The sequence below is a fragment of the Nicotiana tomentosiformis genome, chromosome 6 (assembly GCF_000390325.3).
Source record: "Nicotiana tomentosiformis chromosome 6, ASM39032v3, whole genome shotgun sequence".
NCBI lineage: Eukaryota > Viridiplantae > Streptophyta > Magnoliopsida > Solanales > Solanaceae > Nicotiana > Nicotiana tomentosiformis.
Window position 1 is genome coordinate 78,733,838 of NC_090817.1, and position 72,089 is coordinate 78,805,926.

At 37.4% G+C, this 72,089-nt stretch overlaps 1 protein-coding gene across 3 annotated transcripts; it reads left to right on the forward strand.

Annotated features, from left to right (window-relative positions):
* Positions 1 to 30,905: 30,905 nt before the first annotated feature.
* LOC104094988 (ERBB-3 BINDING PROTEIN 1) lies at positions 30,906 to 35,700 on the forward strand. Of its 3 annotated transcripts, none has more exons than XM_009601010.4 (10): positions 30,906 to 31,029; positions 31,122 to 31,252; positions 31,809 to 31,893; positions 31,979 to 32,128; positions 32,424 to 32,577; positions 34,230 to 34,445; positions 34,548 to 34,684; positions 34,809 to 34,900; positions 35,031 to 35,213; positions 35,364 to 35,700. In XM_009601010.4, exons 2-10 carry the CDS (start codon positions 31,162 to 31,164, stop codon positions 35,417 to 35,419), a joined length of 1,164 nt encoding a protein of 387 aa, XP_009599305.1. In that variant the 5' UTR covers positions 30,906 to 31,029; positions 31,122 to 31,161; the 3' UTR covers positions 35,420 to 35,700. The 3 variants fall into 3 exon arrangements, with proteins under 3 accessions (XP_009599305.1, XP_009599304.1, XP_009599303.1); XM_009601009.4 differs by having other exon boundaries at positions 31,125 to 31,252; XM_009601008.4 differs by having other exon boundaries at positions 30,910 to 31,029; positions 31,147 to 31,252.
* Positions 35,701 to 72,089: the final 36,389 nt, after the last annotated feature.

Consider the following 72,089-nt stretch of genomic DNA (forward strand, 5'->3'; position numbering starts at 1 on the left):
TATCAACTCCTGAACGGCTCCAATCTAGCCATAATAAATTTGATTCGGTCCGCACAATATATAGGAATTAATTCCATATCAAAATACTAATATTTTCCCACAAAATCCGAAATTACACTCCAAAAATCGTCCGTGGGGCCCATGTCTCGGAACCCAACAAAAGTTACAAAATATGAACACCCATTCAACCACGAGTCCAACCATACAAAATTTACCCAAATCTAACATCAACTCGACCCTCAAATCTTCAAATTAAACCAAGAGGGTTTTCAAAATTTTCCAATTTAATTCACTAATTAAATGTTAAAAACAACCATGGATTCAGGTAATTTGTCCAATATTAAGTTAAGAACACTCACCCCATTATTTTCCTTGAAAATCTCCCAAATATCGCCTCTTCCCGAGCTCCAAATCGGTAAAAATGGAAAATGGGACGAAGTCCCATTTTCAGAACTTAAACTCTCTGTCCAGTCATATCTTCTATGCGATCGCGGACCAAGTCCCGCGATCGCAAAGCACAACATTTCCACTGCCCAAAATAACCCTATGCGATCGCGTACGAGGTTATGCGATTGCGAAGACCAAAATACACTGCCCCCAAAAACTTCTCTACGCGACCGTACCATAACACATGCGAACGCGAAGCATGAGCTTCCCAGGCCTACGCGATCGCGGACAGCCCACGCGGTCACATAGAAAAATGCTCGCGAACCCCAATTGCCTCACCTCCTCTTCGCGAATGCGGCTTTGCCTACGCGTTCGCGATGCGTTCTCTCTTCCCAGCTACGCGATCGAGATTCTCCCCACACGATCGCATGGAACAAAAAACTCAGCAGCCCCAATTAACCCTACGTGATCGCAGATCTTTCCACGCGATCGTGTATAAGGAAACTAGACAGTGTACCAGAAAAACTTCAGCAAAATTCCAGGTCCAAAATTCGATCCATTAACCATCCGAAACTCACCCGAAGCCCCCGGGACCTCCGCCAAATATACCAACAAGTCCTAAAACATGATACGAACTTAGTCGAACCCTCAAATCACCTCAAACAATGCTAAAACCATGAATCATACCCCCAATTCAAGCCTAATGAACTTTGAAATTTCAAATTTCTACAAACGACGCCGAAACCTATCAAATCAAGTCCGATTGACCTCAAATTTTGCACACAACTCATAAATGATATAATGGAGGTATTCCAATTTTTAGAATCGGATTCTGATCCCGATATCAAAAAGTCAACTCCCCGATCAAACTTTCAAACTTAAATTTCAATTTTAGCCATTTCAAGCCTAATTTAGCTACGGGCTTCCAAATAATTTTCCAGACACGCTCCTAAGTCCAAAATCACCATACGGACACGCATCCCATATTGGTTTGGGTACGGTATTGATGCAGGGTGGCAAGGTTATTGCACATGCTTCGCGGCAGCTGAAGATTCACGAGAAGAATTACCCTGTTCATGATCTAGAGCTGGCAGCCATTGTTCACGCACTGAAGATTTGGAGTTACTATCTTTACAGCGTGCCATGTGAGGTATTCATGGGTCATCGGAGCTTACAGTATTTTTTCAAGCAAAAGGAGCTCAATTTGAGGCAGAGGAGGTGGTTAAAGCTATTGAAAGACTATGATATAACCATATTGTATCATCTCGGGAAGGCCAATGTGGTGGCCGATGCTTTGAGTATAAAGTCAACTAGTATGGGTTGCCTTGCTTATATTCTAGTTGGTGAGAGACCTCTTGCATTGGATGTTGAAGCCCTGGCCAATCAGTTCGTGAGGTTGGATGTTTCTGAGCCCAGCCGTGTTCTACCTTGTACAGTTACTCGGTCTTCTTTGTTTGAGCTCATCAGAGATCGGCAGGATGACGATCCTCATTTACTTGTCCTTAGAGACACAGTGTGGCACGGTGGTGCCAAGCAGGTTACTGCAGGAGATAATGGAGTTTTGAGGATGTAAGGTCGTATTGTGTGCCTAATGTGGATGGACTTCGTGAGTTGATTCTTGAGGAGGCCCAATATTCCCGATATTCTATTCATCCGAGCGTTGCCAAGATGTATCAGGACTTGCGGCAGCATTATTAGTAGAGGAGGATGAAGAAAGACATAGTTGCATATGTAGCTCGGTGCCTAAATTGCCAGCAGGTAAAGTGTGAGCATCAGAGACCTGGTGGTTTACTTCAGAGGTTAGAGATTCCTGAGAGGAAGTGGGAGCGTATCACTATGGATTTTGTTGTTGGACTCTCACTGACTCAGAGGAAGTTCGATGTAGTTTGGGTCATTGTGGACAGGCTGACCAAGTCAGCGCACTTCACTCATATTGTAGTTACCTATTCTTTGGAGTGGCTGGCAGAGATTTACATTCGTGAGATCGTTCTTCTTCATGGTGTGCCCGTGTCTATCATTTCTGATCGAGGTACACAGTTTACCTCTCTCTTCTGGAGAGCAGTACAATGTGAGTTGGGTGCGCGAGTTGAGTTAAGCACAGTGTTTCATCCTCAGACAGACGGACAGTCCGAGCACACTATTCAGATCTTGAAGGATATGCTCCGCGTATGTGTTATAGACTTCGGAGGATCGTGGGATAAGTTCTTGTCCCTTGCAGAGTTCGCCTACAATAACAGCTACCAGTCGAGCATTCAGATGGCTCCCTATGAGGCAATATATGGTAGACGGTGTCGATCACTGGTCGGATGGTTTGAGCTGGGGGAGGCTCGGTTATTGGGCACAGACTTAGTATAGGATGCCTTGGATAAGGTCAAGATTATTCAAGATCGACTTCGCACAGCTCAGTCCAGGCAGAAGAGTTATGTCGACCGCCGAGTTCGTGATGTTGCATTCATGGTCGGGGAGAAAGTGTTTCTTAGGGTATCATCCATGAAGGGTGTAATGAGGTTCGGAAAGAAGGGCAAGTTGAGCGCTAGGTATATCGGACCTTTTGAGATTCTGGAGAGAGTGGGAGAGGTGGCTTACAAGCTTGCGTTGCCACCTAGTTTAGTAGTTGTTCATCTAGTATTCCATGTGTCCATGCTTCGAAAGTATCACGGCGATCCGTCCCATGTGTTAGATTTCAGCTCTGTCCAGTTAGACAAGGATTTGACTTACGAGGAGGAGTCGGTGGCTATTCTAGCCCGGCAGGTTCATCAGTTGAGATCAAAGAATTACCCTTCAGTTAGAGTGCAATAGAGAGCTCAGCCTGTTGAGGCAGCTACTTGGGAGTCTGAGTCCGATATGCGGAGTAGATATCCTTATCTTTTCACCAGCTCATGTACTTTTCTATGTCCGTTCGAGGACAAACGGTTGTTTTAGAGGTGGAGAATGTGATGACCTAAATGGTCGTCTTATGTTTTAGAACTTGATTCTGCGCTCTTAAGCCTTAAAAATCTCAATTACCCTCCTCGATTTGCGTGCATAGTCCGGACGTGTTTCCGAAAAATTTTTATGTAGAAAATTTATGAAAATAAGACTTTTTACCTTAAAAGTTGATTTTACTTTACTTTGGTCAACATTTTTGATAAACGGGCCCGGATTCGTGTTTTGACGGTCCCGGTGGGTCCGTATCGAATTATGGGACCTGGTCGTATGCCCAGAATCGAATTCAGAGGTCCCTAGCTCGAGTTATGAATTTTTGATAAAAATTGAAAGACTAAAAATTTAATTATTTTTAAGAATTGGTTGATGTTTGGCCTTGTTGATACCGGGTCCGTATTTTGATTCCGGAGTACGGTATAGGTCCAATATAATATATAAGACTTATCTGTGAAATTTGGTGAGAAACGGAGTTGGTTTGACGTGAATCGGACGTCCAGTTGAGAAGATAGAAATTTTAAAGTGTCCTTTAGAATTTTATTTGATTTGGCGCTAAATTCGTAGTTCTAGGCATTATTTTGGCGATTTGATCGAGTGAGCAAGTTCGTATGATATTTACAGACTTGTGTGCATGTTTGGTTTAGAGCCCCGAGGGCTCGGGTGAGTTCCGGATAGGCCACGAGATGTTTGAACTTTGGGAAATCTGGTTTTCTGCAGATTCTGATGTTATGGCATGTCCTTCTTTGCGTTCGTGAAGGTACTCTCACGAACGCGAAGAGTAAACTGATGAGGCTGGAATTTTCTTCTTTGCGAACGCGAAGCAATGGGGGCGTTACCCTTCGCGAACGCGTAGTGTTCGGCATACTTGGGGGAGGGTTGGTCGTTCCTTCATCGCGAACGCGAGCAATGTCTGGCAAACGCGAAGGCAAGGGGGGAGTAACCATCGCGAACGCGAGCAATGTCTTGCGAACGCGAGCAAGGTCTTGCGAACGCGAAGGCTTGGCAGCCGATACTCTTCGCAAATGCGACAGTGGCCTCGCGAATGCGATGCACACTGTCGCCCAGCACTTAACAGAATCCAAACACGGGATTTAGCCAAAAAAATCATTTTCTCAAAAACCAAACGGTGAGAGGCGATTTTCAAGAGTCATTTTCTTTCAATTACCCATTACATTTTATGAATTATCAACCTAAAATCTAGAGTTTTCATGGTAGAATTAGGGGTTAGGGTAGAAACTAGGAATTTCGGAAATTTGGGGATTTAGACCTCAATTTGAGGTCGGATTCCAAAACCAATTATATATCCGGGCTCGGGGGTGAATGGGTAAATAAATTTTAGTACGAACCTCGGGTTTTGACCAAACGGGCCCGGGGTTGATTTTTCGACTTTTTGGACGAAAATTTGGGAAATTTATTTTTATATAATTGATTCCTTTAGCAATATTTGATATTATTGAGTCATTTTTGAATAGATACGAGTGGTTTAGAGGTGAATTCTAGAGGAAAAGCTGTGATTGAGAATTAAGTGCCCTTCACAGCAAGGTAAGTATTGTGTCTAACCCTGACTTGAGGGAATTAGGAACCTCAAATTATTTGCGATGTGAAATTCATGTGAGCAGCGTATATGTGAGGTGACGAGTACTTATGCGCCGCTAATTTACCTGTTTTCCCTGATTCTCCCATTTTTCTTATATTGTCTCTTTCCTATGCCTAATTACTATGTATTTATACTAGTGTTGTTAAACTGATCGTTCTTATCATGTTTACGGATTTTCTGGTGATAATCGAGTATTTATTTCAAAGTTGAGATTGATATTATGGAACAAAAATGTTGAAGTAAGGCTTGTACTTGTTATTCTATCTCCATGTTGTTATTTATGCATTGCATTATGGTAAGGGGGAGTATTAATGCATGAAGGGTGATGACGTACCATATTGTGAGTGTTAATGCACGAAGGGTGATGTCGTGATTGCACGAAGGGTGATTCCATGTCGTTTCTATTGATTTTATGGTGAGATAGAGAGTAAAAGCACGAAGGGTGATGCCGTGCATTTTTCCTTTATTGTATTCGTGCTCCTGTTGATTCACAGTATATTGATTGTTCCAGTTCTCATTCTACTGTTGCTATTCATTTCGTATTTCCCCCAACATGTTTTCCCCTCTCGATATTTCATGTCTAGCTCTTCATTACTGTTATTTGTATATACACTGTAAAATTGTACATGTTGATTTGTAGGTGCCTTGCCTTAGCCTCGTCACTACTTCGTCGAGGTTTGGCTCGACACTTACCAGTACATGGGGTCGGTTGTACTGATACTGCACTCTGCACTTTCTGTGTAGATTTTGGTACCGGCTCGGGTTGATCGAGATTTTTGCTATTGGGCCGCTATCCGGAGACTCAAGGTAGATTTGTCGGCGTTCACAGACCTTGAAGTCCCCGTCTATCTTTTCTGTTCTACTTTTTCTTTCATTCAGACAGTTGTATTTCTTTCAGACTATCACTTGTAGTAAATTCTAGAATGCTCGTGAATTGTGACTCCAGATCCGGGTGGTAGTAATTAATACAGTTTTTTTTTATATTATTCCGCACTTATTATATTTCATCTTAGCTAATTATTGTTATTTACTGAATGTGAATAAGGATTTGGTTTAAATGATTCTCTAACATTGGCTTGCCTAACAAGTGAAATGTTAGGCGCCATCACGGTCCCGACGGTGGGAATTTCGGGTCGTGACACTTTTACATTTCAAGAAAACACTTCTCGTCACATTCAAATTGTCTTAACACATCCTGCAATTACATCATACTGATCACAAAGCCATTTCACCGCTCATCGATCCACAAATTCCACTCGTAGGGACATTACCAGACATATAAGTCCAAATGTACAAGTTACAATTGAAGCTACCGAGCTTAAGCTACAATTCAACCATGGCATCAAGTCCTCCAGACTGGCCCATCACCATAACACACAATACACATCTCGCACATCATCCCTGAAATCACAAGTCGGCGATACACAGCTGATACTGAGCGCTCACATGCACATACGAATGCGTGGAAGGAATTCAAAGAGTTATATTTCAAGTTGAATCAATTATGCATGATAAAGAAATAAAGGTGGGAAATTATCCTAAATTCCCCGTCGCCTCTCGAAGATAAGTATGGACGTCATCATACCGATCCGCAAGACTCTACTAGACACTTGCTCGTCACTTGTAGACCCTATGAACCTAGGGCTCTGATACCACCTTGTCATGACCCAAAATTCAACTACTTGTGATGGCACCTAACCTCACCCGCTAGGAAAGCCCAATAACAATAATCCGATTCAATTAATATTTAACTGTCTCTAATTCACTCCCCAAAGACTGGTAGTACAAATCATGAGCTTCTAAAATTAGAAATTTCAAAGCTTGTATGAAATAAATACATCATCTGTTCAAAATGTACATAAACAAATTTTTATAATTCTAAGGCTACCATGAACAAGAGGCAGCTACAACCAGAACGCAGGTACGTCTTCATATCCAGCTCCCGTCGATCACAGCAACATCAGTATCCAATATATGCATGCAAGGTGCAGAAGTGTAGTATGAGTACAACCGACCCCATGTACTCAATAAGTAACAAACTTAACCTTAGGTTGAAAGTAGTGACGAGCTTGTACCAAGGTAGGGTCCACCACCAATAACCAACAACAGTTCATAACAACATAAAGCAAGTAACAAAGAAGTAACTCAGAGATAAAATGCTCAGCTTAATCATGATTTCTGAAAACAATTCTGCCTTTCGAGTGTGTCAGTGAAAATCCAAATTGTTTACCAAAAATATAAGTAAGTTTGAAATCAGTAATTTTTCCCAAAAAATCCTTTTAACAATAAATAAGATGTCTCATTTTCTTTCCAGATAACTAGTGAAAAATACATCACTATGCTCATATGCCAAAAATGTGTGAGAAGTCATGAATGATGTGATACCGTACAACATAAGAAAAATGCATCTCTATGCATGTATGTCAAATGTACGTGTCAATGCGATGCAACTCAGTGATAAAATCATATGCACACTCTTAGAGTATCATTTCACTAAGTACTCACAATCACTCAGTCCTCACAGTCACTTAGTCCTCACAGTCACTTAGTCCTCCCAATCGCTCGGCACTCGCACTCAGTAGGTACCTGCGCTCACTGGGTGTGTGTACTGACTCCAGAGGGGCTCCTTCAGTCCAAGCACTATAGTTAGCACAGACAACTCACATGTTGCACGGACAAACCCACATGCTATAGTATCAATATTTGTATCCACATGGACAACTCACGTGCTATAATAAAGTCTATAAGGCCTGCTGCAGGTAGGCAACTCCGATCCACATAATAATAAAGTATATAAAGTCAATATGGCATGTTGTAGCGTGCAGCCCGATCCCATAATTATCCTCACAATCAGACCCCCGGTCTCACTCAGTCATCAATCTCTCCAGTCTCTCGGGCTCACAATATCATGAAACTAGCCCAAAATGATGATATGATGAATCAATAAATAGCAACAGAGACTGAGAGATGATATGCAATGAATAAACATGACTGAGTATGAAATTTCATGTTAAACAAATAATTCAACAGTAATATGACCTTTGTGGGTCTTAATAATACTGGAACATAGCCTCAGCATGATTTTTAATATGATTCTCAACTCAATTTCTTTAACACATAAAACTACATAGAAAATGCCAAGATTATTTGACTACAAAATTTTATGGAACCAATTATATCACAATTTCTATAGTGCACGCCCATACGCTCGTTACCTAGCATGTGCGTCACCTCCAAACAATTCACATAATACGTATATTTAGGATTCATACCCTCAGCTCCAAGATTAGAAGAGTTACTTACCTCAAACAAGCCGAATCCAATGCCGAGCAAGCTAAACAATGCTCCAGAATGGGAATGCTACTTCGAGAAATGCTGCTTCAGAATAAACTTTTGCCGGTGCTGACTTGGATCTCGGGTGACGGAATAAGGCGGCCAGAAATCCCATTCTGCACGTATCAGCTCCTAAATGGCTCGAATCTATCCACAACAAATTTGATTTAGTCCAGACAATTTAGAGAAATTAATTCCATATAAAATACTAATATTTTCCCACAAAATCCGAAATTACACTCCAAAAATTGCATGTGGGGCCCACGTCTCGAAACCCGACAAAGGTTATAAAATATGAGCGCCCATTCAACCACGAGTCCAACCATATAAATTTTACTCAAATCCGATATCAACTCGACCCTCAAATCTTCAAATTAAACCAAGAGGGTTTTCACAATTTTCCAACTTAATTCACCAATTAAATGTTAAAAATAACCATGGATTTGGGTAATTTGACCAATATTGAGTTAAGAACACTTACCCCATTGTTTTCCTTGAAAATCTCCCAAAAATCGCCTCTTCCCGAGCTCCAAAAGTCCCATTTTCAGAACTTAAACTCTCTGCCCAGTCATTTATTCTATGCGATCGCGGACCAAGTCCCGCGATCGTGAAGCACAAGGTTATGCGATCGCGAAGACCAAAATACACTGCCCCCAAAAACTTCTCTATGCGACCGCACCATAACACACGCAAACGCGAAGCACGAGCTTCCTAGGCCTACACGATCGCTGACAGCCCATGCGTTTGCGATGCGTTCTCTCTTCCCAGCTACGCGATCGCGATTCTCCCCATGCGACCGCCGAGAACAAAAAAACTCAGCAGCCCCAATTAACCCTACGCGATCGAGGATCTTTCCATGCGGTCGCGTAGACGGAAACCACACAGTGTACCAGAAAAATATCAGCAAAATTCCAAGTCCAAAATTTGATCTGTTAACCATCCGAAACTCACCCGAGGCCCCCGGGACCTCAGCCAAATATACCAACATGTCCTTAAACATGATATGAACTTAGTCAAACCTCAAATCAACTCAAACAATGCTAAAACCACGAATCAGACCTCAATTCAAGCCTAATGAACTTTAAAATTTTAAATTTTTACAAACGACGCCGGAACCTATCAAATCAAGTCCGATTGACCTCAAATTTAGTACACAAGTCATAAATGATATAATGGAGGTATTCCAATTTTCAAAATTGGAATGCGGCCCCGATATCAAAAAGTCAACTCCCTGGTCAAACTTCCAAACTTAAATTTCTATTTTAGCCATTTCAAGTCTAATTTAGCTACGGGCTACATACACTCTCCTAAGTCCAAAATCACCATACGGAGCTATTGGGATCATTCGAATTCGATATCGTTTACACATAGACCATTATCCGATCGACTTTTCCAACTTAAGCTTTCCATTTAAGAGACTGAATGTCTCATTTCACTCTAAATTCTCTTCGGACCCGAACTAACTAACCCGATAAGTCATACAATAACTATAAAGTACAAACGGAGCAGTAAATGGGAAAACAAGGTTGTAATACTCAAAACGACCGGCCGGGTCGTTACACGAATTCGCGAGGCAAAGGTGTATTGGAATCTTGAAATTGGTTGCGAAGCGAGGTAAGTGTTGTGGTTAACCTTGACTTGAGGGAATAGAACCCTTGAATTATTTGTTATATGAAATTCATGTGACGACGTATAGTATGTGAAATTCATGTAATCGATGTATAGGCAAGGTGACGAGTGTCTATACGTCGTCAAATTAATTGTTTGCATAATTATTTAAAAATCATAAATTATTTTAAATCATGAATTAATTATTATATTAATTATTTCTCTCATATTCCTTGCACAATATTATGCCTTGAATCCATGCTATAGTTGCTACATGCTTATTTGATTTATGTGACTTAATTGCTACTTGACATTTAGCATACTAATTATTAAAATGCTTATTTTCTCCTTAATTTCCACAATTAATTGCTACTTGTCATCACTTATTTCTAAATAAATCATAATTATTGTATGCTTGTTATCTTATAATTTCATATTAATTGTTGCATATATTGGAGTAATTTCGTTTATAAGAATTGGTAAATTATATTATTGGAGGAGCGGGTTGCACGCCGTAACAGAAATGAAAGAGAATATATTGGAGGAGCGGGTTGCACGCCGCAACAGAATTGATTGCAAAGATATATTGAGGATCGAGTTGCACGCCGCAACAAGATTAAATGAAAATAAATATATTGTGGGATCGGGTTGCACGCCGCAATGGAAACTGATTGAAGTAATAATTGGTTATGACTGCTGGGTTGGCTTCAATTGTTGAATTGAGTTACCTGTTTTATTTCTACTATTGTGTTACTATTATTATTGCGTACAGGTTAATATAAATGACTTTCCTGAGCCTTGTCACTACTTCGTCGAGATTAGGCTCGGCACTTACTGGGTACATGGGGTCGGTTTTACTCATACTATACTCTACACTTCTTGTGCAAATACCAGAGTTGGTCCTAGCAGCGTACAGTAGATTTTCTCGGATTCAGCTATTCGCAGGAGACTTGAGGTATAGCTGCATGGCGTTCGCAGTTCTAAAGTCCCCTTTCACTTTATCGTAGCTGTGTATTTCTTTCAGACAGCTTCATTTTCATTCAGACCTTTATTTGTATTATTCTAGTAGCTCGTGAACTTGTGACGCCAGTTCTGAGATGGTATTTAGACATCGCTATTATTATGGATTATTCACTTTATTTCAGACTTTATTTCCGCATTTGTTATTAATTAATTTAAAATTCTTTTTAAAATGGCTAATATTATTCTAAAGTTGGCTTGCCTAGCAAGTGAAATGTTAGGCGCCATCACGGTCCCGAAGGTGGGAATTTCGGGTCGTGACACTTAAATATTAGGAAAATAATTGTAATGACTATTTTATTCAGTGTGAACTCTATTTTATAAGGGTAAAAAAGGTGAACGACATTTCGATAAGGCGTTCGTGCTTTTAATATAGTATATTAGTCTTAGTGTACGCGCTTTGCGTGTACAACCATATCAATGAATAGATAATTTTCATGAGTCACATAAATATTAGTATTAAATAATATATTTAAGTTATAAAATAAATTAAACATATAAGTTCCTGATGAATATTGATCCATTTAGTTAACTCTACGGAGGAAAAACTCCTGCTCCACATATTAATATTGAGTCTTTTGGTCGTTGAGAGACTTGAAAATGAAAGGCTAGCCATATAGCTCCTAGAAAAAAAATGCCAATAAGTCTAAAAATGACAAATGTTGTACTAATATTTTACAACAAATAAATTAAAATATAAAAAAATATAGGGAGTTGTTATTTATTGAAATAAATATAAAAGAAAAGAAAACAATTAATGTCAACTCATCAATACATTTAGCTTCTAATATTTCATTCTTATTGCTTCAAGTTCGTATTTAAATTATAAATTTAACTTTAATTATACTATATTATAGAACAATTTTGCTCTATTTTCAGTAATTAAAAATTAGTACAAGATTCAAAAACTAAAATATTTAAAAAGAATCTGATTATGTAATTATAAATCAGTACAAGATTTAGAAATTAAAATATCTCAAAAGTATTTGCTATTTTATCCGTAGTAGAAGTTGATTTAACTATCCGAACAATAAAAATATAAGTAATTTATAGTTATATATTTTAAAAATTGGTAACTTAACTATTAGACAATAGAAGTACCAGAAAGGTGTTTGATCACACCTCGAAATTTAAAACTTTGCTTTTGTAAATTTTGTAGTCTTAAATATTCCGTGATATTTTGAGGCTATAAAATTTATTTACCCTTAAAATTGGATAACAATTAAACTTATAATGTGGTTCTAAAAATACGTGATTTCACTTAATACCAATTGATAAATATGAATATTAATAACAGAAATGAACTATAAAGCAAACCAATGTTAGAATGGAACTAAGCCCTCGAGTTTGGATACCCTCGAACTGGTTGATGTAAGAACAATTAAAATATAACGAGCTGATGAACAATAGAATAAACGAGAAAGAGAATTATATTGCTTTGATATCTGTGAACAATGTGTGTTACAGATGATTAGAACTCCCCTTTAAATAGTAGAGGAATTTTACTTATGGTATAATTCTAATTACAGAAGGAAATCCCATGTTAGCTAATTAACCGTTTCTGATTTGATCCGTTCCGAGATTTACGCCATGATCCTCGACCAGTCACGGATATCTCGCCTTTCTGTTATTATGCTATCTTTGATCTTACTCGATATCTGTCTCATTTGGCTTCGATCGCTACTAGACTTGATCTCGACATGTACCTCGATTCTGAATTCGGTACGTTATCCTCGTGATTTAGTCTGTTCCGTTACGAGGCTATCCTTAGATGCAACCTCTCGGTCTCGGTCAAATAGTAAAAGCTGATGGGGCCAATTTTAACCGTACACAGATAGTCCCTTCATTTTTTGGAGTTAAATGACAAGAAACGAATTGAGCCTTCGATTTTCTACCTCGAACTCTCATGACGTCATCCTCGTGACGTAAGCGACGGGAGTGACCGAAACGTCCCGTCGGTACAGTTTCCCAAGTCATTAGTGAGGGTCAGTTGGTGGTCGGCCACAAGTGTCTTTGAACCGTCGCCGTGAATCCAATAAATAGATCCATTCCTCATTGATTCAAACTTTACTTTCACTTCCTTCTAATCTCCAAAGCTTTTACATCTCTTAAGTTCTTCCCTTTTACAAATCTTCATGTTTTGCTATTAATCCTTTCACAAACGTCAAGTCCTATTATCTTCCCCTTCTTCAAACTTACACATAAATGGCAAAAACATCAAAAATGGTACCACAAAAAGAAGTCGTTTCATCTTCTCAACCGGTCGGCAGAAAAATGTCGGTGGAACACCGTCTTGAGGAATGCATTCCTGGGGGGTGCGCGCTAAACTCTGATTTCAAGACCGATAAAGCCTCGTCGATTCCTGGTCGATGGGAGCCAATATCGAGGTATATGTGCTCGATAACTGAGGGATACCTTAAGCAGCTAAAGAAAGACTGCAACTGGGAGGGCAAAGAGGTGGTGATCCCGACCCCCGAAGAAGACATCACCACCCATGTGGAAGGATTTCTAAGTGTTTACACTTACCCTTTCACGTTGGGCCCCCTTGACCCCGTCATCGTTGGTTTTTGCCGTCAATATCAAATAACCCTAGGCCAAATCGATCCTTCATTTTGGCGAATTGTTATTCTGCTCCGATTCGTTGTGAGCAAAGTCGAGGGGCTCTCTTTCACCCTCGATCACCTTATCAGATTGTATAGCCCCCGCCTCTATCGAGGCGGGTTAATAAAACTCCAACATCGGGATACCAAAGTGCTATTCTTGAGCATAGACGAGGACAAGGATCGAGACTAGATGGGCTGGTTTGTTCGAGTGAGGACTTCCGACCTAATCCCAGCCGAGAAGCTGCCATTTCCTGAGAAATGGAACATGCATCGTAAGTACCGTCTCAATGTTAGCTTCCATGTATTATTTGTTCCTTTGTCTTTTCTCATTGATGTCTTTTTCCATAATGTAGTGGTCGCTTGGATGCTCCGTGCGATTCCCAACCTCGAGAGCTAGGTTCGGAACCTAGCCTCGACCTCTACACATGTCGAGCGCTCATGACGCGATTTAGCAAAGGACCGATGGGAGTCTAAGAATCATGGTAAGCCCATTTTTTGTGTATTTGATGATTTGATTAAGATGCCCTTCTTCTACTTATTCAATTTTCTTGTGTACAGTCTGGACAAGGATGCGGTCATGAGTCCCCCATCTGGTGAGGAGGAGACTTCGACCCCAGTTCCGAAGCCGGCGAAGGATAAGAAGAGGAAAAAGGACCTCAACCTCCGAGGATCCAAATCCTAAGAAGAATCTGGTTCGTAAGCCGAAGAAAGACATTGTTGCCCTGCCTGCGGATGTGATTTAACGGCTAAGGGAGGAAGAAGAAGATGATGAAGACGATGGCTCGGAACTGGTGGCCCAAGTGAAGAAAACCATCGAGGCCCCAAAGGCCGCTGAGTCGGTGGTGGTTGAGGAGATTCCGCCTCTAGCTGAGGGGGTCTTGGAAAAGGACTCGGGCAAAGTCCCCATGTCATCGAAGATCGAAGATGCCTCCCGTCGAGATGAGCAAAAGGCGGGTATGTCTGAAGGGGCCGGCTCCAAGGCTATTCGCAACGAGGAGAACGCCCCAAGTGGCTCACTTGGGGAAATAGATATTGGAGACTCGCCGATTCTCCCTGTGTTTTTCGAGGAGGAAATTCGGGAGGCCCAAGCTACGAGGTCTCCCGAAGTAGACGGGGCCCATGGAGGGGAGGACCCCTTCCGTGGTTACTTTATCGGGGTCGAGGATGCTACCGACCTGAGTGAAGCATCGAGTCTCCTCGATGAGGCTCAACAAGCCTTGAATCGGGTGAGTCTCAACTCCCTTTGTCGATATCATACTTAGTTTATTTCTTCTCTTCCTATCTAATTTTCTTTCTTTTTTCCGTATAGGCTTTGGCGCTCCATCAGGAGGCGTTTTCAAAGTCCCGAGCAAAGCTGAGCCGATGTGAGGTCGACCTCAGAGGGCTCACGGAGGAGAGAAATGCCCTTAAACTTCTCAGCGGGAAAAAAGAAGAGGAGATCAAGGACCTCCGAGCCGAGTTGGCCAAGGCTCACCAAGATCAGACCGACCTGATCGAGCAGGTAATGAAAATCTTAAAATCTCATGGGCTCGATTGGGGAACGATGTCTAACATTTCAATCTCACAGCTGCAGCAGAAGGTCGAGAGGATCGAGCAGTTCCACGAGGAGGTCAACATGATGAAGGCGGAGACCTTGGGGTGGAAAGAAAGTATGGACCGCTTTGCTGCTGAAAAAGAGGCTGCTAGAGCCTAATTGTCATCGGTCAAAAATCATCTCCAAGGCATGAAGGAGAAGAGCTCATCTCAGGAAAAGAAAATAGAGGAACTCGAGGCTCGGTTGGCTTTCGAACTTGCAATGGCCAAATCCGATGCCGAAAAGGCAAAGGCCGAGGTAGAGGCGCTTGTGGCCGTCTACTGGGCCGATGCTAAAACCGCTCAAGTCCAAGCGAGAGAGGCAGCCGAGACCGCTCATGCTTGAGGTTTCGATCTTACTGACGAGATAATAAAAGCTAAAGAGCATAAAGCTGATGCTAGAGCACTGGCCTCTTTCGATGATGATGATGATGATGGCAGCAAGAGCGGGTCCAAGAATGGGGAGGACCTCGATGGAGAAGAAGCTACCCCTGAGGAAAATTAGGAATCTTAGGCTTTTTTCTTTTTTGATTTTTTGTGCGGGACCCTGGTCGGTCCTTGTAAATATTTTCGTATAGATAAAAGATATTTTTTTCTCTTTGACTTGTCTTTATTCTATTTCCTGCCTCGTAAAAATTCTATTTCATTCATGCCTTCATGCCTTATGGAGATTTTGCTCACAAGTTTGGGACTTTAGGCAACTAGACCGAAGTCGGACCAGTGTAGTCTTTAAATTCGAGTGAGTACTTGCTCAAACTCGAAGTAGAATGACCCTTAGGTTTTAGTTGAGTAAGGACGATTTCTCGAACTCAAACAATAAAATGGCCCTTAGGCTCTTGAATTAGGCCGATATGGCCTCAAAAGAATGGCTTTTCCCCTTTTTCGGCTTGAAAAATTAATCATAAAAATTTGTCATGCCTTAGCACGAGATAAATTTGTACCCATTAGGCTTTTCGAGGATTGGTGTTATCGAAGTCCTTTTCTTTGTTATGCCTTAGCACAAAATTGTCTGGGAGTTCAAACAATTCGCTACCTCTTAGGGTTTTTCGAGGGTCGATATTATCGAGACCCTTAGTAATTCAACCGAGGGTTGCCTTTTTTAACCGATTTATGAGAATATTTGAAGGCCTATTTTATAATGGAATTTGGATGTCTCCGAACCATGTTAATTTGGTTGTAGCCTTTAGTTTGGAATTTGCCCCTTATGCTTGTTTCCCTACTATACTTTGAACTCGTTCGAAGTTTCAGTCCCCGAGTGGGGTGACCGTGGCCTATAAAATTAAGGATTGCCTTTTTAAGGTCTTACAATTTCGAGGTTTAGTAATTAGATCATGTCGATGTTTTGGATGGCAGTCCCCGAGTATAGGGTAAATTGTTTGAACTTTAGTTGTGATCGGCCCTTAAGCCAGTTTCCACAATAGATCATAAGTATGCAATTGTAAAGTATCAATTTCTCTAAGGCATGGAACATCTGGAAAGAAAAAATACTTCTTTCAATAGATTATACATGCGTACATATTTTTCCATTAGTGCTCGAGTAATCTATATGGACACGGTTCATTTGACCGTTTGGTCCTTTACCTATCGAGACCCTGTCGACACAAAGTATTTTCCTTGTAACTATCTGAGGGTGATGCCTCCCAGTATTCGAGGTTGATTGTAAAGGAGCCTCGGATACTGTTTAATTGCTCTAAGTTAGCACGAACAATAGTTTCCTCATTAAAAACCTCGCCGAAAAAACCCACTTGGGACAAAAAATGGTCTAAGGGAAAAAGAGTGCAACACGTGCTTTTAGACCTAAGAACTTTGTTTTTGAAGAATCCTTTGGTGTCTTCGATTAAACACCTACAAATGGTTAGTATAAAATATAAACGAAAATGGAGAAGGCCGTACCTTAGCAGTAATATCGTTTGAGGAGTGATGTATTCTAATTGTTTGGTAATTGTTCGTCGTTCATCGTGCCAAGTTTGTAGGATCCCTTTCCGATGATATCGAGGACTTGATACGGTCCCTCCCAGTTCGGGCCAAGTTTTCCTTCATTTGGGTCTCGAGTATTGAAGGTGACCTTCCTCAGAACCAAGTCCGTGATTTTAAAGTGTCGAAGATTGGCTCTTCGATTGTAGTACCTTTCGATCCGCTGTTTCTGTGCGGCCATTCGAACGAGGGCAGCTTCCCATTTTTCATCTAGAAATTCGAGGCTTGTATTCATAGCCTCGTGATTTGACTCTTCTGTTGCATATCGAAACCTGACGCTAGGTTCCCCGACTTCAACCGGGATCAGAGCTTCGACGCCATATACTAAAGAGAACGGTGTTGCCCCCGTGCTGGATTTTGACATTATTCGATATGCCCAAAGGACTTTGGGAAATATTTCTCTCCACTTTCCCTTAGCGTCGTTCAATCTTTTCTTTAGATTTTGAATGGTGGTCTTGTTTGTCGATTCGGCATGTCCGTTCACACTAAGATGATATGGCGTCGACATGATCCTTTTTATTTTGTGATCTTCGAGAAACTTTGTCACTTTGCTGCCGACAAATTGCTTTCCATTGTCGCATACGATCTCGGCAGGCATCCCGAATTGGCATATAATGTGGTCCCAAATGAAGTCTATGACTTCTTTCTCTCTAGTTTTCTCGAAAGCCTGTGCTTCAACCCACTTAGAGAAATAGTCAGTCATAAATAAAATAAATTTAGCTTTACCTGGGGCCTATGGTAGAGGGCCGACAATATCCATTCCTCATTTCATGAATGGCCATGGGGATAAGACTGAGTGGAGTTGCTCTTCGGGTTGGTGAATCATCGGCGCATACCTTTGACATTTGTCGCACTTTCGAACAAACTCTTTTGTATCCTTTTCTATATCGGCCCAATAGTATCCTGCTCTGATGACTTTGTGAACTAATGATTCAGCACCGGAATGATTTTCGCAAGTGCCCTCGTGGATTTCTCGTAGGACGTAGTCGATATCTCCTTGTCCCAAACATATTGCCAATGGTCCATCGAACATCCTTCTATATAGTGTTCCATCTTCGGCCAATGTGAATCGTGCGGCCTTCATACATAGAGTCCTCGATTCCTTAGGATCCGATGGAAGCTTCTCGTTCTTTAGGTACTCGATATATTTGTTCCTCCAATCCCATGGCATACTTGTGTAGTTGATTTCGGCGTGGCCTTTTTCGATTACTGACCTTGAAAGTCACCGAGCTAATCTCGTTGTCTTCGACTGATGACCCCAAATTTGAAAGGGCATCGGCCTCGCTGTTTTGTTCTCGAGGCACATGTTGTAGGGTCCATTCTTTAAACCGATGTAGATTCACTTGTAGTTTGTCCAAGTACCTCTGCATTCGATCTTCTCGAACCTCGAAGATTCTGTTGACTTGGTTTACCACAAATAGGAAGTCACATTTGGCCTTATGACCTCTGCTCCCAAACCTTTAGATAGCTCGAGACCTGCAATCATGGCCTCATACTCGGCCTCATTGTTAGTTAACATGGAAGTTTTGATAGCTTGTCTAATTGTATTACCCGTGGGCGGCTTCAAAATGATGCCTAGCCCGGACCCCTTCACGCTCGAAGCGCCGTCTGTGAAGAGGGTCCACACCCCCGATGATGTACCCGACTTTAATAATAGATCCTTTTCGACTTCGGGTACGAGGGCTGGCGTAAAGTCGGCCACGAAGTCCGCTAATATTTGAGACTTGATGGCCATTCGGGGTCGATACTCGATATCGTACCCACTGATCTCGATGGCCCATTTGGCCAATCGGCCCGAAAGTTCGGGCTTATGCAAAATATTGCGAAGAGGATAAGTTATCACCACACAGATCGGGTGACATTGAAAATATGGTTTTAATTTCCTAGAGACGCTTATTAGGGCAAGCGCTAATTTTTCTAAGTGTGGGTACCGGGTCTCGGCCTCACCTAAAGTTTGACTAACATAGTAAATAGGAAATAGCGTACCTTGCTCTTCTCGAACTAGGACCCCACTTACCGCGATCTCCGAGACTACTAAGTACAAGTAGAGTTGCTCGTTCGCTTTCGAAGTATGAAGCAATGGAGGGCTCGAGAGGTACCACTTTAATTCTTCTAATGCTTGTTGGCATTCCGGGGTACATGCAAAATTGTTCTTCTTTTTGAGCAGTGAGAAGAACCTGTGACTTCTATCTGAAGACCTCGAGATGAATCGGCCTAGGGCGGCTATGCGCCCTGTTAATCTTTGTACCGCCTTACCATTGTCCACGACTGTGATGTCTTCAATTTCCTTGATCTTATCGGGGTTGATTTCGATTCCCCGATTTGATACCATAAAGCCGAGGAACTTGCCTGAGCCGACCCGGGTTGAGTTTCATATAGTATTTCCTTAGTATATCGAAGGTCTCCTGCAAATGTGTCAAATGGTCTTCTGCTCGCAAGGACTTAACTATCATATCATCAATATAAATCTCCATTGATTTACCTATTTGTTCTTCGAACATTCGATTTACTAAGCGTTGATACATGGCACCAATATTTTTTAGTCCAAACGGCATTACATTATAACAATAGGTGACGTACTTAATGATGAACGATGTCTTTTCCTGATCCTCCGGGTTCATTTGTATTTGATTGTACCCGGAGTATGCATCGAGAAAACTAAGGATCTCGTGGTCGGTCGTGGCATCGATCATGCGATCGATATTCGGCAGAGGAAAATAGTCTTTAAGACATGCTTTGTTTAATTTTTATAGTCTACGCACATTCTAAGTTTATTTCCCTTTTTAGGGACTGCGACTATGTTTGCTAACCATTCGGGATATTTTACTTCCCGAATGGATCCTATTTTGAGAAGTTTGGTTACCTCATCCTTGATGAATGCATGTTTTACCTCGGACTGGGGTCTTCTCTTTTGTTTTACCGGGCGAAACTTCAGGTCCAAGCTCAGTCGATGTGTAGTGATCTCCGGCGGGATCCCTGTCATATCTAGGTGGGACCAAGCAAAACAATCCATATTATTGATAAGAAATTTAATGAGTTTTTCCCTGAGCTCGGGGGTTAACCCCGTACCCAGGTATACCTTTCGATCGAGTAGATGCTCGATCAGTATGACTTGCTCCAGCTCTTCGACTGTCGATTTGGTGGCGTCGGAATCCTCGGGGATTATGAAGGATCGAGGGGTCCAATAGTCATCGTCCTCGACTGTTCCCTGCTTCTCCGACTGAGTCGAGACTGGTGGTTGTGGTTGCTATTTAGCTTCCTATTTTCCTTTGGACTCTGATCCCTTTGTTGACGAAAGCGCCGATACCGGTATTACTTTATCGACCACGAACATCTCTTTGGAAGCATGTTGTTCCCCATACACCGTTTTTACTCCATACGGTGTTGGGAACTTCATCATTTGGTGAAGGGTTGAGGGGCCCGCCCTCATGTTGTGAATCCAGGGTCTTTCGAGCAGTGAGTTGTATCTCATATTGGCGTCGATCATATGGAACTTTGTTTCTTGAATAGTTCTGGCTATATTTATTGGTAGGATGATTTCAAATTTAGTTGTTTCACTCGCCATGTTGAAGCCATTGAGAATCCGAGTTGCGGGTACGATCTGATCTTGTAGGCCGAGCTGCTCCACGACCCGCGATCGAATAATATTGGCCGAGATTCTTGGATCAATTAAAACACATTTAACCTGAATTTTATTCATAAGGATAGAGATTACCAAGGCATCATTGTGGGGTGGTGAGATCCCTTCTGCTTCTTCATCATTTAATGATAAAGTGCCTTCTGGCACATAGTCTCGAGTTCGTTTTTCCCTGGTAATTGATACTTTAGTGCGTTTGAACACGGGCCCTTGTGGAATATCGACCCCACCAATGATCATGTGAATCACGTGTTGTGGTTCTTCTTGCTCGTTTTTCCTGTTTGCATCCCTATCTCTGAAATGGTTTTTAGCTCGGTCGCTCAAGAATTCTCGAAGGTGACCCTCGTTGAATAGACGGGCCACCTCCTCCCTTAGTTGTCTGCAGTCTTCGGTTCTATGACCATGTGTATCATGGTATTTGCATATTTTATTAGGGTTTCCTTGCGATGGATCGGTTTGTAGGGGTCTGGGCCATCTAGTATCTTTGATTCTCCCAATGGCTGACACAATACCTGATGCGTCGATGCTGAAGTTGTATTCTGATAATCGTGATGCTTCTGTGGGATCAGCATGTTTATCGAAGCCATTTTTGCTCATGAGCCCTCGAGAGCTCTGTCCTCGATCGTTCCTTCGATCATTTCGGATGGGATTGCGTCCTGGGCCGTTGTTTCTACGATTTGCGTTATATGGTTGGTACCGATCTCTGTTCGACCGGGGTTCTCTGTCAATATCCCTTTGAGTTCTGCCGACGGGCCTGTTTAGATAAACAGAATCGGAAAGGTTCCCCAATTAATCATCCTCGACCATGATCTTTGACTGGTACTGATTATGTACATCGGCCCAGGTTACCGCTGGATATTCAATTAAATTCTGCTTTAGCTGTCGTGATGCCACCGAACTTCATTCGTTCAAACCTTGAGTAATGGATTGAACAACCCAATCGTTTGTGACCGGTGGTAGTTCCATGCGTTCCATCTGGAACCGAGATACGAATTCCCTCAACATTTCGTTCTCTTTTTGATTCACCTTGAAGAGGACCGACTTCCTAGTCGCAACCTTTATTGCTCCGGCATATGCCTTTACGAAGGAGTCTGCAAGCATGGCAAAGGAATCGATGGAATTAGGCGGTAAATTGTGGTACCATATCATTGCTCCTTTCGACAAGGTTTCTCCAAATTTCTTCAGTAGAACAGATTCAATCTCATCGTCTTCCAAGTCATTCCCTTTTATTGCGCATGTATAAGAAGTGACATGCTCATTAGGGTCGGTGGTCCCATTGTACTTAGGAATTTTTGGCAATCGAAATTTCTTTGGAATGGGTTTCAGAGCCGAACTTGGAGGGAAAGGCTTCTGTAGAAATTTCTTTGAATCCATACCCTTTAGAATCGGCGGTGCCCCCGGTATTTGGTCAACCCGAGTGTCACGATCCGAAATTTGGCACCGACGAGTCCGTAATGGTGCCTAACATTTCACTTGCTAGGCAAGCCAACATTAGAAAATTGTTAAACCAATTTCTTATTTCCATTCAGTAAATAATAATAATTAACTAAGATGAAATATAAGAGGTGCAAAATTTTATAAAACTGTATTAATTACTACCACCCGGATCTGGAGTCACAATTCATGAACATTCTAGAATTTACTACAAGTAATAGTCTGGAAGAAATACAACTGTCTGAATGAAAGAAAACAACAGTGACATAAAAAGTAGACGGGGACTTCAAGGTCTTGAACGCCGACAGATCTACCTTGAGTCTCCGAACTGCGGGCCAATAGCAAAATCTCGATCAACCTGAGCCGGTATCAAAGTCTGCACAGAAAGTGCAGAGTGCAGCATCAGTACAACTGACCCCATGTACTGGTAAGTGGCGAGCCTAACCTCGGCGAAGTAGTGACGAGACTAGGACAAGACACCCACATATAACCTGAATAGTATAATCATACTAGTGGCAACAACAGTAAATAAAAAAATAGCGCAGAGATAATGGGAAGGAAACATACAGTGGGGGAATACAACATAAATAGTGAGAATAATGAAAGGACATAATTAAACCAAAAATCCTTAAACGAATTGAGCAATTAAAATAACAAGGAAGACTGCACGGCATCACCCTTCGTGCTTTTACTCTCAACCTCACCAAATAATAATTAAAACTGCACGACATCACCCTTCGTGCTTTTACTCTCTTCCTTACAATATAAATAATTCATACACGGCATTACCCTTCGTGCTTTACACTCTTCCTCACCATATAAATAAATCACGCACGACATCACCCTTTATGCTTTACATTCTTCCTCACAATATAAATAAATCATGCACGACATCACCCTTCGTACTTTACACTCTTCCTCACAATTCACAGAATCAATAACAACGGATAAAGAGAAGCTTCACAAAGAAATCAATATTTCATCAATGATTACTTTCACAATTTAACATCTCAACCTCGAATCAATATTTACAATTTTATCAACCTTGGTGGAACCGGATACAAGTCTCCCAACATTTCAACAATAACAATAAGCATGGATAACAAGATTTAAGACTACAAATTTGCAAGAATGGAATTTCGCTCTCATGCTATGACTCGACCACAACGCATAGATGCTCGTCGCCTCAACTATACATCGTATTCAACAATAAAACACGTAGCAAATACTCACACAATACCTATTCCCTCAAGCCAAAGTTAGACACAACACTTACCTCAATTTCGCAAGCCACTCACTGCTCAAGTACCGCTTTCCCTTTAGAATTCACCTCCAACCCACTCGTATCTAATCATAATTAATTTAATATATTCAATTATCGCTAAAGGAATCATCTTTAATGCATAATTACAGTTTCCCTAAGTTTTCCCAACAAAGGTCAAAAACCGACCCCCGGACCCGCTTGGTCCAAACTCGAGGTTCGGATCAAAATCGTTTATCCATTCTCCCCCGAGCCCGAATATACAATTGGTTTTGGAATCCGACCTCAATTTGAGGTCTAAATTCCCAAACTTCAAAATTCCTAAGTTATACCCAAAAATCCCTAATTCCACCATGAAAATCCTAGATTCTAGGTTGAAATCTTGTAAAAATGTGTAAAAGATTGAAAGAAATAAGTTAAGAATCATTTACCTATGATTTGGGGAAGAAATAGCCTTTGAAAAATCGCCTCTTGAAGTTTAGGTTTTGAAAAATGGGAGAATGAATGAAAAATCTCGTCTAAGTCCAAAGTTATCAGCTGCAAATGTCGCATTTGCGACCTGAGCTTCACAAATGTGAAGCTCGCAATTGCGAAGGGGCTATCGCAATTGCGAAGCCTTCACAATCCTACTGCCTTCGCAAATGCGAGGAAAGTGTCGCAATTGCGATCACTGACCTCGCAAATGCGGACAAAAGATCGCATTTGCGATCCATACCCCTCCCAGACTCCCTTCGCAAATGCGAAGAAAAGTTCGCAATTGCGAACACAGGTTGGCACAGCTTCTCTTCGCATTTGCGATGAGAAGTTTGCAAATGCGACCTCAACAGTGATCGCAAATGCCAACCTTGACCTCACATTTGCGAGGTCTGAGGCCTGCAACACAACTGAAGTACACCCGCTATTTTTCTAAGTCCAAATCACTCTGTAGCCTATCCAAAACTCACCCGAGCCCTCGGGGCTCCAACCCAAACATGCACACAAGTCTTAAAACATCATACGAACTTGCTCGTGCGATCAAATTGCCAAAATGACACCTAGAACTACGAATTTAGCACCAAATTGCATGAAATTTTCAAGATAGTTTCAAAACTACTATCTTCTCAACCGGACGTCCGAATCACGTCAAATAAACTCCAGTTTCTACCAAATTTCACAGACATGACTTATATATTATATTAAACTTGTACCGGGCTCCGAAACCAAAATACGGGTCAGATACTAACGAGATCAAACATTAATCAATTTCTTTAAAATTAATTAATTTTCAGACTTTTAATTTTCATCAAAAATTCATAACTTGATCTAGGGACCTCCGAATTCATTTCCGGGCATACGTTCAAGTCCCATAATTCGATACAGACCCACCGGGACTGTCAACGCACGGATCCAGACTCGTTTACCAAAAATATTGACCGAAGTCAACTAAAATCAACTTTTAAGGCAAACATTCTTATTTTCATTAGTTTTCAACATAAAAGCTTTCCGAAAACCTGCCCAGACTGCGCACACAAATCGATGAGGATAAAAATGAGATTTTTAATGCTTAAGAGCGCAGATTCGAGTTCTAAAACATAAGATGACCTTTCGGGTCATCACACCGAGGGTTGTATGTCTCTACTTTCTTGTCATTTACCTCGATTTTCTTTTCTCTCGATTCAATTCGTTCAGTGAGCTCCTCGAGCATTTTGATAACGGCGGGGTCAGTCCCCGATTCGTTGGCGTTTGACCTTTCCGGCACATGCTCGGTCCTGTGGATGACTTCTGGTTCGATCCTACTCGGTGTTCGGTGCTGATTTTGTAGTTGTGCTATAGCGGCTTGTTGAGACTGTAACATTTCGAATATCAATTGGAGGCTAACTCCACCATCTTCTCCGCCCTACGTACCTCGACCACCTGATCGAACTTCCCTGTGTACGCTACCTTCGGGACCAACGCCCAAATTTGCATTTAGGGCGACATGTGAACTGACATCAACGGGATTTGCAATTGGTGCTCCCTCGAGGTCAGCCTGAGGTGCCTCGATCCCTGGGGCGGCTATATTGTCATTTTTCCCGTGAAATCCGAGGCCGTTGTCACCATGTGTAGGCGCTGCTTGTGAGTTTGACATATTTATCCTAAAAATAAAGATTCTTACGAGAACAAGTGTAAAGCAGTGTGTGTTATCAGAATCAGTATTAAGCAATCAGTAATATCTTTGGCCCCACGGTGGGCGCCAAACTGTTTACCCTTAAAATTAAATAACAATTAAACTTATAATGTGGTTCTAAGGACACATGATTTCACTTAATACCAATTGATAAATATGAAGATTAATAACAGAAATGAATTATAAAGTAAAGCAAACCAGTGTTAGAATGGAACTCAGCCCTCGAGTTTGGATAACCTCGAACTGGTTGATGTAAGAACAATTAAAATGTAACAAGCCGATGAACAATAGTATAAACGAGAAAGAGAATTATATTGCTTTGATATTTGTGAACAATGTGTGTTACAGATGATTAGATCCCCCCCCCCACAATTAAACTTATAATGTGGTTCTAAGGACACATGATTTCACTTAATACCAATTGATAAATATGAAGATTAATAACAGAAATGAATTATAAAGTAAAGCAAACCAGTGTTAGAATGGAACTCAGCCCTCGAGTTTGGATAACCTCGAACTGGTTGATGTAAGAACAATTAAAATGTAACAAGCCGATGAACAATAGTATAAACGAGAAAGAGAATTATATTGCTTTGATATTTGTGAACAATGTGTGTTACAGATGATTAGATCCCCCCCCCCACAATTAAACTTATAGTAGAAGAATTCCACTTATGGTATAATTCTAATTACAGAAGAAAATTCTATGATTAGCTAATTAACCGTTTCTGATTTGATCCGTTCCGAAATTTACGCCATGATCCTTGACCAGTCACGGATATCTCTCGCCTTTATGTTATTGTGCTATCTTCAATCTTGCTTGATGTCTGTCTCATTTGGCTTTGATCGCTACTAGCCTCGATCTCGACAGGTACCTCGATTATGAACTCGGTACCTTATCCTCGTGACTTAGTCTGTTCCGTTACGAGGCCATCCTTCGATGCAACCTTCCAATCTCGGTCAAATAATAAAATCGAGTGGGCCCGGTTTTAACCGTATATTAATTATTTTGAAGAGTAACATGAGAAATTTAAGGTTACATTATTTTTTAAATATGAAGGTATCAATCCGTTTTGCAACAGACTAAAAAAAATCATAAAAATAAACTGCAATTATCATGAAAAAAATAACGAAGAGTTTCAATTGGCTTTTATGGGTCCTTCACGAAACTTCATGTTTTTGCTTAGCTAAGCTATTTATAAATGTGAAAGGACGAAGATGGAAAGTTGAACAAATAATAGATTTACGGCAGTTCCCTTGTGACTCCTTATGAATAACGTTCTTATGTTAGTTGAAGAGTTTTTGGAAAATAATCTCAATAAATTTTGTGTTTTTCTCCGGGATAAAAAAAATATTGCATTGCATTTAATTTAGTGCTTCTGTACACGCGTATAAACATTTTCTTTACCTACTTTAAATAACGAAAGGATTTGTCCTAAATATTATGATTTTCTACATATTTTAAATAAGAAAAAATTTAATAATCAAGATTTTAGTTGATTTCAAATTCCTAAATATTATCAAAATAATGAAATGACTATTTTGTATTGTGTAAACTCTATTTTTTAAAAGGTAAATGGCGAATGACATTTCGCTAAGGGTTTTCATGCTTTTAATATAATAATCTATATCTATATTATATTAAAAGCACGAACGCCTTTAGTGAAATGTCGTTTGCCTTTTTTACCCTTAAAATATTATTTTCGCACAAGACAAAATAGTCATTTGAATTACGTATCTAATATATAGGAATATGCATTTAGTTATTTTTTAAATATTTATAATTTCAAAATCAATTAGGTTTTTTGTATTATATCCTTCCTTATTTGAACTACTAATATAACTTATTTAATTTGTACTATTTCTTGTAGGAGACTTTAAAGAACACGGAATGTAGTGAGAAGTATTGCTTCTTCTCAAGTTTTTGTTTATTTCCTCTATTTATTTTGTTACTAATTTAATCATTTCAGAATAAATTATATTAGGAATAAATTTTGCTAGTTAAAAAATAACACAATAATGAATAACAAATATATGAATTTTACTACATACTAAATATCAATTATTGTTATTCGTCCTAAGCATTTGACTTTGAGTCTCCTTTTCCTAATATAAACATGCAAAAACAACGATAATTATACTTGAGTCACAAAAGCACATCCATAAAAAAAAGTTTCTTTTATGTATATTTACCTTTATTTACCTTTGTCTACTTTCTTCATTAATAAAGGAATAATGTTAAAAATATTCTAAGAGCTCTTAGTATTTAAATTTTACTATTAGTTTATAAGGTAAAATCTTAACTAGCTTTTATATTTGACAAAATAGTAATTTAAGTTATTTAGTTTCTTGTGTGTATATTTACCTTTGTCAACTTTATTCATTAATAAAAGAATAATATTAAAAATATTCTAAGAGCTCTTAGTATTTAATTTTTACTATTAATTTATAATGTAAAATCTTAACTAGCTTTTATATTTGACAAAATAATAATTTAAGTTATTTTCTAAATTGTAGGAATAGTAATTTAATTATTTTTTTAATATTTAAAAATAGTCACTTAATTATTTTTCTAATACTCAAGACTTTGATCTAAAAAATTATGTTATTTAATTGGAGTCCTTCATATAAACTACATTTAGATTTTCTAATCACTTGAGGAGTATTTTTGTTAATATTAGGTTTACGAGTATCCTTTTTGTTATAAAAGTTTAGTAGTATTTTTTTAATATTAGGTTTACAAGTATCTTTTTTGTTATAAAAGTTCCTTACTTTCCTTTTCATGATTAGGAGTCCTTTTTTTTTTCAGGTTTAAGAGTCTTTTAAAAGGTTTACGGGTTTTTTTTTAAATAACAAAATAGTCATTCAATTATTTTTTTATATTTAAATTTTGATATTAATTAAATTTTATGTTATTAAATCATGCTTGGGAGTAAAAATAAATATCTAGCAATCACATACATAGTAATCTCAAAAGTTTATCAATTCCATTTTATTTAATAATTTGAGTATCAAGCTTAACTAAAAAAATATTTTAATTTTAAGAATATAAAAGAAAGAGAAGTGTTGGTAAGATTCAGTAACACTAATGATTATACTAATACAAAAATCTAAAAGTGGTATGTCATATCGATTTTCTTATTACTCTTAACATAGAGTTCTTATTGGATAAAAACTATAATTATATTTAACTATGTAAAACTTGGGATGAGCTAATATTAAGATTTGAATTAACAAAAATAAGTATTATCTTTAATGTTAAGAAAAAATAATTAAGTCATTAAATTAATTCACCAAAGAAAGTCTTTAAATTAACTAACTTGCAAAAAATCCAAGTCATTCTTTTCGAAATTCATCATATAAATTAGTTGTAGAATAGTATTAAGAATCAAATTGTTAAAAGTACAAACATTAAATAATAAGGATGAAATATTAGAATATAAAATATATTCTAAGTGAGTTGTCATTAATTATTTTTATTTTTTTTGGTATTCATTTAAACAAAAGACGAAACCCTATAATTTTCTATATACTAAGTTGCTTATTGTATAATATTAACTTAATATAGACATTTTAAAACTTAGCATTTGATAACCTAATTTGTGTGTTTCTCTCGTACATACATTTTATTCATTGATGTTAGGCACACGTGCAACGCACGTACACTAAAGTTAGTATAGATATAGATATAGACCGAATCAATGGGTTAATTTCACTGAAGGCCATTCAACTATCTCTCAATTTCACTAAAAGCACTTAATTATTTTTTTGTTACTTAAAACTAACTAAACTTTGTTATTGTCACTTAAAAATTATTTTGGCTCAAACCCATATCATAAAACTTAATGAGAAAATTCCAAAAATAAACGTCACCTCAACTTAAATGTACCGTATACACATTAGATCCATTTCTCCCTTAATGTGATTTGACTCGCAACCCAAATAAGTTTTAATTAAAAAAACGCTCGCTCCTAATAAAATAGCTCCCACCAGTGTCGATCACACCACTCTTTAGCACTTTAGGATTTTTAGGAAAATAAAGTTTTGAACTTTTTGAAGAAAAATATGAAACTCCTCCTCGAGGATTAGTTTAGGATGATCTCAAACCAACCGGTCCCCAAGTCCTCACAAACGTCTTTTGATAGAGTAAGAGATCAGTTCGAAGCTGAAGCCGACAAAAGAAGGCAAGAACATGAGGTACCATTGATACGTTTATATGTCATGTGAGAAAGATACAATCGTATTTTAATTTCAGAAGAAAATTATAAATACATTACGTGAGATTGATACAATAATATTCTAATTTCAGTAAAATTATAAAACGATTCGGATGAAGTATACAGACAAGACAATTTTTTTTAATGTAGATTATTTTAGTATAAAATAATTATGAATGAGTATTACGTAATATAAGAGGCAAATTTTTTGGTACAAAATAATCATTTTAAAATGGTTTGGCATTTAATACTATCTTTTTTAATATTGAAATCCATTTGGGTTATGAGTTAAATCCTATTAAGAAAAAAAATGAATCTAAACTGGGTATGGTCCATGTAAGCTTATGTGACATTTATTTTTAAATTTTTTCTCATTAAATTTTATGCCATGTTATATTTATGGTAGGGATTTGAGCTAAAATGACTTTTGAGTGACAATGACAAAGTTGTTACTTTTAAGTGACAAAAAATAGTTGATTGACTTTAATGAAATTGAGAGATAGTTGAATGACCTTTAGTGAAATTAACCCCCAAATCAAACCAACATAAATCGAGTTCTTTAATCTCATTTTTTTTTAATTTCTTGATTTGGTTCAATTTTTTTCCGTTTTTATTCCTCGATAAGGTTTCCATGACACAAAACATGCAACTAGTACTCAAAAAAATCATTTATCCATGTAAGATATAACAATTATAGCTCAATAATAATTTATTCTCGTCGTAATATCGAAAAGAAAGAGTCTTATGATGATAGCAAAAAGAGGAAACAAAATTAGCCTTCAACTGGTTAGAGCTAATGGGTTTAGAGCCAAGTGAACACGATCCCAAAGCAAAAAGCAAAATCTTTGACATAGAGTTGGAAACCTTGCGAATTGAATATTTTTTATTAGATTGATCTTGGTTTTATTATGCTGTGACTATCAATTGAATACTGATTTGGTTATAAAAAAAGTATTTTTAAAATCGGGTTGATTTGGTTTCGATTTGATTTTCTTAGTTAATACTAATCTAAATTAATTATGATAATTTTTTTAATATCAAAATACATCAAACCAAATCACTAGTTATATCTTTTTCGGTATGATTCTAATTATGGATGTTTTCCCTAAATATAAAATTAGAAACACAAACATTGCACAAACAAGGCATAAGTGCCAATTAGGAAAGAGAAAAGGACCCCACTCTACGCCACATAATCAGCAGGCTGTCATCTATGTCTCCTTTTATCAACGAGGCAATTCTGCTCACTCAAAACCCTAGCTCAACCCTTTCTTGCCTCCACTTTCCTTTCCATCAGCAAAACCCAATTTTCGCTTCGGTAAGTTTTCTGTTCTTCTAATTCCCCCCTTCCTTTCATTTCTACCTTCATTTGCTCTTCTGACTTCATTTTTCTCCATATTCTTTTTTCAGCAGAAATTCTGTAACTGTATTATAGGCCTGTTTGGTAACTATGTCGGACGACGAGAGAGAAGAGAGAGAATTGGATCTCACCAGTCCTGAGGTCGTCACCAAGTACAAGAGCGCCGCTGAAATCGTTAACAGTTAATCTCCTTAATTTCTCCCCAATTTTTTTTTAATTTAAAATTTTTGTTGTACTTTTTTAATGTTTAATTTGAAGTTTACATGCTTTTTGAGATACCCCTTTTGATTTTCCGATTGAAAGTATAATCGTTTGATAGCTGAAAGTCCATTGGTGTTTACTCCCTCTGATTGTCTTAGAATAGCGTTCTAACCATCTAATTTTTATTGTACAAACCAACATAAATTTCCTTAACTTCTTATTTTGATTTTTTTTTTAAATATTATTTAGAAATTTTCTTTATCAAAAGTATATGTAGAAATCACATTTAAGTGCAGAAAATAACAATGGTTTAGAATGTTTGTTTAAAGAGTCTTTGAAAAGCATGAGATGATTTAAATGAAGTAACGTGGACAGTAAGGGTTTATATAGCCGACCACACTCTTGAGGCGTAGTTGTTGTTGTTGCTGTAGTATTTGAAAAGCTGAAGTCAAAGAAAGAACTACTCCATTCCGCAATTCCTTATAGTGTCATGGTATGAAGTACTAAGTTTTGTTATTTTGGTTTTTATTTTGCAGAGGCTTTGCAATTGGTGTTGTCCGAATGCAAGCCAAAAGCAAAGATAGTTGATCTTTGTGAAAAAGGGGATGCCTTTATCAAAGAGTATGCACTTCTTGAGTTTTCTATGCTTTCAACACATTCAATTTCCTTGTATCTCAGTAATGATGATGACTCTTCCGCGGTGCAGGCAAACTGGAAATATGTACAAGAATGTGAAGAAGAAAATTGAGAGAGGTGTTGCGTTTCCAACATGTATTTCAGTTAACAACACTGTGTGCCATTTCTCTCCATTGTCTAGCGATGAGACGTCACTGGAAGAAGGTGATATATTGAAGATGTAAGTAATAGTTTACATCACTTTAAGGTGATTTTCATTGTTTATCATGATTTTGAGAGCTAGTTTAGGGGAAAAAAGAATTTCTTTCAGCATGAGCTGCACTTGAATTCTGGCCTTGAGTTCTAACAGTAGGAACTTTAAGTCATATAAATAAGTTGTTTTTTCTCCAGGTCAAATTCTAACTTTAGGGCTTAACTATTCAATGCAAATGAAAGAGTTGCTATAGCCCTGTTTGATTGTAATGTTAAATGAGTAACTGTTTGTATGAGTAACATGTAGTTCTTTTTTGTTGCAGTGATATGGGATGTCACATTGATGGATTTATTGCTGTAGTTGGACATACACATGTTCTTCACGAAGGACCAGTTACTGGTAGACCTGCTGACGTCATTGCAGCTGCTAATACAGCCGCTGAAGTTGCTTTGAGGCTTGTGAGACCAGGAAAGAAGGTAATGGTTATTGGAGCCTGCATGAGTATCAATGGGTTTAATTGTTAGTTGCTGCATTCTGAGCACAACCTCGTCTTAAAGCTTATCTTACTAGAGAAGGGTTACTTTATTCATATATTTAGATTCTCAACCATTCATCTACTTGAAAGTATAATTTCTTCCAAGTGTTGCACAGTTCGAAGGGGAGGTACAGACATTTACCCTTTTCCATTGAAAAGGATATCTTAACCTGTAAGATTAATTCCCCAAGATGGTTCCCAGAAGCTGATTTTCATAGTATTCATTTCTGTTTGTAGAATGATTGAACTTGTGGTGTTGTCCCAGTTTGCAAGAAGCTCAAAAGGCAAAAATCTGAAGGAAAAAGATTTTGGCAAGATTCTATTTTCTTCACTATTGATAAGAAGAGGCTCCTTTTACATCCTCGTTATGTTCTTTAGGTCAATTTTCAAATCAAAATCCTCTCTACCAATATCATTATCGATTCCAGTTTACTAGTTTTCTGTTACTCTCTTTTTTTCTTCTCTTTTCTGTATGTTACTTTTCTGTTACTATATAATAGCTTTAAGTTTTTTTTAATGAAAATTGTGTATTTCGAGATAACAGATCAGTATCGCTTGTTTCCACGCCCTGTAGTTTTTTTGTTTGTTTGTTTCCCATTGGCTATTACTCTTTGAGTGCTTCAGTTTGCTCAAGCAATTTGTCTCGGTGGATAGTGTCATAAAAAGGCGGTAGTGATCTGGTGATGGTGGACATGGTTTCTATTCAATCTTTACTTCTCTTTCTTGAAGAACGCTCGGCTGCATCTTGCTCAGCTATTGTGATGGTTCTTGCCTTTGCCAATTTGAAGAGAAACTATAAGTCCTCTTTTTTTTTAATTGGTAACTACAAGTCCTTTTTTGTGTGACTACTTGTTACATCCTTAGTTTGGTGGGTCTTGATAAGAAGCGAAGGTCTTTTTAATGCCTCATTTTTTCAGTTGAGAGGTGCCTCAGATAATACAGTTTGGTGGTCATGCATTTCCAGACACTTAGTGCTGCTTTTTTTATTTTATGACAATTGAACTTTCATTCTCTTAACGCTAGGCGTCTAGGGAGTAGGGAGGTGGATTTGATATTTGAATATGACCATGAAGATGTTATGGGTCCAAAAGATCAATAACATGGTTTCTAGTTCTTGATGTGTACCTCAGTCGCTAGTCTTTGACTTGCATGAGATCCAGTTAGCTCAATTTGATGTTGGAAAGCAGATCTCTTCTTACTTTTATGTAATGCACGACTTGTAGATCATTTTAGGTTGTGTTAAATAAAGGTAGTACTATGTTTTATGTGAGTAAACTTTTATTTTATTAGGTATTTTTCGATTTAGTTTTTAATCCTCAGACTACTGTGAGGTAAGACTTCCTTTGCTCTCATTTGAATGTTACGAATATGTAGACAAGCTAGGCTAGGTGTTTAGGATATATGTGCTGTATATAGGCCAGTGAAGTCTTCATGCATGAAGATGGCGGTATGCTCTTTGTCGTATATTTTCTTTTTTTTTTAGCAGTATCTAGCATCCAATAGTTCTTTTACTGCTCCAAGCCATCCTTCAGAGCAATAAATGTTTGGGTTCCTCGTGCATTGTTTTTTTGCTAAGTGCCTTGGACATTGCAGAACTCGGATGTAACAGAAGCTATTCAGAAAGTTGCTGCTGCCTATGACTGCAAGATTGTTGAGGGTGTCTTGAGCCATCAAATGAAGCAATTTGTTATTGATGGAAACAAAGTTGTATTGAGTGTGACCAATCCTGAAACGAGAGTAGATGAAGCAGAATTCGAGGAGAATGAGGTTTACTCCATTGATATTGTGACAAGCACTGGTGAAGGAAAGGTATGGACATGCGATGCATGGCATCTGAATTTTTTTTAAAAAGATGATTTTTCATATGAATCTCACAGTTGTTTACTTTCACGGCCTTCTAAAAATTTGCAGCCAAAGTTGTTGGATGAGAAACAAACAACTATCTACAAGAGAGCCGTGGACAAGAGCTATAACCTGAAGATGAAAGCATCAAGGTTTATCTTCAGTGAAATCAGTCAGAAGTTCCCTATCATGCCATTTACCGCAAGGTACAATGATTTTCCCAATTTCTATATTCTGCTGTAGTAATTTAGAAGTTTCATGATCATGATGATGTCTGGTTCCACTTATCAAAGAAAATGCTGTTTAGTTGCTCTTATTTTACTTGAACAGGGATTTGGAGGAGAAGAGGGCTCGTCTGGGCCTAGTTGAGTGTGTTAACCATGAGCTTTTGCAGCCATATCCTGTTCTACATGAGAAACCTGGTTGGTACTATTTTAGCTGCGTTGTTTTCGTGATACATTCCTATGCTGAAGCAGCAGCATTTTCTACAGTTTTCAAATTTAAGATAGTGCCCCTCGTTTGTTTTTATCATCGTTGTTGGTTGCTGTGCAGGTGATTTGGTTGCTCACATTAAATTCACAGTGCTGTTAATGCCTAATGGGTCGGATAGGATTACATCTCATGCTCTCCAGGAGCTGAAGCCTGCAAAGACGATAGAGAATGAACCCGAAATCAAAGCCTGGCTTGCCCTTCCCGTTAAGACCAAGAAGAAAGGCGGTGGGAAGAAAAAGAAAGGTAATTTAAAATGCATTTGCAAAATACAGTAACTGAATCAACGTCTCTTAAGTTGTGAAACAAGCATATTCTTGAAATTGTAGAACAATATTTTAGCAGTCTAACCAATAATTTTTTGAATTCTGATGATATCTTCCCTTGCATGAGCAGGGAAAAAAGGTGACAAGACAGAAGACTCATCTCAAGCTGAGCCAACGGAAGGATAGAGAAATGGTTTCAAATCTTGATAAATAGCAATTTTGAGGTGCTTGATCGATCAACTTCACTGAAACTATTGGTTCACTGTTGGTCGGCACTTTCAGCTGCCTTTGTTCTTCCTTATGGGGCTTTGCTATACAAGGGACAGACAGTTATTGTCCTCTTGTACTGTCATGTTAAGTTACTCAGTTTTCCAATGCTATTCAACATGCTCTCAAATCATCTTAAACCGTCATGAGACTTATTTTTCCCGTCTCAATTTGAAGTTAGATGGCAATTTTGTTTCTGATATTGATAAATACGCCTGTCTCCACTAAAATCAAACATGAACGGAAGCTATTGTACAGCTGAGGATGAGAACATAGTGGTAAGACCTTGATCATGTAAGACAAGTAGCTGTAGGTTCGTATGGGCGCATTTGCAGTCACCAAATTGTTTAAGCTACAATTTAGAAATTTAAACATTGAGTTGGAAGATCAATATTGGTAAGTTGGTCAAATATAAGATGTAATTGATACCACAATGCTACCAGGCAAAATCTAGATAGATATAACCAATTAATTCTAGATTGGAATGGGCTATTTACTGAGTGTTGCAAGAACATTGACAGAGATTGAATAGGCTCCAGTTTCCCTTGCAAACCAAACACCTTCTGCCATATGGTTTTTCGAGACGTCATTCCTGCCGCCATTAACACTACCTACTTGTGTCTTATTTCAAAGATAACTAATGCTGCCACTCTTTGGCAATATATTAGCTTGTGTAACACTATCTACAAAATTGTTACCAAATCACTGTTAATCGTTTAAAACCTTTGCTGGATAAGATAATTGGTCCACTCGATCTAGCTTCCGAAGAAACAAGCGTGCGGTAGATAATGCAATTATAGTCCAGGAACTCCTTGACTATCAAGGGCAAGACCAAGTACATGCTTCATATTATGAAGCTTGACCTTGAAAAAGCTTTTGATCGATTAGAATGGTCATTCATTAAGCATACATTAACTTACTTTAACTTCCCCTACAATAATTAATCTCATAATGTCCTGTGTTTCCACGTCTTCAATCTCTATACTTATAAATGGGACACCAACAGAATATTTTCTTCTCCGTCAAAGCGACCCTACTGAAATGGGACTGTCGTCACTCAACAAAAAGATGTGGGTGAGCTAGGCATTCAGAGTCTTCGAATTAAAAATAAAGCCCTGCTTCTAGCAAGCACTAGATGCATGGCGCCTTTTCCAATCACCTAACTCACTTTGGGCCTCTTCTATCAAGCTCCAACAACTACCCTTTCGAGACTATGGAAATCAATTCAAAAGTGGGAATTAATGGTATTAACTTTTGGTTAGACACTTGGATCAAAGACCAGTCCCCATATGGGAACGTGACGTGTGGGACTTGTAAATCAATTAAATCACTTCTCACGGCAAATACACACTACACATGAGCAGAATCACTGGCTTCCAATTATATAACTAAAAAGTCCATCAACTACTCCTCATGCCCTACTGTTTATGGAATGTTTGGAAAGCCAGAAATAACTTTATCTTTGAACAACGGGCCTTAATTAGACGACATCTACCAGCAGGCTGCTGAATACTTTTACATCCTCGCGGGAGACATACTTTGTTCCCATTAATTAATTATATGTAAAATCAAAACTCCCGCGCCAAGATCCTTGGGCTGGGTAGTCCAACAGTCGCACATAGCTGCCAACTTGGTTCTACAATATAATGCCAGTTGGACAAGAAGCTTCACTATTTTGGGAACCTACAAGCGGACTGCTTAGGAGAGGCAACTTTGCGCATGGTCACAGCTGAAGTTGCGCACACTTTTGGAAGCTTCAACAACCAGCTGCATCAGGGAGCTTTGAGTTCCTCTAGCAATGCACTTTCTAATGTAGGTTCTACTGATGTCAATATTTCTATAGGCGCTTTGGAAACCACAGCCAGCAGTATGTTTGGTAATAGTAATATAGGTTCTAACGTAGGTACTACTACTACCCCACACCCTATGGGGATTCTACCTGTATGTTCCGCTCTGTTTAAGTTAACCTAAATTGTTAGGATCGGGAACTCGGGTAGTGCAAAATTTAGCCAAACAATGTTATAATGACAATAACGAATACAATGCAACTTGATAATAACGACAATTAAAGCATATAAAGAAGGCACAAATTTAACGTGGTTCAGTCAAGGTGACCTAAATCCACAAGCGGAGAAGAGCAATTTCACTATAACAACCGGCACACAAAAAAGAGTACAAAACTAGAGATGAAACTCCAATTATCCCAAGAGAATAACCTCGCTACAATCACTCACAAAGAAGAGGTTCACTCAAAGTGTTTCCCAATACTAACTCTATGGAATATAATAAAACTCTCTATCACAAGAATACTCAAAATGAGTTTCTAATCAAAATATGGGATGATTTAAATGAAATAAGATGACCCGTATTTATAGGGCGAAGTTCTTGGTCCCCAAGTAAAGAAAAAAGAATAAAAGAAAATTACTTTTATTCTTTGGTTCCAAGCTAGAATGCTTTGGCTCCACGTTTGCTTTGGCTCTAATTAGCCATGGATAAATTTAGGCCATGTCTTACAAATCTCCGCCTTGGCTTAAATTAGATGATATAGTTATTTTACTCCACCTCCAAAGAAGCCCCAATGGGCTTATGTCAAAATTTAATGCCATCAAAATCAGACAAGTTGTCTGATACCGAAACTGTAGTAGTGCCTATAACAGTAGATCCCAACAAAGTATACAACGAACCAAATCTGTGTGGTTTCATGATCACAAGAGCACTTTGAATAATTTTCAGAACTCCACCTTCACCAATGAATTTGCACCCAAGAGATTCTAAAGTGCCCAACGAGATGAGATTTTTCTTCAACTCAGGAACATATCTAACATCGGTGAGAGTTCTCACCACACCATCGTGCATTCTGATCTGAATTGTAACTTTGCCAATAACGTTACAAGTAGAATTATTACCCAATTAGATAACTCCACCTTCAATTGAATCATATGTAGAAAACAAGTCCATGCTGGGACACAAATGATAAGAATCGGAATCTAAAATTCACTCATTGTCTGATCTGAAACTAGTTTCAGTTGCTAAAAATATAGTTATCTCAATCTCATCAGTTGCTACACTAGCTTCGGCGGTGTAAGTATCTTTGTGCTCATTTTTTCTTTCCTTATGTTTTTCTTTATTTTTCAGCTAATAGCATTCAGAGATAATGTGATATTTCTTATGTGTGATGATCCGATAGGTCATTTTGAGTTGTAGCCTTTATTTCCGTATTTCGAGACCTCGATTAGCTCCGTTTAGCATTTTTTAATTTGCGTGCGCAGTCCATGCCTTGTTCCGGAACATCTTTATGTGAAAAATTAAAGAAAATATAAATTTTTATCTTAAAAATAATTTGAGTTAACTACGGTCAATATTTTGTATAAATGGATCCGGATCAGTATTTTAACGGTCTTGATGGGTTCGTATCATGATTTGGGACTTGGGTGTATGCCCGAAATTGAATTCAAAAGTCCCTACCTTGATTTGATGTGATTTGATGAAAACTAGTAATTTGAAGGTTTAAAGAATTCTGAAGTTTGACCGTAGGTTGACTTTATAGCTACCGGATTCGGATTTCGATTCTGGGACTTGGTATAGGTTCATTTTACTATTATTGACTTGTCAGCAAAATTTGGTTCAAAACGGAGTTGATTTGACATGATTCAGACGCTCAGATGTAAATTTGAAAGTTCTTAACATTCTTTAAAAATTTCATGCATTTTGATGTGTGATTAGTAGTTCTAGGTGTTATTTTGGTATTTTGATCGTGCGATCGAGTTCGTATGATGTTATTACACTTGTGTGCATGTTTGATTTGGATCCCGAAGGGCTCAGGTGAGTTTTGGATAGGCTACGAATCGATTTTGGACTTAGAAGGTTGCTGGTTTTCACTGTTTCTGATGTCTAGTGTGTTGTTCTTCGAGATCGCAAAGTTGCGAAGCTACTCTCGTGATCGCGAAAGGTAACTTGGGACTAGGGAGGTTTTCTTCTACCCGAACATGGAGAAAAGATCGCGAACGCAAAGCATCGGAGGGATAACCCTTCGCGAACACGACCTTTCACTAGCGAACGTGATAAGTAAGGGATTCTGGGGGGAGGCTGGGGTTTGTTCTACGCGAACGTGAGCCCAGGCTCGCGAACGCGATGGCTATGGGGGACAGACCATCGCGAACACGTGCAACCCCTCGCAAACGCGAAGGCCATTTTGGCCGCTGCTCTTCGCGATCGCGTCAGGCCCTTCGCGAACGCGAAGAAGGCCTGACGCCCAGTGACTTAAATATCCCAAAGTCGGGATTTAACCCATTTTTCACCATTTCACCATTTCCAAGTTTGAGCTCGGCCTAGAGGTGATTTTGAAGAGAAATTTCATCCCAACTTCATAGGTTAGTAAATTTTAACTTGTTTTCTTCCATTTCCATAAACACCCATTGATTTCTAACATTTAATCTATGCTTTCTCATGGTAGAAATTAGGGATTTAGGTAGAAATTGAGAATTTTGAGAATTTGAGATTTAGACCTCAAATTGAGATTGAATTTCGAATATCGAGTTTTGACCAAGCGGGCACGGGGTTGACTTTTGTTGATTTTTTTCAAAATCATTAAAGATTGAATCTTTTTCACTCGTGGGTAGTTTTCAAAACTTATTTTGAATTGTTTGAACTATATTTGGTTAGATTTGTTTGGTTTGGAGGCGAATGTTAGAGTAAAGCCCCGGTTGAACTTTGATTTGATTGTGGAGTGAGGTAAGTATTGGATCTAACCTTGATTTGAGTGAATTAGAAATTTTTGAACTATGGGTTGTGTGGATTATGTGAGAAAATGATGTATATGCGAGGCGACGAGTGTATATACGCCGTCAAGATAATTGTTTCCATATTTTCTCGTTATTTCATGAATTATCTTATTCCATGCCTTAATTGTTACATGCTTTATTTGACTTATATGCCATAATTATTATTTGCCATTTAATTATTCTTGTATTAAATTGTTCGTCCATTCCACGACTCTGTGCTTATTTGCTACTTGCCTTAATTATTTTACTTGCACACCTTAATTATCACATGCTTTACTTGTCCTATTATTTTTGTAATATTGTTGCATTCTAAGATGTAGTTTCATTTGCCTGAGTCGTTGAGTGTGTTAGACACCGATAAACTTGCAAAGTAGAAACTTCGAATTTTAGAGATTCTTGATTATTACGTGGTCCTTCATTGTCTTGGACTTTTACTCTTTGATGTAAAAATTCTTGTAAATTGAGTTATTGGATTATTTATGTTAATTGAAATTGATTGGGGATCAGGTTGCATGCCGCAATAGAAATTGAAAGATACTGAATTGAAACGGTAGAATAAGGGAGTATACTTGATGTTGATAAATGATGATATGGTGGGATCGGGTTGCGCGCCGCAACGGATTTTATACGAATATTTGATGTTGATAAATGATGATATGAGGGAATCGGGTTGCGCGTCGCAACATATTGTGTGTGTTGTGCTTGTTGTGCTTGTTGTGTTAGTTTCAACATTTTTTTATATGAGATTACGAGACTTGTTATCCTAGGCTTTCTGATAGTGAGGTTCGAGTTCATTTTTCGCAAATTAATTGCTTTACTTTCATTTCCTCCTTTTCTTTCCCTGTTGTTGTTGTTGTTGTTGTTGTTGTTGTTGTTGTTGTTGTTGTTATTATTATTATTATTATTATTATTATCTGATACCATTTTAACAGGATCAAGTGGCGGGCGGTAATCTGCCATGCCTTCTCAATTAAGCTAAAACAGAAATCACCGTTTGACCGGGAACTGGACTTGTTTCACACCTCTCATCTGACATTTATATGTCTGGAAGGTTTCCACCAGTTAAAGATTTCTATTTTAACATATTTAAGAATTCTTAATCTAGCTAATTCAGTACCCTTATATTTAAAGACTGGCGGTAATCCGCACAATCAGTAAGGATAAGAATAAAAATATACTTGAATTTTATATATAGTTTAATGACTGTATGGAAGGTTAAAAATCTTTACTCAAGCAAGGGGTCTGTCATAATATAATACATACTTTTATTGAGCCCATGTGTCTAGCAGTTCTAACCGTGAAAGAAGATGCCCTTTTAACTCCTTTATCGGGCTGAGGTTCACGGCTGGCTAGACGAAGCCACTAAGGCAAAGCCAATAAGAGCAGTGTTATATTAGACTATACCAACCATCTTGACACCAAGTCACAACTCTATATATAAAGTTCATTTATATTTAAATAGATGTCGTCACTTTCATGGTGTATATAGGAGAGAAGTTAGATACTCAACATAGATATGAAGTCTCTTAGCCGGACATCGTCACGGCCAGAGAGGAGAGACTAGAAGAAAAATATACAATTTCAAGACGACTTATACAAATCAAAAGTTTTTGATAAAAACTGACGCTCAGTCTATTAAATATATGTTTAACAAAGACTTTAAACATGATGCCTCGAAAATGATATTTGCGAGATGGCAGGCTCAATTAGCCCCTTTTGATTTTGAAATACAATATAAAAAGGGAATTGATAATTTAGTGTGGCAGGCTCAGGAATTCATGAGTTTTGTCAAGTGAAATTGGTGACGAAAATGGAGAAGACATCAGCAATGGAGGAAATCGGATAAGGGAGAAAGAAAAAGGGGGAAAAAAGAGAAGAAAAGAAAAAAGAAGAAATAAAAGAGAAAGGTAAAGAAAAAAAAGTATTAATAAAAAGAAAATAGTGTTTGTAATACACTTTAATACAATTAACGAAAGTGCTAATTAGTTTGGGTGGATTCCGTTTCGAAAATGGCATATATGAGCCAACTGTGTGACTCTAAGGGCATATATGGACCAACTATGTGACGGTAAGGGTATTCTTGAGCTAAAGTATTAACGAATGGCAAATGTGCTCAATTTCATATAGTACAAGGGCATATTTGAACATTTTCCGTATGAACAATTTACTAAACATTTACGTGCAACGCACATACGTAAAAACTAGTTACAATTAAAAAAAAAAAGCCAATCACTATTCAATCTACTTTATGCAATCAATTTTGTTAAACCGATCTTATACTCCTCTGCTTTCGAATGAATAGAAGCCAATGAAGCAATAAAGAAAAGATTTGGGATTTTCGGAGAAACTCCTAAGTTTAAGATTTTTGAGTCAAATTTCTGTACGAGCTTCCAGTTTTATATACCCTTTTTCGGTATTTTGCCTTCAACCTTTACGTTCTCGCTAGACTTTCGCCCTTATCAATTCAACTGAAATTTCTGACTCACTAAGGGCCCGTTTGGCCATATAAAAAGATTTCTTTTTTTTCGAATCTTTTTTTACCTTTTTTCAAATTAGTGTTTGGCCATGAAATTTTCGATATTCACTTGAAGATGAATTACACTTGTATATGAAGAGAACGGTGAAAAATAAACTTTACCTGAAGTAGAAACTTTACACAATTCGTATGGGTGAAGGTACCTCTATTCTCTCTCATCTTGACACCTTTGATTTCATTCTTATGGATTTGAGTAATATAGATGCTGAAATTAAGAATGAGGACCAAGCCGTATTACTGCTTTATTCTCTAACCCTATCTTTTAAGCATATAAGAGATAATATGATTTATGCAAAGGATAATATCTTTGATAAGAACATTAAATCTATCTTAAAATTAAAAGAATATATAGATAGTGATATTATTGGAGAAGCTATTGGAACTCAAGCGAAAGTTGGTTTGTTTGTTAGGGGTAACTCTGACTCAACATCCAGATACAATAATTTAGAGTATCGCTATTGTCATAATGTCACGACCCAGAATCCCTACCTCGGGGTCATGATGGCGGCTAACATCTACTTGCTAGGCAAGCCGACGTGAAACAGAAAATTAACCGATTTAAACAATTTTTAACAAGATATTAACAATGAAAACGATATAAGTATGAAGTATAGTAAAATAATATTAAACAACGAAATCTAAACATAACCCAGAAGCTGGTGTCACGAGTACATGAACATCTAGAGTGTCACAAACACGGTTTGAATAAAATACATTGTTATGAAACTCAGAAAAACAGTAAATATAGGAGGGAAGGGGACTTCAGGCTGCGGACGCCATGCAGTTGTACCTCAAGTCTCCGTCAGCGACTGAATTCGAGCAAAAGCTATTGAACGCCGCTAGGACCAACTCCGGTATCTGCACAAGAAGTGTAGAGTGTAGTATAAGTACAACCGACCCCATGTACTCTGTAAGTGCCGAGCCTAACCTCGACGAAATAGTGACGAGACTAAAGCGGACCCCTTACAATAACTTGTACGCAGTAAAAATAATAATAATAATAATAATAATAATAATAATAATAATAATAATAATAATAATAATAATAATAATAATAATAATAATAATAATAATCCCACAGCAACAGTGAAGCCGCCGGACCCCACTCAAATAGTAGATACACTGTTCATCAATAGTAGATACACTGTTTTAACAGTAAAAACACTGTAACAGGGACTCATGGGACCCACTTTTTACTGTTCATAGATTTTTTTTCTTTTTCTATTTAAATTTTAAGAGTCGTCTTGAAATCTAGTATTTTTCATACTAGTTTCTCCTAAATCCATATTTCAGAAACATATCTATGTCGAATATTTCATATCTATCTTATATATACCATGAAAGAACCTAGGCTCTGATACCATTTTAACAGGATCAAGTGGCGGGCGGTAATCCGCCATGCCTTCTCAATTAAGCTAAAACAGAAATCACCGTTTGACCGGGAACTGGACTTATTTCACACCTCTCATCTGACATTTATATGTCTGGAAGGTTTCCACCAGTTAAAGATTTCTATTTTAACATATTTGAGAATTTTTAATCTAGCTAATTCAGTACCCTTATATTTAAAGACTGGCGGTAATCCGCACAATCAGTAAGGATAAGAATAAAAATATACTTGAATTTTATATATAGTTTAATGACTGTATGGAAGGTTAAAAACCTTTACTCAAGCAAGGAGTCTGTCATAATATAATACATACTTTTATTGAGCCCATGTGTCTAGCAGTTCTAACCGTGAAAGAAGATGCCCTTTTAACTCCTTTATCAGGCTGAGGTTCACGGCTGGCTAGACGAAGCCACTAAGGCAAAGCCAATAAGAGCAGTGTTATATTAGACTGTACCAACCATCTTGACACCAAGTCACAACTCTATATATAAAGTTCATTTATATTTAAATAGATGCTGTCGCTTTCATGGTGTATATAGGAGAGAAGTTAGATACTCAACATAGATATGAAGTCTCTTAGCCGGACATCGTCACGGCCAGAGAGGAGAGACTAGAAGAAAAACTAACTAAGAAAGACAGAAATATATACCTTGTGGCCAAGAAGCAAGGCCCTGAAGATGAAGAATTGAAAACTTTTATTTACTTGTTCTTCTGTTACAAGCTACCAGCTACAAACTTCAAACTATAAACTAACTCTTTACTTACAACTTAGAGAGAGAGAGAGAGTTTAGAGAGAGAGGGTCTCGACTTCTGCCTCCTCAAGAATGAACGAATGAATTCTATAAATAGAAAAAGAAAAGAAATCTATGAACAGTAAAAAGTGGATCCCGTGGGTCCTTGTTATAGTGTTTCTACTGTTGAAACAGTGTGTCTACTGTTGATGAACAATGTATCTACTGTTTGAGTGGGGTCCGGCGGCTTCACTGTTGCTGTGGGTCCGGCGACTTTACTATTTTTGTGGGGTCCAGCTATTTCACTATGCTGGTCTCTTTTCTGCTTCTTTCATTTTGCGGATGAATTCTTCTGTATCATTTAAGTCTTCTTCAGATAATATTCTTTCTATTTCAATGGGCTGAGAATCTTCAGCGATATCATCGTTGCTTGTTTCACTCTGCATTGACGTATCTGATTTTTCATATTGATTAATGGAATGAAGTAAATTTCTTTTGACCTCTTCCAAGTATTTGTTAATCATCTCTGCTTTATCTCCTTCTTGAAAGGAGATCCTCCTGGCAATATGCCTAACTGAACTGTCATCAATTACCTCTTTCTGAGGTTTGCTGGAATATTCCTGGATTTTTATTTCGATTGAATCCAAGAGTTCTTGACCATATAATGTCTTTGTTTTGGGATCTTTCTTCATTAATTTGTCCCAAAAGTTGTTGTAAAAAGTCCTGTATAAGCATGGGACTTGTTCTTCGATGAATCCGACTTCTGGATTCCATTTGTGTATCCAGGGAATAGAGAATTCCAGAAAGAAATAAATCTGGTTGATTTTATCAGGGTAACATATATGATCTGAGTGATATAAGTTGTTTATAAAAGGGGAAGTTTTTATCCATTCTTTGTATAACCTGAGAAATGGATTTGGTAAAATTTTTATTGTTGGATCGTGGTATGACCACTAGTTCAGAAACCAATTAGGAACAGTTGCTGCAAATATCTTTGCACATACTTTAATAAACCAAGTATGCTTGTGTCGATCATTATTGTAGTATAATACTTTATCAAATGCTTGGATATAATCCCAATAGGTAAAATTCATTATATTTTTGTTAAGACTTATCTGCCTTTCTTTCATTGTGGATATACCCCAGTCTTCAACAGATATAATCTGTTTAATTATAATCTTCGAGAAGTTATAAACGTTCTCGTCTGCGCTATACCCAGAAAAGTGCTGAAAATCTGCACTGCCAGTACTGATTAGTATTGTTTCATAGTAGGAACGGGTTTTGTATGACCCACCCGGATAATATAATCCATTTATTAAATACCTCTGGAATATCTTCCACGGTTCTTCTTTTCTCTGAATGTCAGAGTTTTCTAAGAGAAATATCATTTCTCTTTTTGACACTTTCTCATATGACTTGATATCATCATTGTCATCTTTTGTAATGGAAGCAAAAGTATCACTTTGCTTAACAGAAGTATCTTTCTGTTTTTGAGCAGTCAAATATGCCTGCAAATGTGCGTATAACGGACTATCTTCTGGAATATCTTCCAGATGGACGGATGGTCCGATCGATGATTTTTCTCTGAGAGATATCCTCTTATTGACTAAACTCCTTCTTCCCATTTGTATAACTGGGGAGTTTGATGAGGATCCGTATGACGATCCTGAAGGTGATGACCTTCCTCTGGACTGTGGGGACGATCTTCCCCAACCTCTACCTCTTCCCCTACCCCAGGGGGGTTCCATCATGTAAATATTTATGGGATAAGAAATCTGGCAAAGAATTATCAATTCCCTTTTTATATTGTATTTCAAAATCAAAAGAGGCTAATTGAGCCTGCCATCTCGCAAATATCATTTTCGAGGCATCATGTTTAATGTCTTTGTTAAACATATATTTAACAGATTGAGCGTCAGTTTTTATCAAAAACTTTTGATTGCATAAGTCGTCTTGAAATTTTAAAATACATTTTACTATGGTTAACATTTCATGTGCCACAGTAGCGTATTTTCTCTGGGCTTCAGACCATTTTCCAGAGTAGAATCTAATCAGATATTCATGTTTATTATTAGGATTTATCTGTTTCAAAATCCCTCCGTAACTAATATTAGACGCATCAGTCTCTATAATCTTTTGCCATGCAGGATTAGCAAGGGTTAAGCAAGGTAAAGATTTAACACGTTGCTTAATATTTTTGACCAAAGTAGTATGACTATCAGTCCAAGGATTTTTATAATTCTTTTTTAGCCTATCATATAAGGGGGCTAAATCACGTGACAGATCTTTATAAAAAGGCGAAATATAATTTAAACTTCCCAAAAATCTTTGTAACTGAGTTCTATCAGTAATAACATCGGGAAATTTTGAGGCAAAATCAATCGATCTTTGAATAGGAGTAATCTTTCCCTCACAAATATAATGTCCTAAGAATCGAATGTTAGTTTGGAATAAACTCATTTTTTGTTTTGAAATAACCAAACTATTTTGTATAACAATTCTTTTGAAAATATCTAAATGCTTAATATGCATTTCAAGTGTTTTGTAAAATACCAAAATGTCATCGATATAAACAATGACGAAGTCTAGATAGGGGTTGAAAATATCATTCATAATTTTTTGGAATTCTGAAGGGGCATTCTTCAAACCAAAAGGCATAACATTCCATTCATATTGCCCAAATGGAACATTAAAAGCAGTTCTATAAGTATGCTCTTTGAATATTTGAATCTGCCAATATCCAGATTTTAAATCGAATTTTGAAAATATATTGGCGTCATATAATCTAGATAATAAATTTCTTTTATTAGGAATAAGATATCTAACCCACTTCAAATATTTATTCAAGGGCTTATAATTAATGACCAATCTAGGAACACCACGTTCCTTTTCAGCTGCGTTATTAACATAAAAAGCTGTACAAGACCAAGGAGATTTTGAGGGTTTTATCAAACCCTTTGATAGCAAACTATCAATCTCTTTTTTGCAAAATTCTACCAATTCTGCGTTCATCTGACAAGGTCGAGATTTAGTAGGAATATCATCCTCAGAGAAATTATCTTCATATGGAAGAGTGACAATATGCTTTTTTCGATTCCAAAAATCACCAGGATGCTCAGCACAAATATCAATAGCAATCTGCTCAGAAATCAATTTGATTTTTTCTTGTACTTTAGTAGAATTTAAAGTATCAAATATATTCATACTAAACAGTTCTAATTGTAAAGAATCAACATGTTTTTGCTTCATATCAATTAAAGCATTAATATCTCTAGTTACTGGGTCTGTAATAAAAGTATAACTTATCTCTTTATCCTTATAAGTAGCAGTAAAACCTTTCGAGTCTATGCTAGTAAAAGGATAAATGGCGTTAATAAATGGCGTTCCAAGTATAATTGGAGGGTATAACTGGTTTTTTACCAAGAAAAAGAAGTGAGGAATACAGACTTTATTCTGACAGATACCCGTATTAGGAAGCTTATACTTTATATCTAAAGCATGTCCTGATGCAGATCTAACCATATGAGTAGTTTTTTGAAAATATTTCGTAGGTATTAAACCTTCTTGAATGCAGCTAACATCTGCTCCACTATCAATCATGGCAATATTTGTAATTGAAAAACTATTATCAATGAGAATAGTACATTTAATATACCATTTATGAGCAGTAATAATTTGCATCATTCCTAAAAACATATCATGTTTAGGATTAAAACTAATAGGTTTTTCTTCAATATCATTTTCAAAAATACCTTTGTTTTTATCATTAGGTTTCTCGGCTGGAGAATTGGTTTTCTCAATCTGAGTAATCCTATGATCACAAATCATTTGATTTTATTTAAGAGATTTGATCTCTCGTTTCAAGTTTTCAACTTCAATTTTTAAATCATCGAAAGAAGAATCTCTTGCTGGAGTTGCATTTTTATTTAAAAGACGGTTATTAACCTCTAGTAAAGAATAAGGGGGAAATATTCAAATTCTTTTTCAAAAGGTTTTGCAAAACTAGAACTTGAATTAGAACTTGAACTAGAAGCCAAATTAATAATTTTTTCACGAAGTTTTTCATCAGTAACTTCTTTTAAAAGTTCTATTACATTATCAGATGTAATAGTTTTCATATTCAAATTTTCAAATTGTGATTGTAATTTATAAAATTCATCATCACAAGCACATGTATCACCTTTGCAAGTTGTACAAGTATTATCAACATTTTTATCACTATCAGATAAATCAAGTAAATCTATTTCAGCTTCGGATTCTGACTCAGAATAATAATCCGATTCTGATCCAGAAGTGTATAACAAACCATAAACCTTATCACGTAACTCATTGTCTAGTCCTAAGGTTTTCAACCTTTGAAGCTTACAATTCGGAGCTATATGGCCAAATTTACCACACTTATAACACTTAATGTCAGCTAGGTCTCTCTTAGACCTATTTTTGGTAAATCTAGTAGCCTTACGATGGGCTTTCTTAGCTTCTCGTTCTTCTTTGGATCTATATCTAGATCTCTTTCTCCTATAAGGACTGTCTTGGTTGGGGTATCTATGATACTTATGTTTCTTCTTCTTATGAGTAGAAGTCTCGGGTAGACCGAACTGAGTACAAAAATCTCCTAACTGGGATTTTTCCCTAAGCTTATCCATTTTAAGCTGTCTGGACAATCTTAATTCATTGCATAAGTTTAATCCTTCCTGTGTGCAAATTCCTATCAACTTACCATAGGTATAGTCTCTGTATGGAATTTTACCATAACTACCTCTTAGAACCTTCTTAACTCTTTCAGCAAATAAGGAGGGAAGGCCATCTATAAACTTAGCTTTCCAATATTCAATCTTATTCTCTGGTAGTTCCATCACTCTACTCATAAAAGTGTCTTTATACCATCTAAACTCACCTAAGGTCTTACATCTAAGGCCATTAAGAAGAGTACGGACAGTCTCATTCTGATTGGTAAATCTACCATTAAATTGTTCTAAAATAGTAAGAATAAGGGTATAAACGGCATCTTCTCTATTAGCCACTAGGGCCATGCCTAAGTTATCAACTCCTTCGTCAATGGCTTTCGCGTTAATAATCATTGCCCTTTCTTCGACAGTCAAATAATTGTCCCACCAGCCACGAAGTTGGCCAGTAAAACCTGCAACAATCATTCTGCAAATATTCCTATCTGTATTCTTCACACTTTTACAGATAGTTGCATACATAAGCATTCTATGTATTAGAATAGTTAACTGCCTATCAGTCAAACCATCAAGATTTCATTCATAAATTTCGGAACCACTGTAAGACGTATTAGTCTGATTCCAATCACGTTCCTCTATTAAAACATCTTGAGGAGTAGGACGATTGTAATAATAAGTTTGCATTCTGGGTTTATCAGCATATCTGCTATCAGTAAACTTACTATTCTTTTTGGGATAACTTTTGAGTTTATTAAACTCTAACAAAACTTTCATTTTTATAATCAAAAGTAGCATCCATTTTATCAGCAAAATATTTTGATAAATCAATGCGTTTGATATTCAAACCGAATAACTTTTTATCAAGAAGTTCTTCCAAATCATTAAAAGCTTTAAATTTAAAATCCTGAATCTCAGGAGGTCTTTGAATATGAGTAAGAACAGTTTGAACTCCTGATTTGTTTCCTGAAGTAGAGGCAATATCAGTTATTTTCTTGCTAGTACTCATATCTTTTATTAAAATCTTTAAATCATCAAGTTTTTTATCAAGAAAACTAATCTGTTCTCCCAAAACTTTAACATATAAGCTTAAATAATTGTTTTGAGAAATTAATTTATTAATTTCTGCGATGCTGACTGCAGTAACATCTTCTTCAATAAAATTTTGAAATGCAGTAAAAGTAATACCTGTATTATTAGGTAAAACAAAAGATGCTTGAGGAGGGTAGATGGCTTTAGTAATATTGCCACTCTCGTCTTTATAAGATCTTTCTAAAACTTTTATAAAAAGTGGTAAATAGGTGGTTATAAACCAAGGAACAAAATACATAATTTGATTATGTAAAGCACAAGTTTCATAAAACTCTTGAAAAATATTGTTTAAATCCTCCTTACTATAAGTATCAAAAAACCAAGTTTTAAACTGGTTCCATTTATCATCAAAAAATTCTTTTTAGATATAACCTCTAGCTTGTGACCCTGGACTAAAATCAATTTGGTGTGGGATCATTTAAACATCATTTGGGTCAAAATCCATCTCGGACGCAGAAGGAGTATCCTTATCAGAAGTATTATCATTATCCTGAACAATATTTGTCTTAGGGTTAATCTTAACCTTTTCAACAGGTTTAACCCTTTCAACTGGTTTATCACCTACTTTTTAGAAATTGTGTGCAAAGATGCAACACGACTTCTAGCTGGTCCATAGACTGGTTCAACAGGAGAAATGTGTTGAATATCAGGCAACAGTCTACGATTGGTAAAAGAATGTCTATTATAATTAGAACTAATAGTAGGTAACAGTCTATTATTAGAAAATGACTGTCTACTATAAGTGGAACTATTATCGTCAAACTGAATGCAAATCCTACCATCCGGATTTTGAGTAATATGAGAATACTCAATATTACTGATAGCATCAGTTATCTGACTTGGGGATATAACCGAATCCAAAGTCCATGTAGTTGGAAAATTAATTTTCTCCCACTTAATAGGTCTCCTCGTGGTGACCTTAGACTTTGCAAAATTCGTTTCCACTAAAATAGTCTGATCAGATGTATCATATAATTTACATCTAGGGTTTAACGTAGATAGTAATTTAAAATAAATCCAATACGATAAACATATAAGTTCAGAACCAAGCGCATAATTATAACCATGCATTTTCATATTTAATGTTAATGCATCAAGTATATTAACATCAGATAGAGATAATTGCAGATTGGGTTGAGTATTAAAATATACTGGGCCGTAGGCAACAGTAGATTCAATAGAACCCATCAGAGACTGTCTAAAATTCAAATTTCTGGCATCTCTGAGAGCAGCCAAAAATGTCTCTAGTAACCCTTTAAGGGTTAAAGGCTTAAAAGCAATTTGAACCATACCAATATACAAATAATTATATTGGTTTTTATAAACATCTACATCATGCTTGTTTAACAAACAAATAGTCTGTTCAGACGAATTCAAAGCTAAAGATTGCTCAGTTGTTTTAACAAGTTGTTTAGAAGAGAGTTTATCAAATCATCCATAATCATAGATTGTTTTAATAGGGACTTTAGGAATAGTTCATTTGTTTAACAAATCAAGGTTTTGAGGTATATCTACCTCTTCTAATCTAGTATTTTTCATACTAGTTTCTCCTAAATCCATATTTCAGAAACATATCTATGTCGAATATTTCATATCTATCTTATATATACCATGAAAGAACCTAGGCTCTGATACCATTTTAACAGGATCAAGTGACTGGCGGTAATCCGCCATGCCTTCTCAATTAAGCTAAAACAGAAATCACTGTTTGACCGGGAACTGGACTTGTTTCACACCTCTCATCTGACATTTATATGTCTGGAAGGTTTTCACCAGTTAAAAATTTCTATTTTAACATATTTGAGAATTTTTAATCTAGCTAATTCAGTACCCTTATATTTAAAGACTGGCGGTAATCCGCACAATCAGTAAGGATAAGAATAAAAATATACTTGAATTTTATATATAGTTTAATGACTGTATGGAAGGTTAAAAACCTTTACTCAAGCAAGGGGTCTGTCATAATATAATACATACTTTTATTGAGCCCATGTGTCTAGCAGTTCTAACCGTGAAAGAAGATACCCTTTTAACTCCTTTATCGGGCTGAGGTTCACGGCTGGCTAGACGAAGCCACTAAGGCAAAGCCAATAAGAGCAGTGTTATATTAGACTGTACCAACCATCTTGACACCAAGTCACAACTCTATATATAAAGTTCATTTATATTTAAATAGATGCCGTCGCTTTCATGGTGTATATAGGAGAGAAGTTAAATACTCAACATAGATATGAAGTCTCTTAGCCGGACATCGTCACGGCCAGAGAGGAGAGACTAGAAGAAAAATATACAATTTCAAGACGACTTATACAAATCAAAAGTTGTTGATAAAAACTGACGCTCAATCTGTTAAATATATGTTTAACAAAGACTTTAAACATGATGCCTCAAAAATGATATTTGCGAGATGGCAGGCTCAATTAGCCTCTTTTGATTTTGAAATACAATATAAAAAGGGAATTGATAATTCTTTGCCAGATTTCTTATCCCATGAATATTTTCATGATGGAACCCCCCCGGGGTAGGGGAAGAGGTAGAGGTTGGGGAAGATCGTCCCCACAGTCCAGAGGAAGGTCATCACCTTCAGGATCGTCATACGGATCCTCATCAAACTCCCCAGTTATACAAATGGGAAGAAGGAGTTTAGTCAATGAGAGGATATCTCTCAGAGAAAAATCATCGATCGGACCATCCGTCCATCTGGAAGATATTCCAGAAGATAGTCCGTTATACGCACATTTGCAGGCATATTTGACTGCTCAAAAACAGAAAGATACTTCTGTTAAGCAAAGTGATACTTTTGCTTCCATTACAAAAGATGACAATGATGATATCAAGTCATATGAGAAAGTGTCAAAAAGAAAAATGATATTTCTCTTAGAAAACTCTGACATTCATTGAAAAGAAGAATCGTGGAAGATATTCCAGAGGTATTTAATAAATGGATTATATTATCCGGGTGAGTCATACAAAACCCATTCCTACTATGAAACAATACTAACCAGTACTGACAGTATAGATTTTCAGCACTTTTCTGGGTATAGCACAGACGAGAACGTTTATAACTTCTCGAAGATTATAATTAAACAGATTATATCTGTTGAAGACTGGGGTATATCCACAATGAAAGAAAGGCAGATAAGCCTTAACAAAAATAAAATGAATTTTACCTATTGGGATTATATCCAAGCATTTGATAAAGTGTTATACTACAATAATGATCGACACAAGCATACTTGGTTTATTAAAGTATGTGCAAAGATATTTGCAGCAACTGTTCCTAATTGGTTTTTGAACTGGTGGTCATACCACGGTCCAATAATAAAAATTTTACCAGATCCATTTCTCAGGTTATAAAAAGAATGGATAAAAACTTCCCCTTTTATAAACAACTTATATCACTCAGATCATATATGTTACCCTGATAAAATCAACCAGATTTATTTCTTTCTGGAATTCTCTATTCCCTGGATACACCGAAGAACAAGTCCTATGCTTATACAGGACTTTTTACAACAACCTTTGGGACAAATTAATGAAGAAAGATCCCAAAACAAAGACATTATATGGTCAAGAACTCTTGGATTCAATCGAAATAAAAATCCAGGAATATTCCAGTAAACCTCAGAAAGAGGTAATTGATGACAGTTCAGTTAGGCATATTTCCAGGAGGATCTCCTTTCAAGAAGGAGATAAAGCAGAGATGATTAATAAATACTTGGAAGAGGTCAAAAGAAATTTACTTCATTCCATTAATCAATATGAAAAATCAGATATGTCAATGCAGAGTGAAACAAGCAACGATGATATCGCTGAAGATTCTTAGCCCATTGAAGCAGAAAGAATATTATCTGAAGAAGACTTAAATGATACAGAAGAATTCATCCGCAAAATGAAAGAAGCGGAAAAGAGACCAGCACAGTGAAACAGCTGGACCCCACAAAAACAATAAAGCCACCGGACCCACAGCAACAGTGAAGCCGCCGGACCCCACTCAAACAGTAGATACATTATTTCAACAGTAGAAATACTGTAACAGGGACCCACGGGACCCACTTTTTACTGTTCATAGATTCCTTTTCTTTTTCTATTTATAGAATTCATTCGTTCATTCTTGAGGAGGCAGAAGTCGAGACCCTCTCTCTCTAAACTCTCTCTCTCTCTAAGCTGTAAGTAAAGAGTTAGTTTATAGTTTGAAGTTTGTAGCTGGTAGCTTGTAACAGAAGAACAAGTAAATAAAAGTTTTCAGTTCTTCATCTTCAGGGCCTTGCTTCTTGGCCACAAGGTACATATTTCTGTCTTTCTTAGTTAGTTTTTCATCTAGTCTCTCCTCTCTGGTCGTGACGATGTCCGGCTAAGAGACTTCATATCTATGTTGAGTATCTAACTTCTCTCCTATATACACTATGAAAGCGACGGCATCTTTTTAAATATAAACGAACTTTATATATAGAGTTGTGACTTGGTATCAAGATGGTTGGTACAGTATAATATAACACTGCTCTTATTGGCTTTGCCTTAGTGGCTTCGTCTAGCCAGCCGTGAACCTCAGCCCGATAAAGGAGTTAAAAAGGCATCTTCTTTTACGGTTAGAACTGCTAGACACATGGGATCAATAAAAGTATGTATTATATTATGACAGACCCCTTGCTTGAGTAAAGGTTTTTAACCTTCCATACAGTCATTAAACTATATATAAAATTCAAGTATATTTTTATTCTTATCCTTACTGATTGTGCGGATTATCGCCAGTCTTTAAATATAAGGGTACTGAATTAGCTAGATTAAGAATTCTCAAATATGTTAAAATAGAAATTTTTAACTGGTGGAAACCTTACGGACATATAAATGTCAGATGAGAGGTGTGAAACAAGTCCAGTTCCCGGTCAAACGGTGATTTCTGTTTTAGCTTAATTGAGAAGGCATGGCGGATTACTGCCCGCCACTTGATCCTGTTAAAATGGTATCAGAGCCTAGGTTCTTTCATGGTATATATAAGATAGATATGAAATATTCGACATAGATATGTTTCTGAAATATGGATTTAGGAGAAACTAGTATGAAAAATACTAGATTTCAAGACGACTCTTAAAATTTAAATAGAAAAAGAAAAGGAATCTATGAACAGTAAAAAGTAGGTCCCGTGGGTCCCTGTTACAGTATTTCTACTGTTGAAACAGTGTATCTACTAATGATGAATAGTGTATCTACTATTTGAGTGGGGTCCGGCGACTTCACTGTTGCTGTGGGATTATTATTATTATTATTATTATTATTATTATTATTATTATTATTATTATTATTATTATTATTATTATTATTATTATTATTATTATTATTATTATTATTTTTACTGCGTACAAGTTATTGTAAGGGGCCCCTTTAGTCTCGTCACTATTTCGTCGAGGTTAGGCTCGGCACTTATAGAGTACATGGGGTTGGTTGTACTTATACTACACTCTACACTTCTTGTGCAGATACCGGAGTTGGTCCTAGCGGCGTTCAATAGCTTTTGCTCGGATTCAGTCGCTGACGGAGACTTGAGGTACAACTGCATGGCGTCCGCAGCCTGAAGTCCCCTTCCCTCCTATATTTTCTGTTTTTCTGAGTTTCATAACAATGTATTTTATTCAAACCGTGTTTGTGGCACTCTAGATGTTAATGTACTCGTGACACCAGCTTCTGGGTTATGTTTAGATTTCGTTGTTCAATATTATTTTACTATACTTCAGACTTATATCGTTTTCATTGTTAATATCTTGTTAAAAATTATTTAAATCGGTTAATTTTCTGTTTCACGTCGGCTTGCCTAGCAAGTAGATGTTAGCCGCCATCATGACCCCGAGGTAGGGATTCTGGGTCGTGACATTATGACAATAGCGATACTCTAAATTATTGTATCTGGATATTGAGTCAGAGTTACCCCTAACAAACAAACCAACTTTCGCTTGAGTTCCAATAGCTTCTCTAATAATATCACTATCTATCTATTCTTTTAATTTTAAGATAGATTTAATGTTCTTATCAAAGATATTATCCTTTGCATAAAGCATATTATCTCTTATATGCTTAAAAGATGGGATTAGAGAATAAAGCAGTAATACGGCTTGGTCCTCATTCTTAATTTCAGCATCTATATTACTCAAATCTATAAGAATGAAATCAAAGGTGTCAAGATGAGAGAGAATAGAGGTACCTTCACCCATACGAATTGTGTAAAGTTTCTACTTCAGGTAAAGTTTATTTTCCACCGTTCTCTTCATATACAAGTGTAATTCATCTTCAAGTGAACATCGAAAATTTCATGGCCAAACACTAATTTCAAAAAAAGTAAAAAAAGATTCGAAAAAAGGAAATCTTTTTATATGGCCAAACGGGCCCTTAGTGAGTCAGAAATTTCAGTTGAATTGATAAGGGCGAAAGTCTAGCGAGAACGTAAAGGTTGAAGGCAAAATACCGAAAAAGGGTATATAAAACTGGAAGCTCGTACAGAAATTTGACTCAAAAATCTTAAACTTAGGAGTTTCTCCGAAAATCCCAAATCTTTTCTTTATTGCTTCATTGGCTTCTATTCATTCGAATGCAGAGGAGTATAAGATCGGTTTAACAAAATTGATTGCATAAAGTAGATTGAATAGTGATTGGCTTTTTTTTCTTTTTTTTTTTAATTGTAACTAGTTTTTACGTATGTGCGTTGCACGTAAATGTTTAGTAAATTGTTCATACGGAAAATGTTCAAATATGCCCTTATACTATACGAAATTGAGCACATTTGCCATTCGTTAATACTTTAGCTCAAGAATACTCTTACCGTCACATAGTTGGTCCATATATGCCCTTAGAGTCACACAGTTGGCTCATATATGCCATTTTTGAAACGGAATCTACCCAAACTAATTAGCACTTTCGTTAATTGTATTAAAGTGTATTACAAACACTATTTCCTTTTTATTAATACTTTTTTTTCTTTACCTTTCTCTTTTATTTCTTCTTTTTTATTTTCTTCTCTTTTTTTCCCTTTTTCTTTTTCCCTTATCCGATTTCCTCCATTGCTGATGTCTTCTCCATTTTCGTCACCAATTTCACTTGACAAAACTCATGAATTCCTGCTAATTTTACTATCACAAACCCCACCACATTCTTTCCCTATTCTCATATTTTCCATCACATTCAGCAAGACCAGAACCTCCATTTCCGTTACCAATTTCACGTGATTTTATTCCTAAAAATCAAACCTACACCACCAAAAGCTTCCCGGCAAGAAGGCTCTGGTTCTTCTGAAAAGAAGGAGATGAAAGTTGTCGGAGAAATTTTTTCGGTGGTGTTAATTGGGTGAAGGCGGAAATTCATGGGTTTTGTCAAGTGAAATTGGTGACGAAAATGGAGAAGGCATCAGCAATGGAGGAAATCGGATATGGGAGAAAGAAAAAGAAAAAAAAAAGAGAAGAAAAGAAAAAAGAAGAAAGAAAAGAGAAAGGTAAAGAAAAAAAAAGTACTAATAAAAAGAAAATAGTGTTTGTAATACACTTTAATACAATTAACGAAAGAGCTAATTAGTTTGGGTGGATTCCGTTTCGAAAAGGGCATATATGAGCCAATTGTGTGACTCTAAGGGCATATATGGACCAACTATGTGACGGTAAGGGCATTCTTGAGCTAAAGTATTAACGAAGGGCAAATGTGCTTAACTTTGTATAGTAGAGGGGCATATTTTGACCTTTTCGTTGTTTATATAAAGGAATAAGAACATATTGAATTTGTGAAAAGTACTTGGTTATAGGACAAAAAAACTAGTAAAATAATTGACGTAGAAAAATACAACAATCATTTAAATGCTAAAACTAATGTTATTTCATGAGGAAAATACTTGAATTCAAAATAAAACTTTGGATCTCCCTCATTTAAAGGAAATCGAGTATCTTTGCACCTCACTTGTATATGATTATAAGTGTTAATCTGGAGAGATCCAAAATATATATATATATATATATATATATATATATATATATGACCGAGTAAGAAAAGAAGACATAGAGGTCTAACAATATCAAATCACGGGTATTATAACTTTTAATCCGTGCCAAAAATTATTTATATGCGATAGCCAAAAAAGTGTATAAAATTCATATAAATATTGTATATAACATAGACATATATACATACATATATATATATATATATATATATATATATATATATATATATATATATATATTATATATATATATGTAATATCTCCTATTAAATAATGGATAGTTAAATAATTTGCAAAAAACAAAAACAGATAATACAAGACAAACAACAAAAAAGAAAAAAAGAAAATAACAATAAAATAAGGAAGGAAGGCAATTAAGTGGGCCTTAGCCCATCTGCTTCAAAGTGACGAAGCTAGAAAAGGGTTTGAAAACAGAAAATCCCTTTAGCCAACCACATATCAAACGGGAAAAGAAAGAAAACGTTTCTAGTGTTTCTTAGCGTCGAATATCGTGTTTCACTTCGTCATCGGCATATATTCTTGAGCTTCAACAATAAATTCTAGGTAATTACATGTAATTCTTCTTCTTCTTTTGTTACAATATTATTTTATATTCATGATTCCTTATGGGACTGAGTAGAGAAGATGTTGGGATTGGATTAAGAGTTTAAAAGATAAAGTTAAGGGGATTGGAAAAGGGAGAAGCGCCACATTTAAACTTTTGTAGAATCAAAAGATGACTAAAATTCCTAAAGAAAGAAAAGGTTGGATTGGAGAAACAAAAGAAGCCTAAAGCTTCACCAACGTGAAAGAAAAATTTGAGAAAATAAAAAGTTTTGATCACTAAAGTTTTGGTCAACCAAGTCCGGTGAAGTTTGTAGTTGCTCTCGGTGAAAATACTCCACGACTTAGAACAAAAAAAATCAATTTCTCCTTCTTTGGAATTTGCTAGAGATATTTTCCATAGTGTATGCTTTCATTGCATACAAAAAAAAGATTTAAATACCAATTAAGAAGGAATATTATGGACAATACTATTATCTGATTTTTGTAGTATTCATATGATTAAGAAGACCAAATAGTACAATGAATAGACTATATGAATGACCTTTGTTTAGAAGATTATGGACTCGCTTAAGTTAACTGTAGTATGGGTAGACAAAAATTTTGACGAATTGAGAACTAAACATGTGATCCCGAGGGGTGGGTATTCAAATTCACTTATGAATTAGCCCGAACAAGGAAATTAACACGAGATCAATATGATGTGATCATGGATTGATTGAAGGAAGCCGTACGGATCGCTCGAGGTGACGAGTTTGGTATTTCGGCACGAGTACTATGAGTAGTAATCTTACCACAATTTGTGTTTTCATAACCTTCATGGTTTATACATTATTTTGAAAATAAAATATGTTACCGAATGTTTGAAGTTATATGTGGGACAAGTCCTTTACTTGATATGGTACTGAATAGTTTACTTGAGAGGTTTAGTTATTTAAAATATTCTTACTGTTACTAGACATATTTTACTGTTATTTGAGATATGATTACCGTTACGAAAATCGGATTACATGATTTAATAAAGTTCCTAAAGTTGAAACTACCAAGTATATTGTTTCTGATAGTTCATACGATCCTTAAGGGTTTTTGATAAAATATTTACCACATTACGAGCTATAGGATATTTTATGGAGTGGTCTATGGAACAAGCAACTTATAGACCGGAGAACATGTCGAATACATGAACTGATATCGTACTCTTAGGGATGCCAACAAGAGAAACACAAATAATTTGCGAATGATTTAACTAAATGATTTATGAATCACTTCATTCTTGACAAGTTTCTAATATGAACTTGACTGCAAGATAGTTAAGAAATTAATTTAGATGATGGGTGTAACAACATATAGCACCTAACTTTCTCAATTATATAGATAAGCAATATATTAAGTTTAGAGGCTTGACGAAATATTGGTTAACTATTTAAACAAGGTAGTAACTATACATATAAAAACCTTGATATATTCTGTGGCAGTTACACTTAGCAGAAAGATTGGAAAACATGGATATGGTAGGCGTGCACGTAGGAGGACCGAGATTAGGAAACATTTCAGTATGGATTTTAATATGGGTCGAAGATTTAAAAATGACGGATATTTTGAAATATTGAGCGATCTTTCTTGGGTTGCATGTGTAGTAAACATGTGTATACGAGCTTATTACATTTGAGTTTAGAGAAGGAATATCCTAGATGACCAATTTGTACTTGATGTGGTATGCTGTGACGTGCCGATGGGTGTGGATTATCTATCTTATTGCCACATTACCTTTGATTTCTACGTAAAAGTAGATTAATTGAGATACCCAATAAAATTAATTTTGTACTAAAAAAAATCTTTTAATAGTAATGGGTAACATTATATCACTTATCAATGTTTAATGATTATTGAACAAAGGTGGTAGGAATCTCATAACTATGGTCAATACAAGAGATGAGACACTTAGTTTGGAAAAGATACCAGTAGTACGAGACTTTTCATGAGGATTACTAGGACTACTTCCAGTAAGAGAAATAGAGGTCGCCTTTGATTTGACACATAACATGCAAACTATATCATATGGCATCATCGGAGTTGAGAGAGCTAAATGAACAATTGCAAGACTTGTTGGATAAGAGTTTTATTATGCCAAGTGTTTCACCAACAGCTGCACCGATGTTATTTGAAAGAAAAAGGGGAGAATAGGTCTCTAAGAATTTATATCGACTGCAGACAATCGAATAAGGTAACGATATATAATACGTACCCATTGTCTCATATAGATAACTTGTTTGATTAGTTACAAGGAGCCTCCCACTTTTAAAAGATTGATCTCCAGTTTAGTTATTATCAGCTTAAAATAATAAAGGAAGATATTTTGATAACAACCTCTAGAACTCAGTATAGATATTATGAGTTACTTGTAATGCCTTTTGGACTGGCTAGTGCTCCAGCCGCTTTTATAGATATAATGAATATGGTGTTTGAGTTATTTCAAAAAAAAAAAAGATCATAGTTTTTATTTTTGATATTTTGGTATATTCTCGTAGTCAGAAAGAACACGAGTACCACTAATATATATATATATATATATATATATATATATGTTATAGATGCTGCCAAAAAAAATAGCTTTTTTGCCAAGTTCTTGAAGCGTGAATTCTGGATAGACTCAGTTCGGGCATATTGTAACTAAGGATGTGATTATGGTAAAATCGAAGAAGATAGAAACAATTCATAAATGTCAAAGATCAACTATTCCTATAGAAATCTGCAACTACTTGGCCTGGCAGACTACTACTGACATTTGGTATAGGACTTTTCCAAAATAGCAGCGTCACTAACCTAGTTAACACAAAAAAAAAAAGGTTCCAGTGGACATAGGAATGTGAGCAGAGCTTTAGGAACTCAAAACATGTTTAACAACTACACTAGTATTAGCCTAACCATCAGGTTCTGGAGGACTCACGATATTTTATGATGCTTTTAGGATAGATTAGGATATGTCCTCATGCATATGATCGTGTTATACCTTATGCTTCGAGACAACTCAAGAAGGATGACCTACACTATCCTACGCATGGCTTAGAGTTAGTTGCAGTGGTTTTGGCTTTTGAGGTTTGGAGGCATTACTTATACTGTGAAACTTGCGAAATTTATATAGACTACAAGAGTCTGAAGTACGTATAAACCTTCAGCAACATAGATGGATAAAACTATTTAAGGACCATAATTGCACTATTCTATATTATCATGGAAAGTCTATTATTGTAGGCAATGTAATTAATTAAAAAAAATTGTGGCGTAGTTTGGCACATATAACTCCTATAAAGAGACTTCTGGTTAAGAGTATGCACAGACTAAATGGTACATGCATTAGATTTAGTATAAAAAATAAGAGTCGGTGTTGGCTTGAGTTCAAGCAAAGTCTTCATTGGTAAAACGCATAAAGGCCACTCAATATGAAGATGAGTGATTATGTAAGTAACGAGATGGGGTTCTAACTAGTAAAAGCAATAATATGACTATTGATAATAATGGTATTCTTTGTCTAAGCAGCGGATTATGTATACCTGATATAGATTGGTTAAGATAAGTTATTCTTGAGGAGCTCATAACTCTAGCTACACTGTATATTCGGGGACCAATAAGATGTACCTTAACTAGAAGAAAATTGTATTTGTGAGAAAAGAAAGAAGAAAGATCTTTTTACTTGTTTCTGACTATTTGACTTGTTATCATGTTAAGGTAAGTATTTGCGACTTGCAGGACCACTACAACAACTCGAGTTTCAAAGTGGAAATGAAATAGAATTATAGAAAATTTTATGATAAATCTATCTCAAACAATTAGAGGTTATAATTATATGTGAAAAATTATAAATTAGCTTACATAGTAGGAGCATTTTTGTTAGTTAAAACTTCTCATATAGAGGATAAATATGCACAAATATACATGGATGAAAAATTATCAACTCTTTGGGGTCTATTATCTACCATTTCTGATAGAAGATCACAATTTACTGCAGGATTTTGAAAATCTACCCAAGAAACATTGGGCACACTAGAAGATCTTAGTAACGCATTTCATTAACAGACAGACAGGCAGTTTGAATGTACTATAGAAATCTTGAAAGATATGTTGAGAGCTTGCACTTTGAGTTTGGAGGTAGTTTGTACGCTTGTATGTATATTTAGCTGGATTTGCCTATAACGATAGCTTTCAGTCCAGTATTGAGGTGGCACCTTCTGGAGCCTTGTATAGTATACGATGATATTCTCCTATTAGATGGTTTGAAGCTAATAAGACTAACTTATTAGGACTCGACTTTGTACAAAAAAATATTGACAAGGTCTAGTAATTAGATTGCATACATCTCAAAATAGACAAAAGTTTTATGTGAATAAGACGGGATGGATTTAGTTTGTTTTAAATTGGGGACAGAGTGTCCCGACAAGTCTTCCCTATGAAATGTGATTCATAAAAAAAAAAGAGGCACGTTGAGCCCTAGGTTTATAGGACCGTATGAGATACTAGACCGAGTGAGAGTTATGGCTTATCGTTTGACACTTTCTCTTGAGATGTATTTTATTCATCCAGTATTTTCATGTCTCTATGCTAAGAAAATATATATTAGACTCCTCTCTCAAGTGCTTGAAGTACCGACTATACCACTCGATCAGAAGTTGTATTACGAGGAGGAGCCGATGACTATTTTTGATAGACAAGTAAGAAAGCTACGTTCAAAAGAAATTGTGTTCGTTAAAGTCTTATATAAAAATCATACCGTTGAAGAAGCTACTTAGAAAGTAGAAAAAATATATGCAAGCGAAGTATCCCCACTTATTTCAGTCTACAGGTATGTACTTAATTTAAATTCGGGGACGAATTTTATAAGGTGGGTAGAATGTAATATCTCTTATTAATTAATGAATAGTTAAATAATTTGCCAAAAAATAAAATAAAATAACAGATAATACAAGACAAACAACAAAAAAGAAAAAAAGAAAATAACAATAAAATAAAGAAGGAAGGCAATTAAGTGAGCCTTAGCCCATCTACTTCAAAGTGACGAAGCTAGAAAAGGGTTTGAAAACAGAAAATCCCTTTAGCCAACCACATATCAAACGGGAAAAGAAAGAAAACGTTTCTAGTGTTTCTTAGCGTCGAATATCGTGTTTCACTTCGTCATCGACATATATTCTTGAGCTTCAATAATAAACTCCAGGTAATTACATGTAATTCTTCTTCTTCTTTTATTACAATATTATTTTATATTCATGATTCCTTATGGGACTGAGTAGAGAAGATGTTGGGATTGGATTAAGCGTTTAAAAGATAAAGTTAAGGGGATTGGAAAAGGAAGAAGCGCCACATTTAAACTTTTGTAGAATCAAAAGATGACTAAAATCCCTAAAGAAAGAAAAGGTTGGATTGGAGAAAAAAAAGAAGCCTAAAGCTTCACCAACGTGAAAGAAAAATTTGAGAAAATAAAAAGTTTTGATCACTAAAGTTTTGGTCAACCAAGTCCGGTGAAGTTTATAGTTGTTCTCGGTGAAAATACTCCACGGCTTAGAACAAAAAAAATCAATTTCTCCTTCTTTGGAATTTGCTAGAGATATTTTCCATAGTATATGCTTTCATTGCATACAAAAAAAAAGATTTAAATACCAATTAAGAAGGAATATCATGGACAATAATATTATCTGATTTTTGTAGTATTCATATGATTAAGAAGACCAAATAGTACAATGAATATACTATATGAATGACCTTTGTTTAGAAGATTATGGACTCGCTTAAGTTAACTGTAGTATGGGTAGACAAAAATTTTGACGAATTGAGAACTAAACATGTGATCCCGAGGGGTGGGTATTCAAATTCACTTATGAATTAGCTCGAACAAGGAAATTAACACGAGATCAATATGATGTGATCATGGATTGATTGAAGGAAGCCGTACGGATCGCTCGAGGTGTCGAGTTTGGTATTTCGGCACGAGTACTATGAGTAGTAATCTTACCACAATTTGTGTTTTCATAACCTTCATGGTTTATACATTATTTTGAAAATAAAATATGTTACCGAATGTTTGAAGTTGTATGTGGGACAAGTCCTTTACTTGATATGGTACTGAATAGTTTACTTGAGAGGTTTAGTTATTTAAAATATTCTTACTGTTACTAGACATATTTTACTGTTATTTGAGATATGATTACCGTTACCAAAATCGGATTACATGATTTTATAAGAATTGAAATGCCCTATACTATTTTGAAAATGCTTTCATGTGAATATTTATTATTACAAAGAAAATTATAAATGGGAGGAAACTTTGAAGGATCCCGTAGCTAACGGCGAGTTCGTTAGACCTGGTGCATCTTGTATTTACAGGTTACCGATTACAGTTATAGCCCTCGCTAGTGGGAAGGTAGAACTAGCATACAGTTACAGTTTTCTCTCGAGTAGGGACCTACAAGTTATATTTGACTCCCTTTACAATGGAGTCCACACAGTGATAAAAATTACATGATCCTTTCTTGAAAACCTCCCAAACATAAAGATTTGCTATGAGACTGTATTTACCGAGTTTATTACCGAATTGTTAATTAATTTTTATTTACATGAAACACATGATGAAACGAATTATTGTTTACTGTTTCTGAAAGGGCATTTTTATGATATTTTCTGGTTTATAGGCATATTTTCTGACTTGTCCCGAATTAAAAACGGTTATGGTTAAGTGTTATTACTCACTGAGCTAGCGACTCACTCTCCGTATTTTTTTTACAGAGACAGTAATTGATGCGAGCGAGGATTTCGTTAATTAGAGTACACGAGTTGCTAGTTCCTGGTGAGCCCCGCACTTGTTCGCGTGGGCGAAGAATTTATTTATTGTTATTGTCTTTTCTTTTGCACTCTTAGAGTCGCTCCATAATCATTCTTATTAGTGCCATGATGATTCATTCGTTATATTGGACTAGTTACTAGTATTGCACTTTCTCTCCATATTCTGAGACAGGTTTTGTACTATTATGTTGGTAATGGTAATGTTGGTGAAAACATGTTTTGGTTAGTTGATGAAGATTGTGACTGATTTGGGTAAATATTGGTTGGTTGTTAATTACGGAATTTCGTCACATTCTTTATGGGCATTGTACACAGGTAAAGCCGAGCCCATGAGATGCTCTGCCTTCTGTTGAAGCAAACGGAGCAAGAGACGCGACGGCAGAGAACTAGAATCGAGACTAGGAGCCCCTTGAGCTGGGTCCGGGCAAAGCGCGCGGCCTCGAGAGTATCGGGGCCATGACGTAGAGTTTGGTTCGAATCCCAAAGGCCTCGGAGAACACTACCGGGTAACTGAGCACGACCAACAAAAGGCCGTGATATCCGTGACCAACCAGATATCACGGCGTGGACCCCGACACGTATCGGCACAAAATCAGTGATTGGTTAAACAAAAGATTTTTTTACCTTTCATAGAATTATACTTAGGGTAAAATTCTCCTACTATATAAAGGGGGGTCTGATTATTTATTGGGGACAATGTAATACGCATATCAAAGTAATATATTATTATTATCTCTGTTATTCAAAGTTCTAGTTCTTGTTCATCAGTACGTGGTCATTGTGAGTCCTGGATCGAGGGCGGATATTCTAGTGAGGCTGTTATTAAGTCCAGTATCACCTTCCTCAAGTGGTTTGATAATTTATCACCCCTCTTTTATCCGTTTTATGCAATTTATCATTTGTATCCAATTAATCCATGTATCTTTGAAATCACAAACAAATTTAATTGTTATCCGTTTTCAAGATAAACAGTTTGACGTCCACCGTGGGGCTAAAGATAATAATGGCAATTTGATACGAATTTCCATAACACACCTTGTTTTTCACTTGTTCTTTGAAGTCTTTAATTTCAGGTCAAGGCTTAAAATGTCGATCTCCCAATTTGCCCCTTTGAACGTGGATGCTGAGTCTGGACACCATGGCGAGAATAACGATGTGGTACCCAATAACGAGGTCCCCCATGTCGACCCCAATGGAGCACCAGCCGCCGACCCAATTGATGCTAACTCACATGTGGCCATCAATGTAAACTTGCCTACCGATCCTGAGAACAGCATTTGTGGGGGAGTCCGATCGATAGCCCAAAATACACACGACGGTGAAGGTGATGGGATCAACTTGCGAGTAATCTTCGAAATGTTGCAGGCTCAACAAACAGCGATAGCCTAGTTGCAAAACTAGCGCCGCGCCCCCAGCAGAGTAGAGCCTGAACCATCCTGGGAAAACGCTCGTAGAAATGAACCAATCGTAGAAAGGCTGAGTGAAACTAAACCCGGGACCAACCCCAAGATTATAAAAATGCTTGAGGAACTGACAAAACGGGTGGAGTCGGGAGAAAAGAAGATCGAAGCCAATGACAAAAAAGTAGAAACCTACAATTCTAGGGTCAACCAAATCCCAGGAGCACAACCGATATTGAAGGGTCTGGATTCTAAGAAGTTTGTCCAAAAACCTTTCCCTCTGAGCACAACTCCGAAGCCGATCCCAAAGAAGTTCCGCATGCCCGAAATTCCTAATTACAACGTAACAAGTGACCCAAATGAACACGAAACCTCCTACACGTGCGCCATCAAGGGGAACGACTTGGAAGATGATGAGATCGAGTTCGTCCTGCTGAAAAGGTTCAGGGAGACCTTGTCAAAAGGAATTATGATATGGTATCACAACTTACCCCCTAATTCTATTGACTCATTTGCTATGCTTAGAGACGCCTTTGTGAAAGTACACGCTGGAGCCATCAAGGTCGAGACCAGAAAGTCAGACATTTTCAAAGTGAAGCAAAGAGATAATGAGATGCTCAGGGAATTCGTGTCCCGGTTTCAAATGGAACTAATGGACCTGCCTCCGGTCGCGGACGATTGGACCGTCCAAGCCTTCACCCAAGGACTCAATGCTTGAAGCTCATTGGCTTCAAAACAGTTGAAGCAAAATCTGATAGAATATCCGGCGGTAACTTGGGCAGACGTCCATAACCGGTACCAATCAAATATTAGGGTTGAAGATGATCAGTTTGGGGGCCATTCCGAGTCCGTTTATCCCATCAGAGCCAGTGACAGATCAAAAAGAGACATTGATCGTGAACCAAGATCAAATAGAGACCGATATCAACCATACATTGGAGATCGAAAAGGTAATGGGCCTAGACGAAACCTTGTGAGAAGTGAAAGGAGAGGCGACCGAGGACAAAATAATCGGGGGCTCATGAGCAGAAACAGTTTTGACAGGCCCATCGGGCCTAAGGAAGCGCTAAGGTTCTCGGAATACAACTTCAACGTCAATGTTGTTGCCATCGGACGCATCAAAGACATCAAGTGGCCTCGACCTTTATAGTCCGATCTTGCCCAAAGGGATCCCAACCTAATGTGTAAATATCATGGCACTCACGACTACAGAACTGAAGATTGCCGACAACTGAGAGAGGAAGTAGCCCGGTTATTCAACAACAGACCCCTCCGAGAATTCCTGAGCGATCGAGCCAAAAATCATTTCAGGAATAAGGACTCCAATAAGCAGATCGAGCAGGAGGAACCTCAGCATGTCATTAACACGATTATTGGTGGGGTCGACTTTCCCTAGGGGCCGATGTTAAAACGCACCAAAGTGTCCATCACAAGGGAGAAACACACTCGAGATTACGTGCCTAAAGGAACCGTATCTTTCAATGACGAGGACGCTGAAGGTGTCGTGCAACCGCACAATGATGCATTGGTAATATTTGTACTCATAAATAAATCTCTAGTTAAGCGTGTGTTAATTGATCCAGCTAGTTCGGCCAATATTATCAGATCGAGGGTCGTAGAACAGTTGGGTCTATGAGACCAAATTATGCCGGCAGTCCGAGTTCTAAACAGATACAACATGGTATGTGAGACCACTAAAGGAGAGATAACCCTATCGGTGAACACCGCCAGAACCGTTCAGGAAACAAAGTTTTACATGATCGAAGAAGATATGAGATACAATGCTCTTTTTTTGAGACCATGGATTCACAACATGAGGGTGGTGCCCTCGACACTACACTAGGTGTTGAAATTCCCAACATCGGGAGGGATTAAAACAATTTACGGTGAACAGTCGGCCGCAAAGGAAATATTGGATGTTTACGAGGTGGTCCCGATATCTGCACTCTCGACATCAAAGAATCTGAGTCCGATCACCAAGGAAGGAACCAAATAGCAATCATCGATACTGGTCCCGACCGAGCCAGGAAGGTAGAGAAAGGGCGATGATGACGACTACGGAGTTCCCAGGTCTTTCATAGCCCCCGATGATACTGATGCCACCAAATCAACGATCGAGGAGCTAGAGCAAGTCATATTGATCGAACACCTGCCCGATCGGAAGGTACACTTGGGCATGAGGTTAAGTCTCGAGCTCAGGAAAAAACTCATTAAATTCCTTATAGCTAACATCGATTGTTTCGCCTAGTCCCACCTTGACATGACAGGGATCCCGCCGGAAGTAACTACTCACAAGCTGAGTCTGGATCCAAAGTTCCGCCCGGTCAAGTAGAAGAGGAGGCCTCAGTCCGAAGTCAAACATGTGTTCATCAAAGACGAGGTATCTAAACTCCTTAAAATAAGATCTATTCGGGAAGTTAAATACCCGGATTGGTTAGCAAACATAGTAGCAGTCCCTAAAAAGGGGAATAAATTAAGAATGTGTGTAGACTATAAAGACTTGAACAAGGCATGCCTCAATGACTCTTTTCCTTTGCCCAATATCGATCACATGATCGATGCGATGGTCGGCCACGAGATCCTCAGTTTTCTCGATGCTTATTCCGGGTATAACCAAATTCGGATGGACCCGAGAGACCAGGAAAAAACATCCTTCATCACGAAATACAATACCTACTGTTATACCGTAATGCCATTCGGACTAAAAAACGTCGGTGCTTCTTACCGATGCCTAGTAAATCGAATGTTCGAAGAGCAAATAGGAAAATCAATGGAGGTTTATATTGACGACATGTTAGTTAAGTCCCTGCAAGCAGAGGACCATTAGAAACATTTGCAGGAGATCTTCAACATATTAAAGAAATACAATATGAAGCTGAACTCGGAGAAATGTGTATTTGGAGTCGGGTCACGGAAATTCCTCAGATTCATGGTGTCCAACCGAGGAATCGATATCAGCCCCGATAAGATCAAGGCCATAGAGGACATTACTGTGGTGGAAAATTTCAAGGCCATCCAAAGGTTAACCGGGCGCATAATCGCCTTAGGTCGATTTATTTCAAGGTCCTCCGACAAGAGTCATCAGTTCTTCTCATTATTGAAGAAGAAGAATAACTTATCGTGGACCCCGGAGAGCCAACAAGCCTTGGAAGAACTCAAGCGGTACCTTTTGAGCCCGTCTTTACTTCATACATCAAAAGCAGACGAGCAGTTGTACCTGTACTTAGCGGTATCCGAGATAGCGGTAAGTGGAGTCCTGGTCCGGGAAGAGGAAGGTACGCAATTTTCTATCTATTATGTTAGCAGGACTCTGGGCGAGGCCGAAACTAGGTATCCTCACCTGGAAAAATTGGCGCTCGCTTTGCAAAGTGTCTCTAGGAAGTTAAAACCGTATTTTCAATGCCATCCCATATGTGTCGTAACTACTTACCCGTTGAGAAACATAATGCATAAACTCGAGCTCTCGGGGCGATTGGCCAAATGGGCCGTGGAAATCAGTGGGTACGATATCGAATATCGACCCTGAACCGCCATCAAATCTCAAATTTTGGCGGACTTCGTGGCCGACTTCACGCTGGACCTAATATCCGAGGTCGAAAGGGAATTGTTGTTGAACTCGGGGAATTCCTCGGGGATCTGGACCCTCTTTACGGATGGTGCCTCGAATGCAAAGGGGTCCGGGCTTGGCATCGTGTTGAAGCCACCGACGGGTAACATAGTTAGGTAATCTAATAGAACTGTAAAATTGACTAACAACGTGGCCGGGTATGAAGCCATGATTGCAGGTCTCGAACTGGCTAAAAGTCTGGGGGCCAATGTGATTGAAGCTAAATGTGATTCCCTCCTTGTGGTGAACCAAGTCAATGGGACTTTCTAAGTCAAAGGGGAACGAATGCGAAGGTACCTGGATAAACTACAGGTAACGTTACATCGGTTCAAGGAATGGACCATGCAACATATACCTCGGGATCAAAACAGCGAAGCCGATGCTCTTGCTAATTTGGGATCGTAGGTTGATGATGATGAATTCAGCTCAGGAATAGTCATACAACTTATGAAATAGGTAGTGGAAGAAGGCCACGCCGAGATAAATTTGCCAAGCTTAACCTGGGACTGGAGAAATAAGTATATAGATTACCTGAAGATCGGGAAGACGCCCTCGGATCCTAAAGAATCGAGAGCCATGCGCACAAAGGTGGCCAGCTTTAGTTTGTCCAAAGATAACACCCTATTCAGGAGAACATTCGATGGCCCACTCGCCATATGCCTAGGACCGGGAGATACTGAATATGTCTTGAGGAAAGTTCACGAAGGCACCTGGGGGAACCATTCGAGTGCCGAATGGCTGGTTCGTAAGATAATTAGAGCTAGCTACTACTAGATCGATATGGGAAAAGATGCGAAGGAGTTCGTACGAAAGTGCGACGGATGTCAGAAGCACGTACCGATGATCCATCAGCCCGGGGAGCTACTGCATTCGGTCCTGTAACCTTGGCCATTCATGAAATCGGGGATGGACATCGTTGGTCCCTTGCCATGGGCACCCGGTAAGGCTCAATTTATATTATTTATGACTGACTATTTTTCTAAATGGGTCGAAGCCCAGGCAT

Coding starts and splice junctions, on each gene's coding strand:
- LOC104094988 (XM_009601008.4), top strand. CDS start 30,925: ATGTCTCCTTTTATCAACGAGGCAATTCTGCTCACTCAAAACCCTAGC. Junction 31,894..31,978: donor GGGGATGCCTTTATCAAAGA/GTATGCACTTCT, acceptor TCCGCGGTGCAG/GCAAACTGGAAATATGTACA. Junction 34,446..34,547: donor CAAGCACTGGTGAAGGAAAG/GTATGGACATGC, acceptor AAAAATTTGCAG/CCAAAGTTGTTGGATGAGAA.